The 72,089-nt window shown below is 45.1% G+C and overlaps 1 long non-coding RNA gene across 1 annotated transcript; it reads left to right on the top strand.

Moving 5' to 3' along the window:
• The first annotated feature begins 14,693 nt into the window (after positions 1–14,693).
• LOC139278719 (uncharacterized) lies at positions 14,694–59,503 on the top strand. The gene is made up of 6 exons (XR_011596340.1): positions 14,694–14,735; positions 15,872–16,014; positions 23,015–23,173; positions 23,633–23,953; positions 33,029–33,323; positions 59,031–59,503. It is a non-coding gene; the product is annotated as an uncharacterized lncRNA (long non-coding RNA).
• Positions 59,504–72,089: the final 12,586 nt, after the last annotated feature.

The raw sequence follows: 72,089 nt of genomic DNA, 5'->3' as shown, positions 1-72,089 counted from the left end.
CCTCATCTATTTCATGCAAAAAGGTAACTGACCAGGAAACTGGACAATCCTGACACAATGCAATGCCGGTAATAGCTCATTACCACACTCTCATCGAGTAATGGCTGACTGGCCAACTAATAACCCTGACAAAAAGAACATTTGGAAACCATGTCAAGACAAGGATGTAGTAATTAACTCTTTATTTGTATTCACTGACTGCAAGACAAAGCCAATACACAGGAAGAGGCCATAACTTGGGTTTTTACGATATAAATATCTCGTGATATTGTGCCATTTCGAAGGTCTTCACTTAGCCTTTGACTAAGTGAGACTTTTCCTTTGCTGGCAAGTAAAATTAAAGGAACATCTGCCGGACATGAAGGTGTCTCAGTCGTATATTGTGAGTCGAGATTTCGACAGTTACTTCTTGGAGGTTCCACTGAAATCGCTTACCCTCTACCCTGTGAGTAAAACGGATGCGGGCATAGTGCCTCTTCAGTGAAGGGCTTCACTGGCCAGAATAAGGTGAGCCTTTTGCTCACAAGAGGTTTCTTCACTGTTGAATCGCATATGTAATCTGTTGTCCACAGTGTGGGGTACTGCGATCTACGAGACTCGACATTTGAAAGCTAAAGTTATTTTTGTGATCATTTCTTTCTCAGCTTGCAGGCAGAAGGGATCTGATCCTGGAAATATCTTGAACAGCCCGGGGAGATTTTCATTAGGAAGAGGTAAAAAAAAATGGTTCTTATGTGATAATATTAGGAAAACGGTTCTTATGTGATAAGATTAGGAAAATGGTTCTTATGTGATAAGATTAGGGGAAAAAAGCGCTAATCGATCGACGGTTCTTATGTGATAAGAGTTAAGATAATGGGACCATAAGTTTTATAAGTTTTATTAGGATAAGTTAAGGACTCGGTCTGTAGTGGCGTACAACGCAGACTGAGAATTGATTATTTGTTTAGATAGAATTTAAGGTTATGATTTGTATACTCACGTGAATGTTGTTTGTCCTAGTTGTCCTTGTTATACTGTTGTGTTCAATACCTTTGTGCGACATTGCAAGTAGAGAATCGGGAAGAGTCACTCAGGAAAATTGTGATTCGGAAAAATAAGGATTGATTGAGAAAAGAAACAGTAACTGATTGATCAACTACGGTTGGTTCGTGCCAACATCTCTCACACACCCAGACGTAGCCTGAATTAAGAGCTTTTTTAGGCCACATGATGGCCAGGAGAAGTGGCCGTAGAGAAGTCAGTTGGCCGAAAGGATTGTGAGATCAGAAACTGTGGAAAATCTTAATCATCCAGAATGGGTGCCGGAGCAAGTAAAACACCACCAAAGGGCACACCAGCCTATTTTATGATCCAGAATTGTAGTCAGTCTTCAACTGACCACCTAAAAAAAATGGGTAAAGTGGACTAAGGTTGAAAACAGGCCATTTCCATCCACTGGTTCAATTAATTTAGAGAGAACAACATGTCTAGAGGAGTGTCTTACAAACAGAGACCCAGGTAGAAGAGAAAAAAAGAAAGTAATAGAAAAGGCCTGGGTTCCGATTCTTCGAGCCCACATAAAATTAACAGAGGAAGTAAATCAATATGTAAGAAAAAAAAAGAAAACCTGATCATGATGTATGGATCCAAAAATAGAGCTGGCCAAATAATAAGCTTTGTTGAATGAAGAGAAACATTTGTGAATGTCTGTCTTTGAATGAGAGTGTTTGTGAGTTTTTTTTTGACTGCGAAATTTTTCATGTGTCTGAAAGCCTGTTTGGAAAAGTGGTGGAGCTGCCCGTTTGTTTTAGCTCCACCCACTTTTTCAAACTGATTGAAAGTTATTTTAACCCTTTGTAGTGTTGTCTTGTATGTGGGAAGTTTAAGATATTTTAAGTTAGAAATGCAGGTGTGGATTTATTCGGTTGAGAAGTTACGGAGCTAGGAAATGCACATGGTCCCAGTGGTTAAAAAAAAGAGAATTTATTTGACATGCTCACTTACTTGTCGAAAGAAGACATGCAATCATTGATTTCATTGGGTTGAAAGACATAAATTATCACACTCTCATCGAGTAATGGCTGACTGAACAACTAATAGCCCTGACAAAAGGAACATTTGGAAACCATGTCAGGACAAGGATATAGTAATTAACTCTTTATCTGTATTCATTGACTGCAAAACAAAGCCAATACACAGGAAGAGGCCATAACTTGGGTTTTTACTGTATAAAAATCTCGTGAAATTTTACCATTGCGAAGGTCTTCACTTAGCCTTTGACTGAGTGAGACTTTTCCATTGCTGGCAAGTAAAATTAAAGGAACATCTGCCGGAGCTGAAGGTATATTGCGAGTCGAGATTTCGACACTGCCATCTAGTTCTCTATCAACGTCAATACATTACCCCCAATACCATGTGCTTTGACTTTGCACAATAATCTCTTGTGTGGGACCTTGTCAAAAGCCTTTTGAAATCCAAATACACCGCATCCACTTGTTCTCCCTTGTCCACTCTACTCGTTACTTCCTCAAAAAATTCTAGAAGATTTGTCAAGCATGATTTCCCGATCATAAATCCATGCTGACTTGGACCGATCTTGTCACTGCTTTCCAAATGCGCTGCTATTACATTATTAATAATTGATTGCAACTTTTTCCCCACTATCAATGTCAGGCTAACCAATAATTCCCTGTTTTCTCTCTCTCTCCATTTTTAAAAAGTGTGGTTACATTAGCTATCCTCCAATCCATAGGAACTGATCCAGAGTCTATAGAATGTTGGAGAATGACCACCAATGCATCCACTATTTTTAGGGCAACTTCCTTAATTACTCTGGGATGCAAACTATCAGGCCCTGGGGATTTATCGGGCTTCAATCCCATCAATTTCCTTAACACAATCTCCTGACTAAAAAGGATTTCCTTCAGTTCCTCCTTCTCACTAGACCCTTGGTCCCATAGTATTTCCGGATGGTTATTTGTGTCTTCCTGACTGAAGACAGAACCAAAGTATTTGTTTAACTGGTCCACCATTTCTTTGTTCTCCATTATAAATTCACCTGAATCTGACTGCAAGGGACCTGCATTAATCTTCACTAATCTTTTTCTCTTCACATATCTATAGAAGCTTTTGCAGTCAGTTTTTATGTTCCCTGCAAGCTTACTCTCATACTCTATTTTCCCCCTCCTAATTAAAACCTTTGTCCTCCTCTGCTGAATTCTAAATTTCTCCCAGTCCTCATCTTTGCTTTTTCTGGCCAATTTTTATGCCTCTTCCTTGGAATTAACACTATCCCTAATTTCCCTTGTTAGCCATGGTTGATCCACCTTCCCCATTTTATTTTTATGCCAGGCAAGGATGTACAATTGTTGAAGTTCATCCATGTGATCTTTAAATGTCTGCTATTTCCTATCCACCATCAACCCTTTAAGTATAATTCGCCAGTCTATCCTAGCCAATTCATTACTCATACCATCGAAGTTATCTTTCTTTAAGTTCAGGACCCTAGTCTCTGAATTAACTGTGTTACTCTCCATCTTAATAAAGAATTCTACCATATTATGGTCACTCTTCCCCAAGGGGCCTCGCACAACAAGATTGCTAACTAATCCTCTCTCAATACACAGCACCCAGTCTAGGATGGCCAGCTCTCTAGTTGGTTCCTCGACATATTGCTCTTGAAAACCATCCCTTATACACTCCAGAAAATCCTCCTCCACCATATTGCTACCAGTTTGGTTAGCCCAATCTATATGTAGATTAAAGTCACCCATGATAACTGCTGTATCTTTATTGCACACATACCTAATTTCCTGTTTGATGCCACCCCAAACCTCACTACTACTGTTTAGTTGTCTGTACACAACTCCCACTAGCGTTTTCTGCCCTTTGGTGTTCCACAGCTCTACCCATACAGATTCCACTTCATCCAAGCTAATGTCCTTCCTTACTATTGCATTAATCTCCTCTTTAACCAGTAACGCTACCCCACCTCCTTTTCCTTCCTGTCTATCCTTCCTGAACATTGAATACCCATGGATGTTGAGTTCCCATTCTTGGTCACCCTGGAGCCATGTCTCCGTAATCCCAATTACATCATATCCGTTAACAGCTATCTGCACAGTTAATTCACCCACCTTATTCCATCCACCTTGTCGAGACCCCTCATTATTTTATATATTTCGATAAGATCACCTCTCATTCTTCTGAATTTCAATATGTATAGGCCCAACCTACTCAACCCATCTTCATAAGTCAACCCCCTCATCTCCGGAATTAATCTCGTGAACATTCTCTGAACAGCCTCCAATGCAAGTAAATCCTTCCTTAAATACGATACCAAAACTGCACGCAGCACTCTGGATGTGGCTTTACCAATATCCTGTACAGTTGTAGCAGGATTGCTCTGCTTTTATATTCTAGCTCCCTTGCAATAAAGGCCACCATTCCATTTGCCTTCCTGATTACTTGCTGTACCTGTGTACTAACTTTTTATGTTTCATGCACAAGGACCCTCACGTCCCTCTGTACTGCAACACTTTACAATTTTTCTACATTTAATTGTCATTTGTTTTTCTATTTTTTCTGCCAAAGTGGATAATCTCACATGTTCCCATATTATACTCCATCTGTCAAATTTTTGCTCACTCAATTAGCCTGTCTATATCCCTTTGCAGATGCTTTGTGTCCTCCTCACAACTTGCTTTCCCACCCATCTTTGTATCATCAGAAAACTTGGCTACATTACACTTGGTCCCTTCATCCAAGTCATTAATATAGATTGTAAATAGTTGAGGACCCAACACCGATTCCTGTGGCATCCCACTGGTGACTGTTTGCCATTTATCCTAACTCTCTGTTTTCTGTTAGTTAGCCAATCCTCTATCCATTCTAATATATTACCCCCAACCCCATGAAATTTTATCTGTGCAGTAACCTTTTATGTGGCACCTTAGCAAATGCATTTTGGAAATCCAAATACACCACATCCACTGGTTCCCACTTATCCACCCTGCTCATTACATCCTCAAAGAACTCCAGCAAATTTGTCAAACATGATGTCCCTTTCATAAAACCACGCTGACTCTGCTTGATTGAATTATGCTTTTCCAAATTTCCCGCTACTGTTTCCTTAATAATGGACTCCAGCATTTTCTCAACGCCAGATAATAGGCTAACTGGTCTGTAGTTTCCTGTTTTTTTCTGCCTCTTTTTTTAAATAGGGGCATTATATTTGTGGTTTTTCAATCCGCTGGGAATGCCCCAGAATCCAGGGAATTTGGTTAATTCTTAACAGTTTGCATCTAGTTTATATGCAACCACTTCAATGTAGGTTTCCTTTTTTGACTGTAAGGAGTGATCAATATATATACAGCTGGGTTTAGTGTGTCAATTATGGTGTGAGGGCCTGTCCAATCAAAGGATTGTTTCTTAGGGTGGGAATATTGTAACATCACTTTGTCCCCAATCTCATATTCGAATGGTCGAACTTTCTTATGAAAACTTTGTCTGACCTGGATTTATGATCTGCCCATGTTCTTTGCCACCGGTCTGTTTACTTTGTACACATGGTCTATCAGTGTCAGTAACAACTTCTGATTACAAGGCTGCAATTTTAGTGGCGTGTTATTCCCAAAAGCTAAATGTCCCGGTATCTGTATTTGTCTCCCAGTCATAGCCTCATATGGATGTACTCCTGTTGTTTTGTGAGGGGTCGAACATATTGCCATTAAACATAGAGGCATCATGTTAGCCCATTGAGTGGGATGTTCTGTACATGATTTACACAACATGCTTTCCGAGGTCCGATTACCCCTTTCCACAACTCCTGATGATTGTGGGTGATGTGCAATGTGTTTTATCTGGAGCATGTCCTGTCAGCTGGTAAAAAATTATCCTGTAAAGTGTGGACCCTGGCCGCTATCAACCTGTACAGGCATTCCCCACCTACGGAACACCTCACTTAAAAGGATTCATGCTGCAGTACATGCCTTATTGTCCCTAGTTGGGAAGGCCTCTATCCATTTTGTAAATTAGTCAACCACTACAAGAGCATACTCATAGCTTCCTTGAGACTTTATAAAGGGACCAATAAAATTGATCTGTAAATGTGTCCAAGGGCCATCAGGAGGAGGCTGTGACCTGAGCAGGGCGCGATTAGAACAAGAAGGGTTAATTTGCGAACATGGTAGGCATCGATTAACATATTATTGTACCATTTCTGGCCACCAGCAGATGCGTGTTAACCTTTTTGCATATTAGAGGCTGAGTAATGTCCAGCCGTTGGGTGGGAGTGAAAGAGTGAAACATTTCTTCTTTAAGTTGGGGAGGAATGCACACAACTAAATTACCCTCCTTGTTTTTAATCATAAGCAGGGAGGGGCTGTCTCCATCAGTGCGCTGGAGCACTGTGCAATTTGCCCATGGGGACACCATAACTTGATCCTATGGAAGTTTGCAGTTCTAAGAAATTGTTGGCTTTTATTTCAGTAGCGGCTGCCACAACAGGTGCCTGGAAATTATCCATCAGCCACCAGGGCACTGGCAATCCGATCTTTGCGGATTCCTTAGCAAGCCGGGCGACTGCGTTGTTACTTCGGGTGTGGGGTGATGGATCTTTCTGATGGGCTGCTATCTTTCCAACATGACAGGGTCGCTCACTCCAAGAGCACCTCCCATAGCTTACCGAGGAGACTAGTATGTAGTAAAGGTTTACCATCTGATGAACATTACTCATTTTTGTGATACAGAGGCAAGGCCAAGCCTGCTTTGCAGAAGTAGCTACTGTCAGGCCAAATATTAGTTGCAGCCGATGCTGTATAGTGGGCAGCGAGAATAACAGCTATCAGTTCTGCTTGCTGAGATGAGTGGGCGGTAACTTGGAATCCCATCGACCAATCGGGAGCGTCAATACCAACCATGACACACCCCGTTTTAGGTTGGCCCTCAACGTCGTAAGAGGAGCTCTCCACATCCACATTTCGAGCTACTGAAATAACACGGGCTTTAACAGGGTTTAATTTAATCTCCAACACCGGTAACGGGCACTGATGTGGACTTTCCCAATAAGCAGCATAAGAGGCAGAAGAGTTGTTCATTTGGGGGTGAGATCTACATCTCGCTGCAATAATACAAGTGTCCATTTGCTTATCCGTTGAGAGGACACCTTGGTGTGACTTGGTTTTAAGAGGAGGTTATGGGGTGTATATGCTGAGCGTAGGATCACTTACTGCAGTCCCGGGATGTCAGTAAAATGATTGGCCGCCCAAAAGGTGGCTCGCAGGTGGCGTTCTCATGCTGAGTACGCACTCTCCGCTCCTGCCAAAATATAGGCTGCATAGGCCATAGGGTGCGACGTCCCATCGATTTGTTGTTCCTGACACAAAACTGCTGTCAGGCTAGAAAGGGTGGAACGTCCAAGTGAAAAGGCTGACTGGGTTCTGGGGAGATAAGGGCAGTAGCTAGTATAGTTGCCTGTTTTAATGTATTTATTAATTCTGTTTGGCTATCGCCCCATACTGGCCGAATATCTTCCTTCACATCCCCTTTCAACAGTTCATACAGTGCCTTGGCCAATTCTGCAAATTCGGGATAAAACTTCTCTGATAGCCTACAACCCCAAAAGGGGCCGTAGCGCTGTCTTTGATAGCGGCAGTGGGATTCTGTGAATGATTTCCACCTTATGGTGATCAGGGCTGAGTCCCATAGCGGAGAACTTTAGTCCCAAAAAGCTGAGTTCGCTCTGCACCAACTGAGCCTTGTTCGTGTTCACCTTGTCCTGCATTCTGTAACAGACCCAATAGTTCATTTAAAGACAAAAAATGCTCTTCTTCAGTCTCTATGGCAAGGAGAAGGTCGTCCGCATATTGAAGGAGAGCTGATGGCTAAGAAAATGCTTTAATGAGCTTGTGCCATATACTAATGGAATATTGACGGCGAGATATGGAAGTCTTGTGGTAGACACGTTACCTGCCCCTTAAATGTAAAAGCAACGTATACTTGTCCTCCTTAGCAACTGGAATACTTCAAAAACCATTCGCTATGTTAAGAGTGGTGAATACGGTAACTTTGGGAGGGACAAATGCCAACGGGAAGGGGCCTGACTAAGGATTGGGTTTTGACGGAGTGGCTTTATCAGGGTCCACAGATTGTTCCAAACAGTGATACATTCTGCACTTCAAAACGCAGAAATACCCCCACAATCACATTAAAAACGGATCTGATTATCTGCATATATAAAACAGAAATTTCCACATTGCAGTGAGTGTTGAATGAAACTTGCCCTGACATACAATCACTTTCCAAACCAGTCCGTGTGGGTCAGCCGTTAGTTTGAGTGACGCGGTGTGCGGCTCCGGCCAGAAATGGCTGTCGACCATTTGCTGCTCGCTGCGGCTGGCATTTCAAACACTGCCGGCAAAATCTAGAATTGAGAATCATGTTCGAATTAGTACGTTCTCTAGAACTGTGTTTCAAACCACTAGTGTTGAAACTGAGTCAATATTTCAATCGTTCATTATGATTAACCAACATTAATTCACAGGTAAAAGGTGTAAATGTAGCGCAACGTCCTGATTCATGGATCACCGCAAAGGGCTGAAGCATGAAGATTGCTGTAATGGGGACATTTTCATCAAAATCATGTCAGAACAGTTTGTCTATTTTCTAAAAGTATTTGTCCCGCGTAATGGGTCATTCAAATCGAACTTAGAAAAATATTTAACAGCGGGAGCTCCCGAATAAAATTGGTCTTCCGAACAAAAGTCGGGCCCGGTGTAAAACAGGTTGCCGATTCGTTTTCGCTCGTTTTATGCTACCGCTGAAGATGAATTGCTCCCCCGCACCCGGTGCGTGTAGTTATAAAGATTAAGGAGCAGAAAACATTACTGTCAGTTTCGATGAAACTCTACCTTTGTAATAATTGTTTATAGATTCAAAAGTCTTTGTTTTGCGGGAAAAGCTTAATGAATCCGTGTTCTGTAACTGCTGCACATTTAAAGATTTCTGTATCTGTTTTGTTGCGATAACATCGATATGTTTAAATATTAGTTACCGTGACTGCAGTAATTATCGGCCTTCATATTCACACTTATTTAAGTAGCGATCGGACCCCCTCCAGCGGCAATCGGGCTCACTGCAACGGCGATCGGGCCTCCTCTCGCAATGACGGCTAGCCTCCTCCTTCAACGGCGGCTGGACCTCACCTCCTCAACGGTGATCGGGCTTCCTTCCCCTTCAGCGAAGACTGGGCCTCTTCTTCCCCACCGATGACCTGGCCTCTTCTCCTCCAGCACGTGGTGAGTACCATGGCTGTGACCACGCTGACCTTCCACATTGAACTCCAGCGGACTGCTGACCCTCTCAATGCCTGCCCCCAACCAAGCAGCAGGCCACCGACCATCAAGTGCGCTACGCAGTGCCGAGCTTGCGGCCAACATTTTGCTGTAGGCCGCTAGACTCATACAGCAGTGCCTGGTCTCCAGTCGTCTTGGACCCCCTTGCCACTGGACCAAGACCTTGCTCAGCTAAGCCTGTGTGGTGGTCAGTGTGCAACGACCACCCCAAGTTAAAAGAACTCTTGCACAGGCATCTTCCACTTATCTAATATGAAGTTCGGGACCTGGAACATCAGGACCCTAATAGACAACTCCAACAGCACCAGGCCAGAATTCTGCAGCGCCACAGTTGCCTGGGAACTTAGATGCTTTGACATCGACATCGCCACCCTAAGCGAGTTTGTTATGGTTTTTGTGCTTTATCTCTTGCCAGGCCATTTGTTCAATGTTTCACCAGTTGTGTGTAACAGCCACATAACACAACATTTTGTTTTTGGCACATGTAGGCAGCAATGCTAATATGCTGCAATAGATTTGAGCAGAACTATGTAAACTCCAATAATAAAAACAGAAAATGCTGGAAATCTCAGCGGATCAAGCAACATCTGTAGAGAGAGAAACAGAGTTAACATTTCAGGTTGAAGATCCCTTACATAAGAACATAAGAAGTCAGAGCAGGAGTAGGCCATTTGCTCTGCCATTAAATAAGATCATGGCTGATCTGATCGTGGACTCATCTCCACTTCCCTGCTCGTTCCCCTTAACCCTTCACTCCCTTATCTTTCTAAAATATATCTATAATCTCTGCCTTAAATATATTCAATGACTCAACCTCCACAGTTCCCTGGGGCAAAGAATTCCACAGATTTACAACACTCAGAAAATAAATTCCTCCTCATCTCAGTTTTAAATGGGCGATCCCTTAATCTGAAACCATGCCCCCTAGTTCTAGATTACCCCATGATTGAAACATCCTCTCTGCATCCAACTTGACAAGCGCCTCATTATCTTATATGTTTCAATAAGATCCCCTCTCATTCTTCTGAACTCCAATGAGTGTAGGCTCAACCTACTCAACCTATCTTCATAAGTCAACCACCTCATCTCCAGAATCAACCTTCTCTGAACAGCCTCCAATGCAAGTATATCATCCTTAAATAAGAAGACCAAAACTGTAAGCAGTGCTCCAGGTATGGCCTCACCAATACCCTGTACTGTTGCTTTTATACTCTATCCTCCTTGCAATAAAGACCAACATTCCATTTGCCTTCCTGATTAATTGCTGTACCTGCATGAAAACTTTTTGTGTTTCATGCACACGGACCCCCAGGTGCATGTGTTGCAGCATTTTGTAATTTTCCTCCATTTAAATAATAATTTGCTTTATTATTTTTCAGCCAAAGTGAATAACTTCACACATTCCCACAGTATCCATCGGCCAAAGTTTTGGCCACTCACTTAGCTTGTCTATTATCTCTTTGAAGATTTTTAGTGCCCTCCTCACAACTTGCTTTTCCATCCATCTTTGTATCATCAGCAAACTTGGCTACTTTACACTCAGTCCCTTCATCCAAGCCATTAATATAGATTGTAAATAGTTGAGTTCGCAACACCGATCCCTGTGGCACCCCATTAGTTACTGTTTGACAATCGGAAAATTACTCATTTATCCTGATTCTCTGTTTTCCGTTATTTAGCCAATCTTCTATCCATCTAATAAATCACCTCCAACCTCATGAACTTTTATCATGTGCAGTAACCTATTATGTGGCCCCTTATCGAATGCCTTCTGGAAATCCAAAAAGTAACCCATCCACTGGTTGCCCCCTATCCATCCTGCTCGTTATGTCATCAAAGAACTCCAGCAAATTTGTCAAACATGATTTCCCTTTCAGAAAACCATGCTGACACTGCTTGACTGAATTATGCTTTTCCAAATGTCCTGCTACTATGTCCTTAATAATGGACTCCAGCATTTTTCAGGTTTTAGGCTAACTGGTCTATGGTATCCTGCTTTTTGTCTGCCTCCTTTTTTAAAAAGGGGCATAACATTTGCCATTTTCCAATCTGCTGGGACCACCCCAGAACCCAAAGAATTTTGGTGGATTACAACCAGTGCATCCATTATCTCTGCAGCCACTTCTTTTAAGACCCTTCCTTAGGAAACAAGCCATCCGGTCCAGGGGACTTGTTCAACTTTAGTTCCATTTATTTTACCGAGTACTTCTTCTTTAGTGATAGTGATTGTTTTATGTTCTCATTCTCTGTAGCCCCTTGATTATCCATTATTGGGATGTTTTTCGTGTCTTCTACCGTGAAGACTGATACAAAATATTTGTTCAAAGTCTCTACCATTTCCCTGTTCCCCATTATTAATTCCCCAGTCTCATCTCTAAGGGACCAACATTTACTTTAGCAAATCTTTTCGTTTTTATACAGCTGTAGAAACTCTTACCAGCTGTTTTTATATTACTTGCTAATTTACTATCATAATCTATCTTCCCTCTCTATTATTTTTAGTCATTCTTTGCTGGTTTTTAAAAGTTTCCAAATCCTCTGGCCTTGCACTAACCTTGGCCACTCTATATGTCATTATTTTCAATTTGATACCATCCTTTATTTCCTTAGTGGGCCACGGATGGTTATCCCTTCTCTTAAACTCTTTTTTTCTCATTGGAATATATTTTTGTTCAGAGTTATGAAATATCTCCTTAAATATCTGCCACTGCTCCTCAACTGCCTTACACTTTACTCTGTTTTCCCAGTCCACTTTAGCCAACTCTTCCTTCAACCCTTTGTAGTTACCTTTATTTAAGCTTAGGACACTGGTTTGAGATCCAACTTTCTCACACTCCAAATGAATTTGAAATTCAACCATGCTATGATCACTCTTTCCCAGAGGATCCTTTACTAGGAGATTGTTTATTAATCCTGTCTCATTACACAGTACCAGATCTAAGATAGCCTGCTCCCTTGTTGGTTCTGCAACATACTGTTCAAGGAAACTATCCAGGGGATACACTCTATGAACTCTTCCTCAAGGTTACCTTGGCCAATTTGATTTGTCCAATCAATATGAATATTAAAATCACCCATGATTATTGCCATTCATTTTTTACAAGCCTCCATTATTTCTTATTTTATACTCCCTCCAACTGTAAAGCTACTCACAGGGAGCCTATGGACTATGCCTTCCAGTGACTTTTTTCCCTTTTTATTCCTTATCTCCACCCAAACTGACTATACACAGGAGATGGCCTTGTGCTCTCAGATGGGGCTGAGAAATGGACCCGACAGATGCAGTTGCACCATCATTCAGGCGATAACGGCGAATATAATCTAGTTGTGTATTGTAGCTCAAGCTGTTTGTGTGTTGTTCTAATGACTACTTTGAGCAGCAGCCAAGAACTTGGCAAAACCCATCTATGGCTTTAGCGACTCTAGAATTATCAGGATTCAAAAATCAAATGAAAACAGAGAAAGTTATTCCAGTATTATATCATACAATATAGGTGTAATTGTTTATTATTGCTAAAATATTTGAGGATTTTTCCTGTAATTACTTGTAATAAAAATAAACCCTGCTTGTACATGTTTGATCAGTCTGTAATACTTCATAGATGACACATCTGCAATGATACGGCAATGTCTTTGCTGTATCAAGTTATCATACATAAATTTAATAAAAATAATATTTAGATCTCTCTCTCATCAATCAATCATCCATTTTCCTTGCGTGTAAAACTACAAAGCCTGAATTTTGATGTGTGTGTTGGGTTACTGTATCCTGATTTCCAGTGCAGGCCATTTTCCTGATTTGGACCACCCAGTCTATTTTAGCGGGGCTGCCTCGTCAGCTGAAGGTTAACGAGCCGTTTCCACGATTACAGAGTATTGAGGAAGGAGATCACTTGACTTACAGGTAGAACATTGTGCGGATAGTTACTGGAAGAAAGGCAGCCCAACATTTCCAGTGAATAAACCTTTAGCTCCGAATTTAAAGATAATACAAGACCAAGTGAATCCGTTGCCTCCTGTTCGGCCGAACTGTTCTGGTTTGATGATTTTAGAATCCTCGAATGTTACAGCACAGATTTAGGTCAGGAGGCCCTAAAAATCTGTACTTCTCTTTCTCCCCATAGGAAACACTTAGTTAGTTCAATTTTCCTATTATATTTCTATTTTTTTTAATATGCCTCTTTTTTCAAGCAATTAATTCACTTCTTAAAGAATTCCTGGCCAGTGATTCAACAACGGTTTGTGGCAGAGCACGCCCACAGCTCATACTCTAACCAGTCTCTGTGCAAAGAGTAATTTTTTGCGATTATATTAAAGTTACGCTCACGCGTCACCATCTACTGATCATTGGAAATATCCTATCACTATTTTCTTATCATATCTCCTTATAGTCTTGAAAACGTCTATCTAATCACTCCTCAGTCTTTTCAGCTTCAGTGAAATATCCGCGCTTCTCTAGTAATAACCCTCCATTCTTGGTCCGACAGATGGCATCTTTTAATTTAATTTTGTATTCTTCCATAGTTCTACACAAGCTCTTACCTCGTGTGGGCATTACCTCTTTGCTACTGTAAGTTATGTCACCAAATACTAAACCAAGAACTCCCTTTACACTTTTACTGCATAAAAAACTTATGTTACCATCATTCATCGAGGTCCCTTTGCTCCTCTGCACCATGAACAATCCTACCATTCAAGATGCATTTCTTGCTTCGACTTTTACCTCCACAACTGTGCCATTTCTCATTTCTCTGCACTCTGCATCAAACATGTATCTGCCCTTCGAGCTAACTATCGATGCCGCCTGCAGCAATTCAGGATCTGCATCATAATTGCCTTCCCGACTCCCCTTTATTATCATCTGCAAATTTTAATGTTGTTCCCTCAATTACCCAACAAGATCATTGATGTTTAAAGTCAACAAAGTCAGTCTAATACAGTGTCCCTGGGTCACCACTCGAGACATCTTGCCACTTCTAAAAACGTCCTTTTATCCTTAAACTTTTTTGGTTTATCTCTTCCAAATATCTCGGTATCCCTCTGGCCACGGAGCCCTCACTTGCGGGTGACTTTTTCGCATGTGTTACCACATCAAATGCGTTTTATAAAATCCACGTGAACTGCATTTCATTTATCTATTCGCTGTATTATTTCTTCAATGAATTCTGTAATTGAAGCAAGATTTATCTTTTAGAAATTCTTGATTAGCTCAGCATTCTGCAAGAGGTTAGCCGTTTTAACCCGAATGCCACAGAGTCTGCGACCTGTAACTAAATGTACAACTGTTTACCTATCAATATGTTGCACTCTATATCACATGCTATTTTCTCATCCAATAGCAGCTCGTTAGCTTCGTGATGGCGATTCAATCAACGTGGAGTGGATTATTTTGGTACTTAGGTAAATGAAAGTAACGTACAGCAGTAAAACGTGACAATTTGAGCGTTCTATCAGTCTTGGGTTATGATAAGGTATCGACGGAAGTGTTGACCAATTTTTTTAATTAGCTGCACCAGATGTGTTGCTAAATGTTGACACGAGCGTATAGCTTGCCGGAGCTAAGTAAACACCATGGCCCAGTAGCTCCACTTCAAGCACGAACTGTTCAAAGTTTAAATTTAGCTCTGTTAATTGCAACACCATGAAAACGCGTTGAGGTCGAATAATGGTAATTATTAAGCACCAATATAATTGCAGCAACATATGATATTCAGGTTTAACAGCGATTCAATTTCAGATTTGCCATTGTAAGATCTCAACCTCACCAATGATACAGTCGGCAATATTTATTCGAACCGCTTTAAGGCGTCTCTACTTGTTCCGTTGTTTACATTTTCAGATGTATTAAGTGCAGTGCAAGCCGCTGAAAAGTTTCTTGAATGCATGTTCTGGCGTTTTATTCATTGGTCCACACAGAAATTCATTCCACACAAATTGGTTAAATCGCTGCCATTGGATGCAATTTCTTCATGCATTGCAGTACTGAAATATTGATCACATTGGCTCCCAAATTGCAGCTCTGTATATTGTCCAAAATATAAATAGAGAAATATAAAATTTTATTTAAATGTAACTATCTTTAGAGGAATGTACTAATTCATTTGCAAACAATTTCTAATGCGGCACCTGTGAGACTAACTGCCCCAGATCCTGAAATGGATTCATGCTGCACCTGTTATTTATTCACCAACACACAGTTTGAATACGGCAACATTGGTTAAATCCCTCACACTCGGTGTCATTTATTCATGTACTACAATATTGCAACATTGATGTCAACGGCTCAGAAAATTGCAGGGTCTGGACAAATATCTAAAATCCAGAGAGTTCGGCCGGTAAAGCAGACATTTCCCAATAATTGTAACCATTTGCGCTTTATTGACCGAACTCTGTTGGATTTTAGACATTTGTACAGAACCTACAATGTTGTAAGGAATGTTACTAATTCAAGTTGTCTCAGTCACAGTGATTTACACCTTAGAACTAAAAGTTGGAGGCGATCACGGAGTAGATTTTACAAAGCATTTCTATTGCAGTATCATACCGTCCGGCTTCAACCACATCAAGAGATTGGGCAGAGGCAAGATATCATCATTGGGGACGTCACAGGAGAGGTACTTCCATCCAGAATTCCTGCTCCCAGACTGCCTGCACCCAGCAGATCAGCATCATAACAAGAGTGAGTGGCAGACAGTAAGCGGGCAGGTATTTCCCATTGTAACACTGAAGGAATGAAAATACTGGAAAACAACTGGCAGGTCAGGCAGCTTCTGTGGAGAGAAACGTTAGTGTTTCACGTCGGTGACCATTCATCAGTTCTGTTTGTCGCTTCCCAGATTCTGCCTGACATGCTGAGTGTTCTGTTTTTATCTCAGATTTCCAGCAGCCGCAGTATTTTCCAATTGTTGAATGAATAGAGGACAAGTCAGAAGATTGCGCTTCCTCTTACAGAATACACTGTCTGTGTTATATACAAGATGGTTGAACTGTTAAGATACATACTAAATACAAAAAGAAACATGTATACCGACCAACAAACACAACCCGAATTTATAGTGGCTGTGGGAGTATCGCTTGGCTTTCTCCGTCCTGGTAGATTTGTAAATAATTACCTTTTGCCGCTTGTGTAATGCTCAAGTAATCATTGTTTTAATTAAACAGTTTCGGTTTATATTACAATTAACACATAATAAAAGTAAGGACAAGGCCTGGGGATATGTTAACAGGGTTAGATGAAGTAGGGAGGGAGCAGGCTAGTGTGGAGCATAAACACCGACACAGACCAGTTGGGCTGAATGAACTATTCCTGTGCTGTAAATTCTGTGTAATTCTACGTAATAATGCGTGAAGAAGAATAGATAATCCACTTAACGGACTCAAACAGATTTTTTTATATTTGCTTGGTCTCTATAGTAACCCAGTGCCCCCACGTTTTACTTTCTAAAAATATCTAAAGAGGACAAAATTGCAGGACTCCCGCGACAGGGCAGGGCAGTGGGACTAGTTGAGAGTCAGCTCGGGGCTCGGCGGGCCGAATGGTCTTCGTCCCTGCTGTAACCATTCTATGATTCTATGACCAAAAGCTTGGTCAAATTGATAGGTTCTATGTCTTCAAGTGGGGTGGGAGGGGTAGAGAGGCAGACAGGTTTAGAAATAGAATTCCGGGGCCCAGGGCCTTGGCAGCTGAATCTGCGGATGCACAGGAGGCCAGGATTGGAAAAACGATGAGGTCTCGGAGGGTTGTGAGGCTGGAAGAGGTGACAGAAATAGTGATATCCTGCTAGGATAGGTATGGCGGTTTGGAGATTCCCCCGCTGAAATTCCAAGCCTTGTCTTTCTGCACAACACATTCCACAGCAGGAGCACCAGTGCCGCAGGTCACACTGGGACGAGACGCTGGAATCTCCAGAGAATAGATTCCCTGGAGCTGCCAACGTTCTCTCGCCAGCGACCGGTGGGATTGCCCCGGGATTGCAGGGCAATTAATCTGGATTCGGAGATATGAAGCTAATGGATTTCTGTCAGAGCGTGATGACTTATCCATCGACAACCAATGAAGAGTAAGTTTGGAACAATGTCCTCAATATCTGAGTTAGAAGAAACAGAATTAATGGAGTTAATACTCGGTTTAATAGCATAATGAGCTGGCCGGGATTTTCCACTTCAGTCTCAGAGTGACGAGGAGGAAAATCCCGGACACATTTCAGAAAATAAAATGTCAGTGAGGCGTTATCTTAATAAATGATTGGACAATACCGAAGTTGTACCAATATTAATTATTTACCATTTACATCCAGTTTCATCACATGGTTACAGCTGGAAGGTACTGTACAGACCCAGATCATTTTAAGTTAATAGTTTTATTATGAATTATAAAGTCATCCCATAATCGGTGTAACTAGTAGCATTGTGAATAAGCAAGATATTAAGGGCATTATAGCAACAGCCGATATTCATTGCAACATCATCTCTGTATCCAAAATCAGCATAGCAGAATGTAGACAGTTACCTATTAATGTTAGAAATATACTTTAGGACCTGCTTTCTAATTTACCGCGTCTTTTCCAGAATTATTTTCAAACTTGATGGTGAGTTGTTCCTTGGCCCTTGGATCTTAATTTCTCACATACTCAATATTTGGACCAAGTGAACTCAGCACTGACAGAAACATGAGAGAGTTGGTCAATTGCAGAACTTAACGCATCCTCACACTGTCGATTTTAATGACTAAGGGATTTGAAAATCCCACCATTCTGGTAGGAGAATGCCAACACGCGCTATCTCGAAGATCACAACGCTGCAAAACACTTATGTCGTGTTTAAATTAGGTTGTCATTTCCAAAAAAACAACAAAATATCCAAATTAACTAAAGGGGAAACAACCAAATTGATTATTTGAAAAGTCTTTGCTTTTAGTTTGAACATTAAGCTGGGGTTTACAGTTGGAAACAAGGCTTGTAATATCCAAATCCAAACTGTACAAGAACATATTTAACCCATTTGATAGAATAGAATTTTCGGTGTTTTCATCAGATTTTGAGAATACTTTAAGGCGGAAGCTTGCACCTCTCTAACAAGCCCGAGTTTACAGGATAAGGGTTTTCCAAAGTTATCATTCTGTGAGCGGAAAAGAAGCTCAAGCAGGCAGGAACTAAGAGCTCCCGATATGCACCACTCTGACAGTTTGCAATGGTCTGTAGAGAAGGCGAGCAGACACTTACAGCTGCTCGTTTCTCAGTTCAGTGAACGCAAACCTTCTCAGAACACGCCAGACCTAGTGCTTCACATAAAACATCCCCTCTCTCCCCAACCCCAGCCCCTCTGTACAACAAAGAACGTGGCACTGCTGAGCAATAGTGGGGGCAGAAAGGTAAATACGCCTTTATTTGCCTCACTAAATGCATTTACGTAGCTGCACATTTTTCTGCATGGAACTTTATACTACATTACGTAGGATTACATAGAATATACGGCACAGAAACGGGCCATTTGGCCAAACCAGTCCAAGCCGATGTTCATGTTCCACTCGAGCCTCCTCTCGCCTTTCCTCATCTAACTCTGTCCGCATAACCCCCTTCTCCCTCATATGCTTGTCTAGCCTACCCCCTCCCCACTCCCCCCATTAAATGCAGCTACGCTATTCGCTTCAACCACTCGCTGTAGTAGCAAGTTCCATTTTCTTACTACTTTTTGGATAAATCATTTTCTTTTGAATTTCTATTGGATTCCTTGATGACTATCTTATATTGATGGGCTGTAGTTATGCTCTTTCCCACAAGTGGAGACATTCTCTCTGTATCCACTCTAACAATAACTTTCATAATTTTAAAGACCTCTATTAAGTCACCCCTCAGCCTTCTATTTTCAAGTTGGTGAGAAAACATCATTTGATTGATTCATTAATTTGTTAGTTCAATAAGTCATGTTCAGGAGCTAACTAAAACAGTTGCTTCTAAAGCTCTTGCAAACTTCCTTGAAGTACCGATCAATGGCAATATGCACCACTTTAATATTGAAATTTAACGGCAGCGGTTATTTTGATCCTGAACATCCAAAACAAGTTTGGCCATTTCCTGCAGGGCACAGGTCACAGAACAACATTTCTAAACAATTGCCACTCACACTGAGAGAAGCCACAGCATAGTTATTATGGAAGTGAAAAAAATCTTACTAGTCTGTGTGCCAGATTCGTACTCAGGTTCAGACTGATCATCAGACGGAATCGAGGAAGACTTGCTTACACTCTTAAAAAGGTGTCCTTAGGTGGCTGAATAATCCAATATGAGAACCACAGTCCCTGTCACAGGTAGAACAGACAGTCGTTGAAGGAAAGGGTGGGTGGGACAGGTTTGCCGCACGCTCTTTCCACTGCCTGCTCTTGATTTCTGCATGCTCTCGGCAATAAGACTCGAGGTGCTCGGCACCCTCACGGATGCACTTCCTCCACTTAAGGCTGTCTTTGGCCAGGGACTCCCAGGTGTCAGTGGGAATGTTGTACTGTTTCAGGGAGGTTTTTAGGGTGTCCCTGTAATATTTCTTCTACTCCACTTTGGCTCATTTGCCATGAAGGAGTTCCAAGTAGAGTGCTTGCTTTGGGTGTCTCGTGTCTGGCATGTGAATGATGCGGCCTGCCCAGCGGAGCTGATCAAGTGTGGTCAGTGCTTCAATGCTTGGGATGTTGGCCTGGTCGAGGATGCTTATGTTGGTGCGTCTGTCCTCCCAGGGGATTTGCAGGATCTTGCAAAGATATCGTTGGTGGTATTGCTCCAGGGACTTGAGGTGTCTACTGTACATGGTCAGGAGGGTGGGTATTACTACAGCTCTGTAGACCATGAGCTTGGTTGCAGTTTGGAGGGTCTCGTTTTCAAATAATTTTTATCTCAGGCGGCCAAAGGCTGCAATGGCACACTGGAGGCAGTGTTGAATCTCATTGTCAATGTCTGCTCTTGTTAATAAGAGGCTCCCGAGGTGTGGGAAATGGTTCACGTTGTCCAGGGCCGCGCCGTGGATCTTGATGACTCGGGGGGCAATGCTGTGCGTCGACAACAGGCTGGTGGAGGACCTTTGTCTTACGGATGTTTAGCGTAAGGTCCATGCTTTCGTACGCCTCAGTAAATACGTCGACTATGGCCCGAAATTCAGCCTCTGTATTTGCACAGATGTAGGCGTCGTCCGCGTACTGTAGCTCGATGAGCGATTGGGGTGGTTTTGGACCTGCCCTGGAGATGGCGAAGGTTGAACAGATTCCCATTGTTTCTGTAGTTTAATTCTACTCCAGTGGATAGCTTATTGACTGTGAGGTGGAGCATGGCAGTGAGGAAGATTGAGAAGAGGGTTGGGGCGATGACGCAGCCCTGTTTGAGCCTGTCCGGACGTGGATTGGGTCTGTAATGAATCTGTTGGTTAGGATCATGGCCTGCATGTCATCGTGGAGCAGGCAGAGGTTGGTGACGAATTTTTGTGGGCATCCAAAATGGAGGAGGACGCTCCATAGACCCCCGGGGTTGACAGTGTCAAAGGCTTTGTAAGATTGAAGAAGGTCATGTCTAAGGGCTGGTGCTGTTCCATGCATTTTTCTTGCATTTGTCGCAAAAATCATGACTGTTATGCCCCGCGGGGGACAAAATCCGCACTGTGACTCCGGGAGGAGCTTCTCGGTCACAGGGAGGAGATGGTTGAAGAGGACTGAGCCATGTGGTTAATTCATGCCTGCCTTGCATCAGGAACGCACTGACATCATAAAATTAGCTCTATTATATGTAACAAAGTAGCAAAACTTTTCATTAAAAAATGGGTTCGGAAAATTGTTCGTAAAATACAAAGCTCACAGCGAACAATTACATAAATAGCATGATACTGGGATCATCTCAACATGTATATTTTAAATCAAAATTCTGATGATGGAAGTTGCAGAACAAATTCAAAATATATTGATGACTGCTGAAAATATGTTTTATTAATGCCCCGCTCCCGGCACATACACGATTCTTGCTCCATTTTAGATACTCTGTCCCCGTTACTAAAAGTGAGGTTTGACATTCTTATGAAATTAATGCCAACGTACTGATCGGATGATTCCCGTGACGGACTTCAAATCATATTAACTGTTAATCAATGGATTCACTCAACAAACTGGACCTCGAACCGTAATTTCTCATTAGTTCGTCTTTACTGCAGCAGTTTAAGTTCTACATTTCATCATAGGCAGTCCCTCGGGATCGAGGAAGACTTGCTTCCACTCTTAGTATAAGTTCTTCGTTGGCTGTACAGCCCAATACGAAATCTTTCCACTCCTCAGCCCTCGCATCATTCACCACGATTAATGCAAAATTCACCCTAACAGATTTTTAAAAGGAGGAAATGGAGTTTGAAGATACGTTATACTAAAATAAGAAATATTCAAAATTAGGTTACACATTGTGCGTTCAGTGTAACTAGACACAGAAACAAATGCTGATATAATTTAGCGGTGTGCAGATATTAATTGTGGTATCATATGTTCAATAGCACTGAATGAAGGTCGCGCAAACATCAAATACGTTGACTGACCAGCATATTCATTGTTACTTTTAGAAGGATTGCTAATGAGGAAACTGGGAGAACTGTGCGTTCATCTTCAATAATGCCATGGGATATTTAACTGCTACCTAAACAGGCAGATGGGTCCTTGGTTAATCCTAAAGCCAGCACTTCAAACAGTGCATAATTCCCTCAGCACCATATATTATATCCGTGCACACCACCTGTTAACTTCACCATTAAACGTTCCCATACACGCATTTAAAATGGTGTTTGTATCTTTAAGTTTGTCAAGCTGTATTTATGCCCTCTCCGCTTTAGATACATTGCAGCGCCGTCACTGCCAGGAGGGCATAATTGCAGCCTAACGAATTTAGATGGGAAATGTTCATTATAAAACTAAATTCACAGGACAGAATGTATACGACTTTGAATGGGTATCGAGACAGGTATGGATGGACTAGTCCAAATATCACACAGCCTCTAATCCTGCTCCACCTGATGACTAGTCTCCAGTTTGACTCGCCTTGCGCAGCGCGATGGGAGATTGACTGTATTTTATAAAATTTACCTTACCTTGACAGGGATACATCATTCTGTGGAATATTTCAGCAGCTCCTGTTGCTGGACATTATTTCTCCTACATATAAACAGGACGAGGATGGGAGTTCAAGTTACATTAAAATAAATTCAAATGGGCAATTTTCCTCCCATGTATTTGGCCAAGATCCTTGGGACTTCCCACCCAGAGCTTCCCGACCATTTGACCCATGATGACCCTACCCCACCCCAAACTATACTGTGAAACCCGGAAACACCATTCACGTATTTCAGGCCCTGATCCATTTCCTAGTGCGTCCTGGTCCTATGACTGGCCCAAATTCTGACCTGATTCAGTGGGAGAACAAGCAGTCATATATTAAAAATCTCACAGCTTTGCTCATTTCATGCACTTTCATCTAATATAAATGTATACCTCCAGGTGATTAACAGAAACTGCCAAAATAAACTTGTCACATGTAGGTACCCCTTGTCACCGGTGAAGGCGCTGCTGCGCCATGATCAGCAGGACAGTATAATCAGAGGTTGACAACTTTACCTCGGCATTGCAGTTACATTTATTTATGAACTAATTCTAAACAATCAATAAATGTTCCCAGTTTGTTCAGGTTATACATCTCTGGTATATTGTGTGACGTTAACAGCAGCGTACAAACGAAGGGAAGTGTAAGGAAACTGCCTCAGGAGATTCTCGACAAGGAATGTTCACATTCCACAGCTTAATCTCGGAGAACCCAACACTGGCTCAGCGATTGAAGGTAAATTCTCCATTTGAAATGCGGACATTTTTCCAATTTAGAGCAGAACCGTCATCAAAGTTCACTTCAGAGACGAAAGCGATTTTGTGAACCACCAGTCACAAGATGTGAAATGTCATTGCGTCGCATTTTAGATTAAACAATCAGCAAACCCTTCTTACAGTGGCAAACACACGGTCTGTGCAGTCAATGATCAGCTGAATCTTTTGCTCGGGATGTTGTGACAGTGATGTTTCTGTTCCTGTCCCTGTCTCTCCCGGGGATCATTTACACAGGTACCTGTTTATTCTCTACCCAACCGTCTCAATAAAACCTAATTAATTACCACACCAGTTGAATTAAATTTAGTTTGTCCGTCTGTAATCTTTCTCTTTTTCATTTCCATGTGTAAATGTGCACTGAAGTGCCTGGTTCCGCATGGAATACAATTGACCAAACTTTGAATATGTTTTATAACAGGTGCTGGGCGTAGTTCGATCAGCGTGTCTCAAACTCCCGAACAAGTAATTCAAATAAGGAGAACAAATATCACCTTCTACTGCGTAATCCCTCTTTCTCGTGACAATTCGGGGGTAAATGTGCGTTGGTGGAAACGGGGTGAGAATGAATATCTACAAACAGGAGCCGATAACAGAAAACAATTTGGTCTCAGAAATCAGGGAGCCGATTTCTTTGAGTTGCTGAACCTGACTATCCAGGACACTGGAATTTATCATTGCGCAGTGATTCATCAGGGAAGAATTATTGGAAATGGAACAGGATCACATCTAACTGTGGGCGGTAAGTGACCGGATGAGCGGGAAGGTCCACATGTACCAAATGTAACAAGGATGGTGTTTTGTCATTGTTTGATTGTATCAGCTTTGATATTATAAAACAATTATATTAAGACCGAAACTCTGCATACAATTGCTGATTATACGGCACAATATGTTTCATTTGCTGAGTTGTATAAAATGCCATAAATATCAACCAGAGTAATTAACGTGCCTCTGAGGCAATGCACTGCGCATGTTGGAAATCTGAAATATAAACAGAGAATGTTGGAAATACACAGCAGTTCAGGCAGCATCTGTGGAGAAAGGAACAGAGTGAACGTTTTAAGTCTAAGACCTGTCGCAAATAGCATGTTACTGGGATCATCTCAACATATATTTTTTACATTAGAATTCTGATGGAAGTTGCGGAACAAATTCCAAATATATTGATGACTGGCTGAAAATATGTTTTATTAATGCCCCGCTCCCGGCATATACACGATTCTTGCTCCATTTTAGATACTCTGTCCCCGTTACTGTAAGTGAAGTTTGACATTCTCTCTTATGAAATTAATGCCAACATACTGATCGGATGATTCCCGTGATGGACTTCAAATCAGATTAACTGTTAATCAATGGTTCACTCAACAAACTGGACCTCGAACCGTAATTTCTCATTAGTTCGTCTGTAATGCAGCAGTTTAAGTTCTACATTTCATCATAGGCAGTCCCTCGGGATTGAGGAAGACTTGCTTCCACTCTTAGCATAAGTTCTTAGTACAGCCCAATAGGAGAACCACAATTTCTGTCACAGGTCGTTGAGAGAAAGGATGGGCAGGGAGCCTAGTTTGCTGCACGCTCGTTTCGCTGCCTGCGCTTGATTTCTGCATGCTCTCCTGGAGGATACTCGAGGAACTCAGCGCCCTCCTGAATGCACTTCCTTCACTTCAGGCGATCTATGGCCAAGGACTTCCAGATTTCAGTGGGCAAGCAACACTCTGAAAACGTACCGCGTATTGCATAGCAACAGTTATTAAACCTCATATTTCAGTGTAATTTCAGGGACAGACGACGCTTACATTAAACAGAAATTATGTTTGCTATTTCCATTGTAACCTTCCCTAACCCCGTTATCAACTGGAATCTGGAATCGCATCACCTTAAGGTGGCTGAATTGTTTCTTTGCTCCTCAGTTTCCTATGTTATGCTAAGTGTAGAGTGCACTCCTAAATAGATTTCCGAATGTTTCATTTATTCATCTACACACAAGTTTCAGTACAGTCGATATCCCTGACATTTAACTTAATTTCATGTACTGCATACTGTAATATTGATCATATGGGCTTCCAATATGTAAGTTGTGGACAACTGTCTAAAATGTCAAAAATATTGGTTAAAGTGAAGCATATTTTATTCAATCAACTTTTAATTGTGACAATATCAGTAGGAATGCTGCTGCTTAAAATTGTCCATTGTCACGATGTTATACACCTTAGGACTGCAGCTTTTACGCACCTAACGACTGTATTTCATAAAGAATTTCTAGTGAGATATCTTGCCATTCAATTTCATCCGCACCATGAGCAGGCCACAGGGTAGAGAATAATTATGCTATCACAGAAGGGGAACTTTCACGTAAAACATGCTCCCAGGTTGCATTCAAGCAGCAGTTTAACAGTATACAGTGCCTGATGAGAGCAGTCAGTGCATGGGTAATCCCTTTATAACACTGACTGCATAAAGGATAGATTAGAAAAATGCACTTGAAATGTTAAAGAACACAAATAGAAATAAGCACACAGACCAACACACACGAGTGAGTACATAAGTATCCATGTGTGCACACACATACGCTAAATCTATAAAGGCGTAATTTGTGGCCCCAATGGGTGGATACAAAATGTGCACGCGCCTATAAGGGCCGCGCAAGTTCCGGATGTAGGCATGCAAAGTGTAAGCGCAAAAACACAGAGCACGCGTCCTGTCAAGAATTCCCTTGAAAGATTGTACCAATCCGAAAGAAATGGGCCTCGGTGTATGGAGAGTTGGGATATTTTCCAACTTCTGTTCAGCGAATGCCCTTGAAATTCTTGCGCCTGGTAAAACCAGGCTCAAGGCTTGCTTTTACCAGAATGAGTTTTAACAAATAGAAAAAAATGTAATCACTCATTTATACATTAAGAGCCCTGTCCAGTAAGGTAAGTTTATTTTTAGCCCCGTTAAAACATGTGGGTGAAGTTCGGTAGCGCCCCATTTGGGGCATTATTTTTTTCTTTGAGAAATTTTAGCGCCCGGTGAGTTGCCTTGTGGCAATTTGGGCGTTTTCACCCCAGGAGTGAAGGGGGACAGAAAATGAGGCGCAAATGGCCTCAGCTGGGCGCTGCAGATGCGTTATTCACGGCCACTTACCCAATTTCGGCTGAGTTCCATTCAGCAATATCCTTGATGCCAGCTCCACCTGGCTCTTAAAGGGGCTTTCATTTAAACCTGCTGCTGCTCATTTTCAGCATTGCTGAAGTCAGTCACTCATCTCTGGAGGTGAGGAAAGTTGTGAAATGGCTGCTGGAAATCCCCTTCAAGGGAGAGGGCTACAAGATTCACCAATGTGGCTCTGGAGCCATTGGCAGAGGCACTTGAGACCAGGAGGAAGTCCCTGTTCCCTGCGTCGGAAAGAAGGCCATCACCGCAAGTTTTCCGTGCTATATGGCAAAAGGTAGTCCAGGAGGTGTTGGCGAGCACTAGGTGCAGAGAAGCCTCACAAAGTGCCACAAAGAATTCAACGACCCATGTCGGTTGGTGAAGGTGAGTACAATCTTCCACACGTCCTCCATTGCAGCCTCTCAACCTCTGTCAGGGCACACTGTGCAAACAATTTCTTCTACACCACTCAACCACCAAGCATCTGCAGATACTTAAACACACATCCTCATCTCATACCTTGTCTACATTCACAGCTATTCAACCATGGCAGACTCTTACTCACACAAGATCCTTTCTTTTACAGGCCAAGATGGCACATAACAGACGGGAGCAGCAGAGGACTGGAGGAGGGGAACCTGAACCACAGCCCCACTCTGGCCTTGAGGAGCGACTGCTAGTGCTCATTGGTCCACAGGTCGTGGGTGCCATGGCCGGCAGAGACTTCGACCCTGCTGGGGGCAACAACTGTATCTTTATTCACTCTCCTTCTCTCATACCACCTCCCCCCACATCAGAATGCTTTATCAAATTCCAGCTCCTGCCCACTGCCTTCAACTTAATGCGAGTCTTGTGTCATTTATGCTTTCAGCTAACCAGGCACAAGCAGTCCAACCTTCACTTAAGATCCCTCCCCCCCCCCACCCCCCGCCCCCCTCTCCCACCCACCTCATGACATTGTGGAGGGAGAGGAAGAGCAGGAAGAGGGGGATCCAAGCACTGCATCATTTCTTCTCTCACCCACAGGCAGAAGCTCAGATAGTGACACTATGTGTTCCTTAGGGGTTAGACTAGTAGAGGGATCTGCACTGGGTGATGCATCGGAACCTTAAGGGTTGCAGAAAGGCCAAGGGAAAAGAGAAAATCACACAGAGGGCGATGGCCATGTACGCTGACATCGTAGGTGCAAAGGCAAGTGTGGCTGATAGCCAATCAGCAGTGCTACAGAGCATGGTGCAGTCCACCTCCAACATTGCACAGAGCTCTGCACACACCATGGAGCCCATCATTGCCAGTCTGCAGATAATGGTGGACTGACAGAGAGACCTTGACGATCCAAACGTCATGACGTGTGTCATGGGTGAAGTGGCTGCTTCCATTGCAGCACAGGCAGAAATAACACAATGTCAATGTGCAGTAATGCACATAATAGTTGGTGGCTTCGAAGCTCAGACTGCTCTCCTGCACTCTCAGGTTGATGCCACGCAACGTCTTGGTGCTGACATGCAGTCAGTGAGTGCTGGCATCAAGTCTCAGACTGCTCTCATGCAGTGTTAGCTTGATGCCATGCATGGTCAGCCTGCTCCCATGCAGTCTCAGCTGGATACCACATGTGCTCCCACTGCTGCCATCGCCGCTGAGTCCACCACAGTCCACCGCGGACCTCACGGTCTCACAGTAGCCCACCAAACTGTGCTCCAGCAAATTGGTGAGGATGCTGAGATGCTCCCCCAGGGGAATGGCACTGGGTCAGTGGAGCAGGAACCAGTTGTCCTCTCTCAGGATGACAGTGTATTGTATCTGGACTTGTATATACTCTGTACAGCCACCAGAGGGCTCATTCCCTGGAGTCCCAAGGGATCTCATAATCCCTTAGGAGCACAGGTATTTAAGAGTGCTTCACAGGTTGGAGAGGCACTCGAGACCAGCAATAAAAAACTATGGTCACACATCACTTTAAGCTCACAGTCTTCAGTCTGACTCTTTCTCCATACACTACAACTGGTGATGAGATACAGATAGCGAACCCAAAGTTGCAGAGAACAGTGGGCATCCTGGAGAAATTCTCGGAGGGAGATGAGTGGGAATCTTTGTGGAGCGACTCAACCAAAACTTCGTGGCCAATGAGCTGGATGGGGAAGAGAGCGCTGCCAAACGTAACACGATCCTCCTCACCGTCTGTGGGGCACCAACGTATGGCCTCATGAAGAATCTGCTCACTCCAGTGAAACTCATGGAGAAATCATACAACGATTTGTGCACACTGGTCCGAGAGCATTTGAACCCAAAGGAAAGCGTTCTGATGGCGAGGTACCGATTCTACACCTACAAAACATCTGAAGGCCAGGAAGTGGCGAGTTATGTCGCCGAGCGAAGACGTCTTGCAGGAAATTGTGAATTTAAAGGACATTTGCAGTACATGCTCAGAGACTTTTTTGTACTTGGCATTGGCCACGAAACCGTACTTCGCAAACCTTTGACTGTAGAGACCCCAACCTTGAGTAAGGCCATAGCGATAGCCCAGGTGTTCATTGCCATCAGTGACAATACGAAGCAAATCTCTCAGCACACAAGTGCTGCTACAAATACTCTGAACAAAGTGATGTTGTTTTCGAATCGTAACGGAGGGGGCAGGTCACACATACCTGCAGCTGCACGTCTGCAGAGGTCTCAGAGTCCACCATCAAGGGTGATGAATGCAAGGCCATTAACATCTTGCTGGCGCTGCGGGGGTGATCATCGTTTCTATTCAAGCCGATTTAAAGGATACTTTTGCAAGGGCTGTGGAACAATAGGACACCTCCACCAAGTGGACAGGTGAGCTGCTAGGCCTGCTAAACCTGCAAACCACCACATTGCAGAGGAGGACGGATCCACGGACGATCACGACGAAACAGAGGAGGCACATGTACATGGGGTGCACACATTCACCACGAATTGTCCCCTAATGCTGAACGTTGAACTAAATGGACTCCCGGTGTCATTGGACACGGGCACAAGCCAGTTCATCAAGGGCAAAAAGACTTTCGAAAGGTTGTGGTGCAACAAGGCCTCACGGCCAGTCTTAACTCCAATTCACACAAAACTAAGAACTTACACGACAGAACTGATTCTTGTAATCGGCAGTGCTACCGTAAAGGTCTCCTACGATGGAGTGCTGCTCAAGCTATCACTCTGGGTCGTACCGGGCGATTTCCCATGCTGCTCGCCAGGAGCTGGCTGGGAAAGATACGCTGGAACTGGGATGACATCCGAGCACTATTGCCTGCTAACGACACTTTGTGTGCCCAGGTCTTAAACAAATTTCCTTCGCTGTTCGAACCAGGCATCGGGAAATTCCAAGGAACAAAAGTGCAGATCCACCTAATTCCAGGGGCATGACCCATCCATCACAAGGCGAGAGCAGTACCGTACATGATGAGAGAAAGGGTAGAAATCGAGCTCGACCGGCATCATCTCACCGATCGAGTTCAGCGAGTGAGCCAGTCCTACTGTCCCAGTCCTCAAGGGAGACAGCAGCGTCAGAATCTGTGGCGATTACAAAGTAACTATCAATCGTTTCTCCCTGCAGGACCAATACTCACTTCCAAAAGCTGACGACCTCTTTGCAACGCTGGCGAGAGGAAAGACGTTCACGAAGCTGGATCTGACCTCAGCCTACATGACACAGGAACTGGAGGAATCATCGAAGGCCCTCACCTGCATCAACATGCACAAAGGTCTTTTTGTTTATAACAGGTGCCCATTTGGAATCCGATCAGTGGTGGCGATATTCCAGAGAAACATGGAAAGTTTACTGAAGTCGGTTCCGCACACTGTGGTCTTCCTGGACGACATCTTGGTCACAGGTCGGAACACAGTCAAGCATCTGCAGAACCTGGAGGAGGTTCTTAACCTGAGCCCCACGCAGTTGAGCCGACTAACACGCTTGAAGTGCGTTTTCCTGGTGCCTGAAGTGGAGTTCCTGGGAAGGAGGATTATGGCGGACGGCATCAGGCCCACTAACACGAAGACGGAGGCAGTCGAGAATGCACCGAGGCCACAGAACGTGACAGAGCTGTGGTCATTTCTGGGACTCTCGAACTATTTTGGTAACTACTTACTGGGTCTCAGCACCCTGCTAGAACCACTACATGTCTTGCTACAAAAAGGGAGTGAATGGGTTTGGGGCAAAAGCCAAGAAAATGCCTTTGTAAAAGCGAGAAAATTGTTATGCTCAAACAAATTGCTTGTGTTGTATGATCCATGTAAGCATTTGGTACTAGCATGTGACGCATCATCATATGGCTTGGGTGTGTATTGCAACAAGCTAATAATTTTGGGAAACTGCAACCGGTTGCTTATGCATCCAGGAGTCTGACTAAGGCCGAGAGAGCCTACAGCATGATTGAAAAAGAAGCGTTAGCGTGTGTCTATGGGGTAAAGAAAATGCATAAATACCTGTTTGGGGTAAATTCGAATTGGAAGCTGACCATAAGCCACTTATATCCCTGTTTTCCGGGAGCAAAGGGATAAATACCAATGCATCGGCCCGCATCCAGAGATGGGCACTCACGTTGTCGGCATTCAATTACACCATCCGCCACAGGCCAGGCACAGAAAACTGCGCCGATGCTCTCAGTAGGCTGCCATTGTCCACCACGGGGGTGGAAATGGTGCAGCCCGCAGATCTAGTCATGGTTATGGAAGCATTTGAGAGTGAGCAATCACCTGTCACTGCCCAGCAGATCAAAACCTGGACAAGCCAGGACCCCTTATTATCTCTAGTCAAAAGCTGTGTGCTTCACGGGAGCTGGTCCAGTGGAAATGCAGGAAGAGATAAAGCCGTACCAGTGGCGCAAAGATGAAAGGTTTATACAGGCAGACTGCCTTCTGTGGGGCAATGGAGAAGTGGTCCCAAGAAGGGCAGAGACACCTTCATCAGTACCCACCCAGGCATCGTAATGATGAAAGCTATAGCCAGATCCCATGTGTGGTGGCCCGGCATCGACTTGTATTTAAAAGTCCTGAGTTCACAGATGTAATACATGCTCGCAGTTAAGCAATGTACCCAGGGAGGCGCCGCTAAGTTTATGGTCTTGGCCCTCCAAACCGTGGTCTAGGGTACACATCAACTATGCAGGTCCATTCTTGGGTAAAATGTTCCTTGTGGTTGTAGACGAGTACGCCAAGTGGATTGAATGTGAGATAATGTCGGCTAGCACATCCGCTGCCACCACTGAAAGCCTGCGGGCCATGTTTGCCACACATGGCTTACCCGATGTCCTGGTGAGCGACAACAGGCCATGTTTTACCAGTGCTGAGTTTAAAGAATTTATGACCCTTAACGGGATCAAACATGTCACATCTGCCCCGTTTAAGCCAGCATCCAATGGTCAGGCAGAGAGAGCAGTGCAAACCATCAAGCAAGGCTTGAAGAGGGTAACTGAAGGCTAACTGCAGACTCGCCTATCTCGAGTCTTGCTTAGCTACCGCACGAGACCACACTCACTCACTGGGATCCCACCTGCTGAACTGCTCATGAAAAGAGCACTTAAGACAAGGCTCTCTTTAGTTCACCCTGATCTACATGAACAGGTAGAGAGCAGGCGGCTTCAACAAAGTGCATACCATGATAGCGCAAATGTGTCACGCGAGATTAAAGTCAATGATTCTGTATTTGTATTAACAAGGTCAAGGTCAAGATCAAGGTTGCAAGTGGCTTCCCGGCACTGTCGTGGCCAAAGAGGGGAGCAGGGTGTTTCGGATCAAACTTTCAAATGGACTCATTCACCGGAAACACTTGGACCAAATCAAACTCAGATTCACGTACTACCCTGAGCAACCCACCTTGGACCCTACCTTTCTTGATCCCCCAACACACACACCAGTGGCAACCGATGCCACAGTTGACCACGGAGCAGAACCCATCATCTACAGCAGCCCTGCAGGGCGCAACACACCAGGCAGCCTAGCAAGGCCAGCTGCACAGCAGCCCAGCGAGGGCCCAACAAATGACTCAACAACACCAGCCTTCACACTGAGACGATCAACCAGGGCAAGAAGGGCCACAGATCAACTCACATTGTAAATAGTTACAGTTTGACTTTAGGGGGCTATGTTGTTACGTATCTGGACTTGTATATACTCTGTACAGTCACGAGTGGGCTCATTCCCCGGAGTCCCAAGGGATATCATAATCCCTTGGGAGCACAGGTATTTAAGAGTGCTTCACAGGTTGGAGGGGCACTCTGGAGACCTGCAATAAAAGACTAAAGTCACACATCACTTTGAGCTCACAGTGTTCAGTCTGACTCTTTCTCCATACACAGCAGACCAGCATTCCTGAGCCCACCACTGCCACTCCACCATTGCTCCTATTGCTGTCCATTACCCAGCCAGCCCCAGACTGCTGCCGCCCAGCCTGCACTGGTGCAGTCTACGTCCGGGCCTTCCAGGCCCAGAACTGGTCGAGGGCGTCCTGCAAGGCCATCTGTAGTCTGTGGCACACAGCAACCTTCCACCAGCCATGTTGCAGCCACAGGGGACACACTGGGAAGGAGCACTGGAATAGTTAAAACAAAGAGGAGATATAAGGAAATGCAGAAGGTTGATTCGTAAATACATTATGTAAGCGTTTGTTGTTCTGATATATATTTGGATTGGAATGTTTATTCTTTGCTGTTGTGTCTCATTTCAGTTTCTGGGCTTTTGAATGGAACGCAAAATGGATGTGGCTGTGGAGACATTCAGAGGAACAGAGAAGTGGGACAGAATTCACTGGAACTGAACTCTGATGAGACGGTCACGAACCTCTCTTGCAGAATCGCAATGGGCTCGTTGCCTCCTCTGTTGCTGTTGTTGCTGCTCCGTCTCCTGCTCCTCTTCCTCCTCCTCAGGTGGTGGATCTATGCTTGGTGGCAATGGCTGTGCCCTCATGATGGCCAGGTTGTACAGCATGCAGCAGATGATGATGAATAGGGACACCCGCTCAGGTGAGTACTGGAGGACTACTCCTGAGAGGTCAAGGCAGTGGAACCATTGCTTCAGCACTCCGATGGTCTGCGCAATGATGGTCCAGGTGGCGGCATGGCTCTCAAAGTATGAGTGCTGGGCAGGAGTTAGAAGCCGATGGAGAGCGGAGAGCCGTGTCTCCGAGCAACCAGATACGAGCTTGATTTGGTGGCTGGAACAGAGTTGGCACACTGGTCTGTTGCAGGATGACGACATTGCAGCTGCTGCCAGGATAGTGTCCATTGGCACTGAGAAGTCTGCATGTGCTGTCGCAGACCAGTTGCCCATTCAGTAAGTGGAAGTGTTTATGGTTACAGAAGACCTCAGGATTGTGATGCAGTACCCGTAAAGTGATATGGGTGAAGCCAATGGCACCCTGCACTATTAGGAAGTCCCTTATCCTGGCAAAGCCACATGCACACTCGTGCTGCTTCTCGCTGGTCATGGGGAAGGAGATGTAGTCCCTCCTCCTTCTGTACAGAGCATCTGTGACCTCACAGATGGAACAATGGATGACAAACTGGGAGATATTGGAGATGTCTCCTGTCGCTCCATGGAAGGATCCATTGGCATATAAATTGAGTGCGATGGTGACCTTGACTGCCATTGAGAGAGCCGTTATCACCCTGGTCTGCAGCTGAAGGACTGGTTGCAGCAGATGGAAGCACTCTGTGACCACATCCTTGCTGAAGCACTACCTTTGAACATACTGTTTCTCAGAGAAATTGATGTAGGAGAACTGCTGCTGGAATACCCTGGGAGGGTAAGGTCTATTGCCAGCCCTGGTGGACCTACTCCATCTGGCCACATTTTGCTGCATTTCTCTCTGTGCTGCCCCCTTTGCGTCTCCCTCTGCTTCTCCCTGTACCTCTCCTTGTGCTTTTCCCTGTGCTTCTTTCTGTCTTGCCCAATGTCCTCCTCCCTGCTGTCTCAATGCTTTTCTCTCTGCTTTTCTCTATGCCTTTTTCTCTGAATTTGTCTCCACCTTTGTCATTGTCTAAGCATCCTCCAATGGTGACATCGGAGTAGGAGGTTGAGTGCCAACAGACCCCCCTTGAAAAAAGATAAATGTTATGATTTGAAATCTGCTCTGAATAATACAGGGAAATAGTTGGGAGCCAGAACAGTCTTTGAAGTCAATATCACTGTGACCTGTTCACCAGCCACTCCGCCTATTTGTCAGCAAGCGGCAAAGAGTAATGGCCGACAATTTCTTTTCTCAAGATGATGCCTTTAAATAGCACTCCTCCAGCCGACTCCCATCTCCAACATGACAGCTGAAGCGGTTGTTGTGGCAGCCAGGCAGGAAATGAGGGTACCCGGCTGAATTTCACTTCTGGGGCGGTAACGGGATGCTGCACATGGTGATGACATCATTATTACTATATGCAGATGAGCGGTGCATTCCAGCTGGAGCAAGACGCTACCTCATAGCAATTCCGCAAAACCCCCACCCAAGTCTAGGACCAATGTCAGCTCCATATTTTTTTCCCCAAAATTAAATTTTTGTTTAAAATATTTAATTAAATGACATTTTAATGAATTTTAAATATGTATTTTTAAACATTTATTTCATGTGTTCTTGTATTTTTTAAGTGATTCCCATTCATAGTTTCTGGAGGTAGTCACCCCGCAGCTTAAAAGTGTTGCAGGCAAAGAGGGAATGGGTGACCATCAGACAGAAGAGGAGGACTAGGGAGGTAGAGCATGAGGCCCCTGAGTTCATCTCGGTCTCTAACCAGTATTCTGTTCTGAGTACTAGTGAGGGTGATGGTGCCTCTGGGGGATGCAGGCAGAGCCAAGCCCATGGCACCATGGGTGGCTCAGAAGCACAGGGTGGGAGGACGAAGAATTGAAGAGCAATAGTGGTAGGGCATTCTATAGTCAGGGGAGCAGACAGGCATTTCTGCAGCTGCAGACATGACTCCAGGATGGTATGTTGCCTCCCTGGTGCCAGGGTCAAGGATGTCACCAAATGGCTGTAAAATATTCTGGGGGGGTGAGGGTGAAGACTCACAGGTCACATCCATATCGGTGCCAATGGCATAGGTAGAAAGAGGGATGAGGTCCTGCAGGCAGAGTTTAGGGAGCTACGAGAGAGACTAAAAAGTAGGACCTCAAAGGTAGTAACCTCTGGGTTACTGCTGTTGTCACGTGGTCGTGCATACAGAAATAGGAGGATAATGGCTGGAGAGATGGTGCAGGTGGAAGGGCTTTTGATTCCTGAGGCATTGGGACCACTTCTCGGGGAGATAGAACCTGTACAAGCCGAATAGTTTCCACCTCAACAGAACCGTGAGCAGCATCCTCACAGGAGAGTTTGCTAGTGCTGTTGGGGAGGGTTTAAACTAGCTTGGCAGCGGGATGGGAACCAGAGAATACATTCAGTCGGGAGAGAAGCAAAGCTGAAAATGGGCAGCAGAAAGGTAGAAAGTGAATTTGCAAGACAGAGGAAACAAGGGCTGGGAAATAGACAACAAGGGAGTTTGGCATCATTAAATGGTATATACTTCAATGGAAGGTATTATGCTCATAATAAAGGATGAGTACTGAATACAATGAGTAAGTGTGACCTTAACTCCTTTAATAAGACTCCAGAGTGCAGGTACAGTGTGGGAGGCCTGCTTATATACAGTGCTCTCAAGGGAAGCTGGGATCCCTTGGGACTCCCAACAGGTAGGCCCTCTGGTGGTGGTGTAATGCAGGTTGCCAAGGGTTACATACAGAACATCACTCCCTCGTAAAGTCAATAGTACACTTATTTACAGGGTGAGACGATTTGGGGCTTTTCGCCCCCTTGTCGATCGTCTTCGTACAAATGCAGGTGAGGGTGAGTTGCTTGGTTTTTCACTGGGCTTCAGATAGCTGGCCTTGCCAGGCTGTTAGGGATGGTGAGTTCGGCTTTGTGGTCAATCGTGATGTTGGTTATCACGTGTGTATGTTGAAGGGTCGAAGTTGGTGGTGTCCTCTTCGGGTTGCTGTTAGTGAACCGCAATTTGGTTTGGTCCAAATGCTTTCTGCACGTTAGTCCATTGGCCAGTTTGACCTGAAACACCCTACTCCCTTCTTTGGCAATTACCGTGCCAGTAAGCCATTTGGGACCATGTCCATAATTGAGTAAAAACACAGGGTCATTGACCTCAATATCGCGTGACAAGTTTGTGCGATCATGGTACATGCTTTGTTGATGCCACCTGCCCTCAACTTGATAAGGAAGGTCAGGGTGGACAAGAGAGAGCCTTGTTTTGAGTACCCTTTTCATGAGCTGCTTAGCTTGGGGAACCCCGGTGAGCGAGTGGGTCCGGTGTGGTAGCTGAGCAGGACTCGGGACAATCGTGTCTGCACAAAGCCTTCTGACGTGCGTTTCAAGCTTTGCTTGATGGTTTGAACTGCCCGTTCTGCCTGGCCGTTGGATGCGGGCTTGAACGGGGCAGATGTGACGTGCTTGATCCCATTGTGGATCATGAATTCCTTGAATTCAGCATTGGTGAAACACGGCCTATTGTCACTGACTCGGACATCAGGCAGGCCGTGTGTGGCAAACATAGCTCATAGGCTTTCGATAGTGGTGGTGGACATGATTACAGACTTTATTACACGTTCAATCCATTTTGAATAAGCGTCCGCAACAACAAAGAACATTTTGCCTAGAAATAGGCCCGTATAGTCAACGTGGATCCTAGACCAAGGTTTGGAGGGCCATGACCACAAACTTAGCGGAGACTTTCTGGGTGCATTGCTCAGTTGAGAGCAAGTGTTGCACTGGCGCACACGTGATTCTAAATCTGAGTCGATGCCGGGCCGCCACAAATGGGATCTGGCTATGGCTTTCATCATTACAATGACTGGGTGGGTGCTTTGTAGGTCACGTATGAACGTTTCTCTGCCTTTCTTGGGCAAGACCACGCCATTACCCTACAAAAGACAGTCCGCCTGCAAGGACATTTCGTCTTTGCGCATGTGGAACGACTTAATCTCTTCCTGCATCTCCGCTGGGACGCTGGATCAGCTCCCATGGAGGACACAGTTTTTAACCAGGGACAGTAAAGAATCCTGGCTGGTCCAGGTCCTGATCTGGCGGGCTGTAACAGGTGACTTTTCGTTTTCAAATGCATCCATCACCATGAGCAAGTTTGCAGGCTGTGCCATTTCCACCCCGATGGTGGGCAATGGTAGACGACTGAGAGCATCAGCGCAGTTCTCTGTGTCTGGTCTGTGGCGGATTACATAGTTGTATGCCGATAGCATGAGCGCCCATCTTTGGATGCGGTAGAGGCATTGGTGTTAATCCCTTTGCTCTCTGAGAATAGCGATATGAGCGGCTTATGATCAGTTTCTAGCTCAAACTTGAGACCAAACAAATACTGGTGCATTTTTTTCACCCTGTAAACGCACGCCAGAGCTTCTTTTTCAATCATGCTGTAGGCCCTTTTGGTTTTGGACAGACTCCTGAACGCATAGGCGACCGGTTGCAAAATCTCCAATTTGTTAGCCTGTTGTAACACACACCCGACCCCATATGACGACGCATCGCAAGATAGTAGTAATCGCTTACATGGGTTATACAGAACAAGCAATTTGTTTGAACAGCTCATTTTCCATTTTCACTCGCATCATGTTCGATCTCTTAATTTTCAATGAGATGCGAACTCCGGTAATAGTTTTAATGTAATTTTATTCTTGCAGCTGCAACAAGCTCTGGCTGATTGCCAGGTCCTTTGTCCTTCTGAGAACACATGGCAAAACATGGCTGTTTTTATACGTGGCTCAATTTACAGAAATGAACTCGCCTTCTTTGACCTTATTGGCTCAATTGATATACTGTTAACCCCTAATTGGCTTGCTGCCAACGGTCCTGAAACGTCAAGTTGATTGATGACTTAGTGCAATGTATTCAGTTGCACGTAGACATGGGGTCTGTGTTTTCCCAACTCTGCAGCCTGTGAGCAGAGTTTGAATTCTCTATCAATCCCCTCTCTGATTCTTTCACAAACTGAATCATAAAACATCAGGTATCACTGGTTAAATATTCTACAAAATAATTTCATACATGTTAATAGAGTTTCCTTCCAAAATTTATTGATGTGTTTCGCCACATATCCGGACTAGTAGCTTCCACACAAATTTACATCTATCCAAATTCCATCGTGGCCACAATGGAAGTCTGGTTTTAGTAGGTTAATGAACCTAATTCCAATTTAATCCAAATCAATATCTTAATTCAACCAGTAAACAACCTTCCCTTAAGCATAACATACCCCTGTGCCACGTACAGACGATCTTCTGGGACCTGCAAGATGTCTCACCTGTGGGACAGCAGCTACAGCCACCTGGTTGCAACAACATTTAATCAACATAAACAAACAATATAAAAGTAAAATAATTACAATGAATAGAATTAAACCTTCCACCAATGAAGTTCCTTTGAACCTAGCCATTCAGTGGCTCCGCTCCACAAAGTGAATGATGGGGGTTGCTTAAGTTTTTCTACCTCTTTTTGGATATGCTCGCTAAGTGGGTAATTTCTTCGGAGCTATCTGGGATATACGTGCAACACTCAGTTCTGAGTAGGCAATACTCATTGCAAGTACCACCCTTTTCAGCCAGGATGTAGTCAGGGGCCAGTCTATTCTGTAGAGATACTGTGCGGATTGCTACTATTTCTGCATTGATTTTAACTAGGGCCTCTGAAGTATCATTGGCTACCCGTTCCACAACGGATGCCATGTTAAAGGATTCCCTTGCCAGTTTTGTGGTCTCATACCTGGGGATCAGAATGGCAAATAAGCTCTCTGTTTCTGTGATAGCTCTCTTAGGACGGTGTAAATGTTCTGACAGTGACTTTATATGATACATATATGGCACAATGTAGGCTAAATAGCAGGATCCCGTCCAATTCTGGGGCAGCCAAGGGTAGGCCTTGTGGCCACACACCCAATAGGTGCCATTATAGGCAATGAATGTTAGCTGTTTCTTTGTCAGCAACATTGCGGGGCCTGTCCAGCCTTTTCCATCTTTTTTATTCAGAATCCCTGTTACGTTAAGAATTCCCACATCGGCCCAGTTTGGACGGTTCCGTGGCTTGATTACATTATAATTCCGGGAGCAGTTACGATACACCATATTTTGTCCTCCTTTGATGTTTCTAATCAGACAGACCGATTCCCCCGGTCTTCCTACCCCCGTTGTATTAGTGATAACAAAAAATGGGGGCCGTTTGGAATTATTGTAGCACGGTTGGTACTCCCCTTCAAAGGTAGTCAGATTGTAACCTGCTGACTTCCATTTATGTGCCCATTTTTCCGTATCCTGAAACGCATTGCCTGTTTTGTTTTGATTAATTATCCACTCAGCCATTTCCGAGATATTCAAGGGAACTGCCTCAAGGGAATCCCTTCTTTTGAGTGAATAGGAATATGCCACACACCCAACAACTAGAAATGTTACTTTGTTTGGCATAAATTTATGACATATGTAAAAAGGTGTTTACATGTAATTCCCTGGGTAATCTACTATTTCCCTTTGGTGCAGAGGGTCGGCTAGTAAGAAGTAGGCAAATGCCTAGAATACCTACAGTCAGTAGTACAGTAAATTTATACATTTTGGCAAAAAGTAATTGTCCTCATTAGATTTCAGCTTCAGTTATGCATGCTCGTTTAACATGTGAGGCGTGGATCCAGACTTTCTTTCCTTGGACTTTAACAGCTGTCTGGGTGGTCAATAACACTTGATAAGGTCCCTCCCACTTGGCACCCAAAGGTTCTTTATGTAACTTTTTCACATAGACCCAGATTCCCGGGATGATGTCGTGTCCTCCTTCGGGTGGATTACCCCAAGATGCCTATACCTGTCGGGAACAGAACGAATAGCATTAGTTAAGTTCTGACCATATGATAACGAAGTGTCACTCATTAAATGAACATCAGCTTTCCGTAAATCGATAGTTCCTGGCAGCGACATGGGTCTTCCTGTTATAATTTTAAATGGGCTGAGACCTGTAGTTCTGTTTGGGGTTGCCCTAATGCTACATAGCACTATTGGTAGTGCCTGGGGCCATGGTTTTCCTTCTTGGTGATATTTGGCAAGCCGTTGTTTCAGAGTTTGATTCATTCGCTCTACTTGTCCTGATGATTGTGGGTGATAAGGACAGTGTAAATCCCACGTAATGTTCAGTCTTCTGAGGGAGCGCCCTGTGAGGCGGCATCTTTAGCTGCCTGGTCGGCTAGGGCATTTCCCTGTGCTTCCATGATATTTTCCTTGGTATGGGCCTTACACTTCAGGATGGACACTTCCTGAGGTAATTGTATGGCCTCTAGTCAGTCTCGGACTTCTTTTCCATTTTGAATCGGTGTACCAGCAGCAGTGAGGAATCCTCTTTGCCGCCATAACAGACCAAGTCATGAGCGACTCCAAAAGCATAACACGTAGACATCAGCTGTCTGTCCTTCTGCTATTCGACATGCTTCTGACAGGGCCCGTAACTCAGCCTGTTGTGCTGACGTTCCTGAGGGTAAACATCCTTTTGCCACTACCCCATATAAGGTTGTAACTGCCCATCCTTCTTTTCTGGTACCATTGTCAACAAAGGAGGAACCATCTGTAAACAGGATGAGGTCTGGGTTGTGCAGAGGCTCCACTGTTGCTAAGGCTGCTTCTTCTGTTTCTTTTAAAATCTCCATGCAGTCATGCTCATCACATTCTCCCCCTTCTTGCTCCCTCGATTCTGACATCGGGAGCTTAGTTGCGGGATTAACCGGGCTGGCCCGGACGATATGGAGATTTGGAGCTTCCAAAACTGCTGTCCAGCGGGTCCATCTAGCTGCTGTTCCCTGAGACATTCTATTCATAGACAGCAAAGCGTGTACAGTGTGGGGACACTTGACAATCAGCTTTTGGTCGAGGACTAGACCTGCAGTGATCATTACCGCTCGATATGTAGCTTCCATGGCCCTTAGGCAACTTCCCCATCCGAGGGCTACCGCATCCAGTTTTGCCGAATAATAGCCAATAGGTCTTTGCCGATCCCCATGTTCTTTATTAGTATAGCTGTCATGTATCCTTCTTTCTCATGGACAAACAGGGTAAATGGCTTACCACTATCGGGGATTCCCAGAGTCGGTGCCGAACACAAAGCCTTTTTCAAACTCAGGAAGGCCTCTTGCTGTTCCTTAGTGAGGGTGATGGCTTCTTTCGAGGCACGTTTCCCCTTTAAGATATCATTCAGTGGCTGAGCAAGCTGTGTGAAGGAGTCAATCTAATTTCTGTAAAAGTTACACAATCCCAAAAAGGATCTTCGTTCCTGAATAGTGGTGGGTTTTTTAGCAGCCCGAATGGCTGCAGTTCTATCCTGAGTAAGTTCTCTATTTCCTTGTGAAATCTTTTGTCCCAGGTATACAACCTCTTCTTGGGATATTTGTGCTTTGTTGATGCTGGCTTTATGTCCTTTCAGCCAAAGGTGGTCCAGCAAAGCTCGTAAATCTTGTTCATGCTGTTCTTCCGTGTTTGAAGCTAGCAGGATATCATCTACATATTGGATGACTGTGGATGACAGGGGAGGTAATTCTCGCAAATGGCTTTGCAAAGCCATGTGGAATACCGTAGGGCTGTTGTGGAAACCCTGCGGTAACCGGGTCCAAGTATACTGTTGTCCTTGGACAGTGAAAGCAAACCACTGTTGAACCTCTGGTGCCAGAGGCACCGACCAAAATCCGTTGGCCATATCTATTACCTAGAAATATTTATGTTCCGGTTTGAGGGATCTGCGACCAAAGGAGCTTTTTGATCAATACACTGGTTAGCTTTCCTATAATCGACGGTCAAACGCCAAGTCTCATTAGATTTCTGTACCGGCTACACGGGGCTATTGGAGGAGCTATGCGTTTTAATAAGCACCCCTTGGTTCTCCAATTGCTTAATAACCGGTAAGATTCCCGCGATGGCAGTGGGACTGATGGGATACTGCATGGAGGCTTGGTCCCGGTAAATGACGCAGGCTCCATCTGGAGTAGGCCACAATCGTTCTTATCTTTAGCCCATATCGGGTGTTCCTTCAATTCTTCTTTCTTCAAAGTTCTAATTGACCATGTCACCTGACCATCCTTGAAATGCAACGATGAATCTACTTGGATTAGAACGTCCATTCCCAAAAGGGGTTGATCTACTGGGCCTATCCAGACCGGTGTGATTAGTTCATGTGGACCCAGCCCTATAAGTACCGGTGTTGTCCTTTTAATTTCCATTTTATGGCCCCCAACTCCATAGGCTGTACGTGCCCTACCATCCAACGGCAAAAAGTCTCCATATTGTAGGGATAAGCATGTTAATTCCGCCCCTGTGTCTAAAAGACAGTCCACATCCTTATCGCTCACCCTCACAGTTATATATAGCCCATCTCCCCTCTGTTGTATTAATGCGAGGAGGGGGGCCAGGGCGGGCTCTAATCGTTTTTTGCTATCCCAAGTAACTCTGTTGTTGTATTGTCAGTCGCTTAAATGCTTCTATGAGGTCGTTATCTTGTGACAAGCCTACTTTGTTGGCTGAATTGTATCCCTGGCTGCATCCTCTTCCCCGGCCGTGCCCTTGCTGTTTCGCCCTGCACGTCTTGGCCCAGTGACCATCTTTCCCACAATAATGACATTTTCCGGGTAATTTTCCTAATAACTGTTTATCGGAATCCTGGGATTTCCATCCCATAGCCTGCACAGCTCGGACTTCAGCTCCCATATCCCTGTCTAATTGGTTACATCGCTCCACCGATGCTACAAAGGTAGTTTCTCTCCCTTCCCAGTCCGGTAAAACTACCTTAAGCATTTTGGACAGTTCTGGCTTTAGATCTGCCACGAAAGCTGCTTTCAGGGGTCCAAACACTTGTTCATCCATTTCCTCATCCGTATTATTCATACCCGAATGTTCTAGCCACGTGCATCTAAACCGCTCGTCATACTCCAGGACCTCCTCTGTTCCTTTCTGTTGGCAGGCTGCAATTTTTCCCCAGTCTGTCTTAGCTGGACTGAAGGCTTGCAGCCAGTGTTTAATCGCCTCCCATCCTGCATTTAATTCTTGCTCATTCTGCCCCAAAGCATCTTCTACCTTGTCGTGCAATTTTCTTCCTTGTGTTTTTGGCACCATTATGGTCAAAATTTGCACTCCATCCCAGGGATGAAGTTGATATATATTTCTTAAGCGGTCCAATTGGTCCAACGTTTTCACTCCCCCTTTCTTTGGATTGGGCAACTCCTTGGACCATTTAACAATTTTCTCTGGGTCTGCCGGATCATGAACTAAGAATTTTGCAAACACCCTTTTCTTCGTTTTTTTGGTTCCGTCCTCATCCGCAGTCTCTTCTGATTTGACTACAACTCGTTTTTTTTTTAAACGGGGCAAAGCGCACCTCTAATTCTTCATCCTCCAACCCTGTATCGTCGGAGGATTCAGAATCCGTATCTATTCCTCGGTCATGTCTTCGGGTTTGCGCTTTTAATTTATCCAAACATGGGTACCTTGGGAATTATTGACCGATACATTTTCCTTTTCCTATTACTGTCTCTTGACCTAATGATTTTTTCCATTCTTTAATTTCACCTTTAAGATCTTTAATTTCCGCTTCCGACTTTTCAAGTTCAAGCTTTTTCTGTCGTAGCTGTTCACAAACAGCTTGCAATTGGTCCTTTGTACTGGTCAGGTCCCTATCATGTTAGGAACGCGTTATAATTTCATTCCGCTGTCGGATCTGTCTCATAACAGCTAAGGACCATCTGGTTCGCTCTTTATTTTTCATACGGGTTATTTTTTCCCAGACCCTTTTGATCTCGTCCAAGGACCATTGTCCTTTGGAGGTACCGTATTTCCGTTCGATCTTAATACAGGTTTAAGATAAGTCAAATTGTTGCTCTATGTATTCTTTCAACTGTTCGAGGATTTCCTCTATCGAAATCTCAGGTGTTGCCTGCCCAACTTTAACAGTTGTAGGCAATTCTTTGCTCTTATCTTCTGCTGCCATATTACTAATTTCTTTACTGGGGTCTCGAGTCGTAGGCTTTCCAGCCAAATCAGTGGGTCGGTGATGAATTAACTAACACACCGCCAAAGTTTAGATGTCTATGGGATCTCGAGCCGATCTCCAACCAGAGGGTTCGCAAACCGGAGGCTTTCGGAATCGCGTAGAGGGGGGTGAATTTAGACAATTGACTGAGGACTTTTATAAAGAGGAGTCCTTACCTCAGTATGTAGGTCCGATGTCCAAAATTCAGTTTCTTCCCTCAGCGATTCTCTTCGTGACGCCAAAATTGTAAGATCTCTTGATTTTCAATGAGATGCGAACTCCGGTGATAGTTTTAATATAATTTTATTCTGGCAGCTGCAACAAGCTCTGGCTGATTGCCAGATCCTTTGTCCTTCTGAGAACACATGGCAAAACATGGCTGTTTTTATACCTGGCTCAATTTACAGAAATGAACTCGCCTTCTTTGACCTTTGACCTTATTGGCTCAATTGATATACTGTTAACCCCTAATTGGCTCGCTGCCAAAGGTCCTGAAATGTCAAGTTGATTGATGACTTAATGTAATGTGTTCAGTTGCACGTCGAAATGGGGTCTGTGTTTTCTCAACTCTGCAGCCTGTCTGCAGAGTTTGAATTCTCTATCACATCATATACGGTACCGCCTGTGCCTTGTGGTGGATGGGTCGTGTACCAGGAACCAAGTGGATCTGCACTTTTGCCCCCGAGAAACTTCCAATGCCTGGCTCAAATAATGATGAGAATCTGCTCAGAACATGGGCACATGAGGCATCGTCGTTGGACGAAAGCGCTTGAATGTTGTCCCAGTTCCACTGGATTTTTCCCAGCCAGCTTCTGCCGAACAGTGTGGGGCAATCCCCTGGCATGATCCATAATGGGAGTTCATGCACTGCTCCATTATAGGAGACTTTGACTTTTGTGCTGCCAATTACAGGGATAAACTCTTTGTTGTAAGTTCTTAGCTTAGTGTGATTGGGGCTGAGCTTGGGCCTATGTGCCTTGTTGCATCACAGCCTGTCGAAGGCCTTTTTTCTCATTATGGACTGACTCGCACCCATTTCCAGTTCCATGGATATGGGAATTCCATTCAGTTCAACTTTTTACATAATCGGTGGAATTTCGTGGTGAAAGTATGTACCCCGTACACTTCTGCCTCCTCGGTTCGAGTCTCTAGTTCGGCCTGATCCACCATGGATCAATTTTCCTCTGCAACATGGTGGTTTGCAGGGTTTGCAGTTAGCCTGCACATTCGCTGGAGGTGTCCCATTGTTCTGCAGCTGTTGCACACATTGTGCTTGAAGCGGCATTGATGGGCTCGATGATCACCTCCACAACGCCAACAAGGTGTTAGCTGCCTCACATTTATGATTGATGGCGGACTCTGGTTCATCTGAGGTCATGCAGCAGCTGGTGTGTACATTCTGCCATGTATATTCCTGCTCGAAAATGACCTTACTTTGTGCACAATACTAGCCAAAACCTCTTTATGCTGTGAAATTTGTTTGGTGTTATCGCTGGTGGACGTAAATGCTTGGAGTATCGTTATGGCTTTGCTCAGATATGGTGTTTCAACAGTCAATAGTTTGCGAAGGATAACGTCATGGCCAATGCCAAGCACAAAAAGTCTCTTAGCATTTGTTCTAGGAATCCATCAAATTCGCAATGCCCTGCAAGGCGCCTTAGTTCGGCGACGTAGCTCGCCACTTCCTGGCCCTCCGACCGCTGACACGTGTAGAACCGATACCTCACCATCAAACCACTTTCCTTCGGACTTAGGTGCTCCCAGACCAGTGTACACAATTCTTCATAGGATTTGGTTGGTGGTTTTACCGGAGCTAGGAGATTCTTCATGAGGCCATAGGTTGTAGCCCCACAGATGATAAGTAGGATCACCCTTCGTTTGGCAGTGTTCTTGTCCCCTTCCAGCTCATTGGCCATGAAGTATTGGTCGAGTTTCTCCATGAAGGCCTCCCAATCGTCCCCTTCTGAGAACTTCTTCAGGATACCAACAGTTCTTTGCATTTTCGCATGGTTGTTCGTTACCTCGTCGCCAATTATTATGCTCATAATAAAGGATGAAACTGAATACTGTATACAATGAGTAAGTGTGACCTTAGCTCCTTTAATTGGACTCCAGAGTGCTGGTACTGCATGGGAGGCCTGCTTATACACAGTGCTCTTAAGGGATACTGGGATCCCTTGGGACTCCAACAGGTAGGCCCTCTGGTGGTGGTGGTGTGATACAGGTTGCCAAGGGTCACATACATAACAGAAGGAATATAGGCAACAAGGCATATGAACTGAGAGCAGAGATAGACAATTGGGGGTACGATAGTACAGCTATTACTGAGACATGGCTGAAAGAAGGGCAGGTATGGCAGCTCAATATTCCTGGTCAGAATTTCAGACAGGATAGTGGGGGGGGGGGTGCGGGAAAGTAAATGGGGCCACAGTACCAACGAAAGAAACAATTACAGCTGTGAGAGTAGATGATATGTTAGAGGGGTCAACAAACGAGGCCATATGGGTTGAATTGAAGAATAAAAAATGGGCAATCACACTACTGGGAGTGTACTATAGACCCCCAAACAGTCAGAGGGAGATAGAAGAACAAATATGTGGGAAAATTGCTGCGAAGTGCAAAAACTATAGAGCTGTAATTGTGGGTGATTTCAACTACCCTAATATTAACTGGGAAAAATGTAGTGCAAATGGTACAGAGGGTACGAAATTCCTAAAATGCATTCAGGAGAACTTTTTTAGCCAGTATGTAACAAGCCCAAAGCCCAACAAAGATGGTGTTGTGGAATGAAGAAGGGTACGTGAAAGGGATATCAGTGGGAGAGCATTTTGGTGCTCGTGGTCATAATTCAGTAATATTTAGGGTAGTTATGGATAAGGACAAAGTTGGACCAGGAAATAAAACTCAATTGGGGTAAAGCCAATTTTGCTGAGCTGAAATGGGATTTGGCCAAAGTGGACTGGAAACGGCTAGTTGATAGGAAATCAGGGTCAGAACAGTGGGAGGCATTCAAGGAGCAGATCCTGAGGGTACAGTGCAAGTATGTTCCCTTAGAAAAAGGGTGGGGCTAACAAATCTGGAGCCCCCTGGATGACAAGGGACACACAGGGTAAGGTAAAGAAGAAAAGGGAAGAAAAGACCGATCCCGAGAACTCAATACTGCAGATACTCTAGAGTAGTGTGAGAAGTGCAGGGTGCAATTAAAAAACATCAGCAAAGCAAAGAGGGAGCATGAAAGAATGTTGGCAAGTAAAATCAGGGAAAACCCAAAGATTTTTTATAAATACATTAAGAGCAAGAGGATAACTAGAGAAAGAGTGAGGCCTATTAGAGACTATAAAGGAAATCTGTTTGTGGAGGCAGCAGATGTGGGTATGATTCTTAATGGATACTTTGCACCTGTTCACACAAAAGAGAGGGTGATGCAGACTTTGCAATGGAGGAGGAGTGTGAAATATTAGATGAGATAAACATAGTGAGAGAGGCAGCTTTGAAAGTGGATAAATCCCCTGGCCCAGATGAAGTGTATCCCAGGCTGTTAAGAGAAGCAAAAGAAGAAAGAGCAGAGGCTCTGACCATCATTTTACAGTTCTCTCTGGCTACAGGCGTGGTGCCAGAGGACTGGAGGACTGCTAATATTGTACCTTTTTATAAAAAGGGAGAAAGGGATAGACCGAGTATTTAGAGGCCAGTCAGCCTAACTTCAATGGTGGGAAAAGTATTGGAAAAAATCCTGAGGGACAGTATAAATCTTCATTTGGAAAGACATGGGTTAATTAAGGACAGTCAGCATGGATTTTTTAAGGGAAGGTTGTGTCTGACTAACTTTATTGAATTTTTCGAGGATGTAACCAAGGGGGGGTCGATGAGGGCAGCACGTATGATGTAGTGTGTATGGATTTTAGCAAAGCTTTTGATAATGTCTTACATGGCAGACTGGTCGCAAAAGTAAAAGTCCATGGGATCCAGGGCAAAGTGGCAAGTTGGATCCAAAATTGGCTCAGAGGGAGGAAGCAAAGGGTAATGGTTGATGTGTGTTTTTGTGACTGGAACGCTGTATTCAGTGGGGGTCCGCAGGGCTCAGTGATGGGTCCCTTGCTTTTTGAGGGAAATATCAATGACTTGGACTTGAATGTTGGGGGTATGATTAAGAAGTTTGCAGCTGACACTAAAATAGGCTTATGATTGATAATGAAGAAGAAAGCTGCAGACTGCAAGAAGGTATCAATGTACTGGTCAGGTGGGCAGAACAGTGGCAAATGGAATTCAATTCAGGTAAGTGTGAGGTATTGCATTTGGGGAGGTCTAATATGGCAAGGGAATGCACATTAAATGGTACGACACTGAAAACTGTAGAGGAAGAAAGAGACCTTGGAGTGCAGGTCCACGGATTCCTGAAGGCAGCAGGCCAGATAGATAAGATGGTTAAGAAGTTATATGGAAGGCTTGCCTTTATTAGTCGAGGCATGCATAATAAGAGCAAGGACGTTATACTTGAACTGTAAAAAACACTGGTTAGGCTGCAGCTGGAGTACTGTGTGCAGTTCTGGTCACCACATTACAGGAAAGATGTGATTGCACTGGAAAGGGTGCAGAGGGCATTTTTGAATGTGCCTGGACTGGAGAATTTTTCTATGAGGAAAGATTGGAAATGCTAGGACTGTTTTCTTTGGAACAGAGGAAGCTGAGGGGAGGCCCGATTGAGGTGCATAAAATTATGAGGGGCCTGGATAGTGTAGATAGGAAGGATCTGTTTCCCTTGGCAGAGGAGTCAGTAACCAGGGGCATAGGTTTAAAGTAATTGGAGGGAAAGTTAAAGAAGATATGAGAGGAAAATTCTTCACCCAGAGTTTGGTGGGTGTCTGGAACTCACTGCCTGAAAGGTTGGTAGAGGCAGAAACCCTCACCACATTTAAAAAATACTTGGATGTGCACTTGAAGTGCCGTAACCTACAGGACTACGGACCAAGAGCTGGAAAGTGGGATTCGGCTGGATAGCTCTTGTTCGGCCGGCGCGGACACGATGGGCCAAATGGCCTCCTTCCATGCTGTAAATTTCTATGATTCTAGGGCTGGATTTCCGGCTCATTTGTTTCCCGTTTAACAACTGGGCAAGGCGCAAAATTGAAGTTTTTGGCCTAAAATGAGGCGATTTTGTGCCTGGGTGGAATTTTCAGCAATGGTTTTACAGTGATGCTAAAACCTAGCGCCCGCCCACTGTTTTCACCGTTTGGATGACATAAATCATATATCGCTGCGCTCATGCCCTGGGCTGAACTTTCGAGCATATTGGCCAATTTAGCGTTCACCCGGGAACCCAGCGGCAAAAAGCAGTCGCACCCCGGGTGCACAGGCGCTAACGCCACCATCTTGGAAACGGAGGAGAAATTCGGAGTTCTGAGTGATTGAAAGCATTGGGTGAAGAACGCTGCGTTACTGCATACTTTTGATTCTGAAGTTTATGTGAGTTTATAGTTTGTTTTAAAGGACATTTAAAGACATTTAAATGATGGGGTCCATATTATGTCAGCCATTAATCCTGGCTACTATATTTATACAGCATCGAGCTGGAAGAAGGCTTATTGATGATCATATTCAACGTAATCGAAGAGGTTGCAGTCGTATAGGGAGGAGGCTTCACACCCTCCACAAGTTTACAGGGAACATTGTTCATACCTGCAGCTCTCTGAGGCACATTGTGTTAGAAGGTTGCGCTTCCGAAAAGAAGTGCTGACAGAGATATGCCAGCTCATACAGGCACATCTACAGCCTACTAGCGGCACCAGAACTGCAGTGCCCATCAAGGTGAAGGTGACTGTGACACTTGCCTTCGATGCCTCTGGCTCCTTCCAGGCATCAGCAGGGGACATGTGCTCCATCTCGCAGCAAGCTATACATTGCAGCATTCGCCAGGTGACTACTGCACTGTACTCATGCACGATGGACTTCAGAAACTTCCCAATGACCAAGAGGCCCAAAATGAGAGGGCTGGATGTTTTGGATGATTTGCTGGCTTCCCCAAGGTTCAGGATGCCCTTCACTCTACGTACATCTACCTGCGAGCACAGTTACAGAATCCAGAGGTTTACCGAAACCGAAAAGGATTCCACTCCATGAACATACAGATCGTCAGCGCATCATGGCAGTCAATGCCCAATATCCAGGGAGCATCCACGATGCTTTCATCTTGCCTGAGAGCAGTGTCTCAGGCCTGTTCCAGCTTCAACCACAAGATCAGAGCTGGATGCTTGGGGACAAAGTTTACGGCCTTGCCATCTCGCTCTTGAGCCCTCTCTGGAACCCTCAGACAGAAGCCGAGCATCGCTAGAATGAGGGCTAAAAACCACATGCAACTTCATCGAACAGACAATTGGAGTGCTCAAGCAGCACTTCCGATGCCTGGACCCCGCTGGAGTTCTACCTACAATACTCCCCTCAGCAGGCCACTGTGATCATTGTGGTGTGCTCCATGCTACACAACTTAGCCTTCATGAGGGGACAGGAGTTGTTACTGGGGATTGCAGGTCCACCTCAGGAGAGCAGGGGGAGGAGGTGGAGGAAGAGGAGCCTGGTGAGGAACCCATGCCACCACCAGCCCCATCACAACCACAGGGGAGGCATTGTGGAAATGTCAATGCTGCAAAAGCTTTACGTCAGCAGCTCAATGCTTTGCTTGAAGAGTGAACGGTACGTTTGACCATATCCCACCATGTTGACTATTCCCCCACTTATTCTGCAAATGAGACACTACACAGGAATGGTTAAGGTGAACAAAAAAATTTATGAAACATTGTAAACTTTTATAACTTTGCTAACATAATTTGCAAATGTTGAAACTTTAATAAAATAACATAAATTATGATTAAAGTGTGATTAAACAACACCACCAACATTATAACCAACCTACCCCACTGTGTTTAATCACCGGCATTCGCCACCCCCCGCCCTTAACCTTATCCCGCTCACTTGCCTGCTCCTCATACCCAACGTGGCATCACGATGGCATGCAGCAAGGTTGTCAGAGCACTGCTGTTTTGGGGGGAGAGACATTGGAGACGCCTCCTGGGGAGACACTGGACGAGCTCATGGCATGGAAGGCTCGGCTTCTGACTGGCGAGCCTTTTCATTGGCTTCGCCAGTCACAGGTGGTGTGGGAGTCTGTCTGGGTGTCATGCTGGGGAACTCGGAAAGGATGCTCGCCACATTCTCCGGGACTCCAGTGTCACTGGTGGAGGCCACAAGCCTCGTGTGGGCAGTGATGGCCTTTCAGGTTTCGCAGCTCGCACCAACAATCTGCGACCCTACCTCCGTTACAGTCACAGCGAGATTCTCGATAGTCGCGGGAATCCTACCCAAGACATCAAGGAGCTGACAGGTGAGCTGGACAGTCCCACCATGTCCAGTTCCGCGTCTGCCTGTCTCTTAGCAGACCGACTTTGCCGCCTCACCCTCCAGAGAGATGGCATTCAGGTTTCGAAGCCAGAACTGCGTTGCTGCATGCCACTAGTTCCAGGAGTCTCAGAGATCCCAAAGCCAGGGAATATAACATCGTCCTCGGACAAGGTGATTGCCAGTGGAAAAAGAAGTGCAGAGTGCATCTGCCTCCTTGGAGTCGGCTGCTCTGTCTACTCCTCTTCCTCTTCCTCCTCCTCCTCCACATGATGGCCTGACATGGAGAGCTGATCCGAGGGATGCGGCATTTGTAACTGGTCATCTGGAAGTAGAAAGCAACAGACTCAGACAAGTGCTGTATATCAGTGACATCGCACCGAAAACTGGCCCATAGTTAACACAGGGCAATCTCCTCCCATTACATGGGCTGCTTAGAATAGGCAAGTGGCATCGAAGTGTTCTCCTGTCCTTTTTGAATCCTTTTTTTTGTTTTCTCTTTTGAAAATTTTGATCTTCAGAACCTGTGGGATGGGAAAGATTTGTTTACCTTTCTTTCACTTGTATGGCAGCTGGGCAATCTAGTAATTGACATTATAAATAAAAGTATCCTATTATAGTTGTGTCAGGGCTGGCAAGTAAAACCTGTTTTACTTTGGACACATGCTGTGTATTTCAATATGCTTCTCTGTACATAGTCCTGCTAATTTTACATTGATCGCAAGAGCAATCCATGGCCAGTAAAAGACAGATTGGCATCAGAGGGGCAATTTTATGTATTCATGCTTCTGATGCAGAGCTTCACCTACTGGGTACATGTATCAGGAGTTCCAGTGCATGGCTCCCATGATATTTCCATCCTATTCACACATGTCGAAGGTAAATGCTGACATGGACAGCCTGGGCCGAATGGCCTGTTTCTGTGTTGTAACTTCTATTTATTTCTATGTGTTTCAAACCCCAGGACTCGTCAGCATGTTTGGGAGGAGGTGTCCAATTTAGGAATGGAACTTTCAAACAAAGCCACATCATTGTGGATTCACCAGTGGGACTGATACTGAACTGTATGTGCTCTGCATTTCTAAAAAAAATATCCTCAGTAAATATTACAAACATATTCAGAAGCAACAGTCGCAAACAAATACTGAATTTGCATTTTCATAGGAACATTAGGAGCAGGTGTAGGTCATTCGGCCCCTAGAGCCTGCACGGCCTTTCAATTAGATCAATGTTGATTCGCACCTCAAACCCATTTACCTGCCTTTGCTTTAGATTCCTTGATACTTTTATTACAACAACATTTATATAGCGCCTTTAACATTCCAAGACGCTTCACCGGAGTATTAAGAGTAAAAAATTTGATGCCGAGCCACATAAAGAGAAATTAGGGCAGGTGACCAAAAGCGTGGTCAAAGAGGTAGGTTTTAAGGAGCGTCTTCAAGGAGGAAAGCGAGGTGGATAGGTATAGGGAGCGAATTCCAGAGCTGAGGGCCGAAGCAACAGAAGGCATGACCACCAATGGTTGAGCGATTATAATCAGGGATGCTCAAGAGGGAAGAATTAGAGGAGCACAGACATCTCAGGGGGTTGTGGGACTGGAGGCGATTACAGAGCTAGGGAGGGTGAGGCCATGGAGGGAATTGAAAACAAGGATGAGAATTTTGAAATCGAGGCATTTCTTAACCAGGAGCCAAAGTAGGTCAGCAAGCACAGGGATGATGATTGAGCGGGACTTGCGAGTTAGGACACGGCCAGTCAAGTTTTGGATCACCTCTAGTTTATGTAGGATAAAATGGGGAAAGCCAGCTAGGAGTGTTTTGGAATCGTTAAGTCTAGAAAAAAGATGGCAGCCACCGCATTGTTTTGTACCTCCCAGTCTATGTGATAATTAATATCTCCCATTATAACCGTTTTGCCTTTGCTACATGCTTCTCTGATCTCCGTATATATACACAACACTGTTGTTGGGAGGTCTGTAGACGACTTCGACATCGTACCCTTTGAGCTGAATTTGGGTTTCTAATTCACTTGTTTTATTCCTTACGCTATGTGCATTAGTGTTGGGAATTCCGACTTGTTCAACAGTCCCCACTCTGTCAATATGCATTTCTGGGGCTGGATTTTTTTGCTTTTTGCATTTTTGCCTGTTTCCGGGCGCAATTTACAGTGGAGCAAAAAATTTAGCGCTTGGATAGCGTTTGCGCCAGAATGAGCAATTTTCGGCAAATGAAAGATCACGAGGAGTATTAGCGTTAACTCCAGCATTACAAGCCCTCTCTCCAGAGGATGAGTCAGCAAAGTCGGTCTGCTGACAGACTGGCAGACGTGGAACTGGACATGGTGGGACTGTCCAAGGAGAGCATCCAAATCAGCCGTCGGCTCCTTGATGTCTTGGGTAGGATTCCCGTGAGCGTTGACAATCTGAAAGTGACAATTCCGGAGGGAACGTCGCAGATTGTCAGTGCGAGCTGTGATAACAGCGAGGCCATCAAGGTCCACACGAGGCTGGTGGCCTCCATTAGTGACAGTGGAGTCCCGGACAGTGTGGCGTGAACCCTTGCAGAATGTGGCACATCACACTTGGGCAGGTGATGCAGTCCATGCTTACCGCCATACTCTTTGCATCACATACTGTCACATGGCGAAGTTACGGTTCCGAAGCAGGCCAGCAAGGTGTTAGTTTACATCCTGATCCAGTTGCTAAGGACCAGCCCCGTTGGTGACAGAGTGGCTCCAGGGATATGAGAGGTGGTGTCATTCCTCGGATGGCAGCGTTCAATCTTCCCCCACTCACTCACCAACCAACCATCAGCAAAGGTTGTCACCCAAACCACCTGTGACTGGCGACGTCGATGAAGAGGCTTGCCAATCAGAAGCCGGACCTTCTATGCCATGAGTTGGTCCAGTGCCTCCCCAGACACCATCTCCATTGTCTCTCCCCCCCAACACAGCAGCGCTCTGGCAGTCTTACTCCATGCCTTGGTGCCACTTTGAATAGGAGCAGCAGGCAAGGGAGGGGGGTAAAAGATGGTGGGAAAAAATATTGGGTTAGCAATTGATGTTACAGTATCATATATTATATAGAAATATAGAAACATAGAAACATAGAAAATAAGTGCAGGAGTAGGCCATTCGGCCCTTCTAGCCTGCACCGCCATTCAATGAGTTCATGGCTGAACATGCAACTTCAGTACCCCATTCCTGATTTCTCGCCATACCCCTTGATCCCCCTAGTAGTAAGGACTTCATCTAACTCCTTTTTGAATATATTTAGTGAATTGGCTTCAACAACTTTCTGGCGTAGAGAATTCCACAGGTTCACCACTCTCTGGGTGAAAAAGTTTCTCCTCATCTCGGTCCTAAATGGCTTACCCCTTATCCTTAGACTGTGACCCCTGGTTCTGGACTTCCCCAACATTGGGAACATTCTTCCTGCATCTAACCTGTCTAAACCCATCAGAATTTTAAACGTTTCTATTAGGTCCCCTCTCATTCTTCTGAAATCCAGTGAATACAAGCCCAGTTGATCCAGTCTTTCTTGATAGGTCAGTCCCGCCATTCCGGGAATCAGTCTGGTGAACCTTCGCTGCACTCCCTCAATAGCAAGAATGTCCTTCCTCAAGTTAGGAGACCAAAACTGTACACAATACTCCAGGTGTGGCCTCACCAAGGCCCTGTACAACTGCAGCAACACCTCCCTGGCCCTGTACTCAAATCCCCTCGCTATGAAGGCCAACATGCCATTTGCTTTCTTAACTGCCTGCTGCACCTGCATGCCAACCTTCAATGACTGATGTACCATGACACCCAGGTCTCGTTGCACCTCCCCTTTTCCTAATCTGTCAACATTCCGATAATAGTCTGTCTCTCTGTTTTTACCATCAAAGTGGATAACCTCACATTTATCCACATTATACTTCATCTGCCATGCATTTGCCCACTCACCTAACCTATCCAAGTCGCTCTGCAGCCTCATAGCATCCTCCTCACAGTTCACACTGCCACCCAACTTAGTGTCATCCGCAAATTTGGAGATGCTACATTTAATCCCCTCGTCTAAATCATTAATGTACAGTGCAAACAGCTGGGGCCCCAGCACAGAATCTTGCGGTACCCCACGAGTCACTGCCTGCCATTCTGAAAAGTACCCATTTATTCCTACTCTTTGCTTCCTGTCTGACAACCAGTTCTCAATCCATGTCAGCACACTACCCCCAATCCCATGTGCTTTAACTTTGCACATTAATCTCTTGTGTGGGATCTTGTCGAAAGCCTTCTGAAAGTCCAAATATACCACATCAACTGGTTCTCCCTTGTCCACTCTACTGGAAACATCCTCAAAAAATTCCAGAAGATTTGTCAAGCATGATTTCCCTTTCACAAATCCATGCTGACTTGAACCTATCACATCACCTCTTTCCAAATGCGCTGCTATGACATCCTTAACAATTGATTCCATCACTTTACCCACCACAGATGTCAGGCTGACCGGTCTATAATTCCCTATTTTCTCTCTCCCTCCTTTTTTAAAAAGTGGGGTTACATTGGCTACCCTCCACTCGATCGGAACTGATTCAGAGTCAATGGAATGTTGGAAAATGACTGTCAATGCATCCGCTATTTCCAAGGCCACCTCCTTAAGTACTCTGGGAATCAGTCCATCAGGCCCTGGGGATTATCGGCCTTCAATCCCATCAATTTCCCAACACAATTTCCCGACTAATAAGGATTTCCCTCAGTTCCTCCTCCTTACGAGACCCTCTGACCCCTTTTATATCTGGAAGGTTGTTTGTGTCCTCCTTAGTGAATACTGAACCAAAGTACTTGTTCAATTGGTCCGCCATTTCTTTGTTCCCCGTTATGACTTCCCCTGATTCTGACTGCAGGGGACCTACGTTTGTCTTTACTAACCTTTTTCTCTTAACATATCTATAGAAACTTTTGCAATCCGTCTTAATGTTCCCTGCAAGCTTCTTCTCGTGCTCCATTTTCCCTGCCTTAATCAAACCCTTTGTCCTCCTCTGCTGACTCCCCGGGTTCGCTGCTATTTCTGGCCAATTTGTATGCCACTTCCTTGGCTTTAATACTATCCCTGATTTCCCTTGATAGCCACGGTTGAGCCACCTTCGCTTTTTTATTTTTACGCCAGACAGGAATGTACAATTGTTGTAGTTCATCCATGCGGTCTCTGAATGTCTGCCATTGCCCATCCACAGTCAACCCCTTAAGTATCATTTGCCAATCTATCCTAGCCAATTCACGCCTCATACCTTCAAAGTTAGCCTTCTTTAAGTTCTGGACCATGGTCTCTGAATTAACTGTTTCATTCTCCATCCTAATGCAGAATTCCACCATATTATGGTCACTCTTCCCCAAGGGGCCTCGCACAACAAGATTGCTAATTCATCCTCTCTCATTACACAACACCCAGTCTAAGATGGCCTCCCCCCTAGTTGGTTCCTCGACATATTGGTCTAGAAAACCATCCCTTATGCACTCCATCAAATCCTCCTCCACCGTATTGCTTCCAGTTTGGTTAGCCCAATCTATGTGCATATTAAAGTCACCCATTATAACTGCTGCACCTTTATTGCATGCACCCCTAATTTCCTGTTTGATGCCCTCCCCAACATCACTACTACTCTTTGGAGGTCTGTACACAACTCCCACTAACGTTTTTTGCCCTTTGGTGTTCTGCAGCTCTACCCATATAGATTCCACATCATCCAAGCTAATGTCCTTACTATTGCATTCAGCTCCTCCTTAACCAGCAATGCTACCCCACCTCCTTTTCTTTTTATTCTATCCTTCCTGAATGTTGAATACCCCTGGATGGTGAGTTCCCAGCCCTGATCATCCTGGAGCCACGTCTTTGTAATCCCAATCACATCATATTTGTTAACATCTATTTGTACAGTTAATTCATCCACCTTATTACTGATACTCCTTGCATTAAGACACAAAGCCTTCAGGCTTGTTTTTTTAACACCCTTTGTCCTTTTAGAATTTTGCTGTACAGTGGCCCTTTTTGTTCTTTACCTTGTGTTTCTCTGCCCTCCACTTTTCCTCATCTCCTTTCTGTCTTTTGCTTTTGTCTCCTTTTTGTTTCCCTCTGTCTCCCTGCATTGGTTCCCATCCCCCTGCCATATTAGTTTAACTCCTCCCCAACAGCACTAGCAAACACTCCCCCTAGGACATTGGTTCCGGTCCTGCCCAGGTGCAGACCGTCTGGTTTGTACTGGTCCCACCTCCCCCAGAACCGGTTCCAATGCCCCAGGAATTTGAATCCCTTCCTGCTGCACCACTGCTCAAGCCACGTATTCATCTGCACTATCCTGCGATTCCTACTCTGACTAGCACGTGGCACTGGTAGCAATCCCGAGATTACTACTTTTGAGGTCCTACTTTTTAATTTAGCTCCTAGCTCCTTAAATTCGTTTCGTAGGACCTCATCTCTTTTTTTACCTATACCGTTGGTACCAATGTGCACCACGACAACTGGCTGTTCTCCCTCCCTTTTTAGAATGTCCTGCACCCACTCCGAGACATCCTTGACCCTTGCACCAGGGAGGCAACATACCATCCTGGAGTCTCGGTTGCGGCCGCAGAAACACCTATCTATTCCCCTTATAATTGAATCCCCGATCACTATCGCTCTCCTACTCTTTTTCCTGCCCTCCTGTGCAACAGAGCCAGCCACGGTGCCATGAACTTGGCTGCTGCTGCCCTCCCCTGATGAGTCATCCCCCTCAACAGTACCCAAAGTAGTGTATCTGTTTTGCAGGGGGATGACCACAGGGGACCCCTGCACTACCTTCCTTGCACTGCTCTTCCTGCTGGTCTTCCATTCCCTATCTGGCTGTGGACCCTTTCCCTGCGGTACGACCAACTCGCTACACGTGCTACTCACGTCATTCTCAGCATCGTGGATGCTCCAGAGTGAATCCACCCTCAGCTCCAACTCCGCAACGTGGTCCGTCAGGAGCTGGAGGCGGATACAATTCCCGCACACGTAGTCGTCAGGAACACTGGTGTCGTCCCTGAGTTCCCACATGGTACAGGAGGAGCATATCACATGACCGAGCTGTCCTGCCATGACTTAACCCTTTGATAAGCAACAACAATGCTAAAGTTTACTCACTGTTATAGAAGAGAAAAAAGAAAAACTACTCACCAATCACCAGCCAATCACTTACCCCCTTGGCTGTGATGTCACCTTTCTGTTTCTTTCTACTTCTTTTTTGCCTTCTCCCTGTAGGTGCACAAGTACGCCTCTCCACGCACCTCCTCACGCTGCTCCCGACTGCCGCCGCGTTGGGCCTTTTTAGGCCTCTCGCCGACCCCGGAACTCACGCCTCTCCACGCACCTCCTCGACGCTGTATCACACTGCTGGATTATGTTCCTGATGCTAGATGCATTGCATATTATGTTATAGTATCACACTGCTGGATTATGTTCCTGATGCTAGATGCATTGCATATTATGTTATAGTATCACACTGCCAGATTATGTTCTTGATGCTTGATGCTGGATTATGTTTTGATACTATTAATGAATTTTCACGCTGCTGTTCATTATTTTATTTAAGTCTCTCAATGAAGGTTACAAAGTTTACAATGTCACAATGTTCAATACATTTTTTCTCTACCTTAACCATTTCTGTGTAGTGTCTCATTTGCAGAATAAGAGGGGGAATAGTCAACATGCTGGGATAGAGTGGCCAGGCAATAATCAAACATATCGTTCACTCTTCAAGCAAAGCGTTCAATTCGGAATTGTCGTCGTAAGGCTTTTGCAGCAGCAAAATTTCCACAATGCCTCCCCTGTGGTTGTGGTGCTGGTGGCCCGGGTTCCTCTCCAGGCTCCTCTTCCTCGTCTTCATCCTCCTCCTCCCCTACGCCCCCCCCCCCCCCACCCACCTCTCCTGAGGTGGTCCTGCAATCCTCATTGGCAATTCCTGTTCCATCATAATTGCTAAGTTGTGTAGCATGTAGCACATCACAATCAACTCAGAGACCTGCTGAGGGGAGTATTGTAGTAAGCCTCCAGAGAGGCCCAGGCATCGGAAGCGCTGCTTGAGCACTCCAATTATCTGTTCAACGATGTTGTGTGTGGCTGTATGGCTTTCATTATTACGATTCCCGGCTTCTGTCTGAGGGTTCCGGAGCGGGGTCATGAGCCAGGTGGCGAGGCCGTAAACTTTGTCCCTGAGCATCCAGCTCTGGACTTGTGGTTGACGTTGCAAGATGAAAGCATCATGGATGCTCCCTGGATATTGGGCATTGACTGCCATGATGCTCTGACTATGGTCGCAGAAGATCTGTACTTTCAGGGAGTGGAATCCTTTTTGGTTTCTGAAAAGCTCTGCATTCTGCAAAGATGTTCGCAGGATGACGTGCGTACAGTCAATGGCACCCTGAGCCTTGGGGAAGCCAGCAAATCATCCAAAACCTACAGCCGTCTCATTTTAGGTCTCCCTGGTCATTGCAAACTTTGTGAAGTCCATTTTGCATGCGTACAGTGCATTAGTCACCAGGCAAATGCAGCAATGTGTAGCGTGCTGTGAGATGGAGCATATGTCCCCGCTGATGCCTGGAAGGAGCCGGAGGCATAGAAGACAAATGCCACAGTCACCTTCACCTCGAGTTTATTGCAGTCCTGTTGCCGCTGGTAAGCTATAGGTCTGCCTGTACAAGCTGGCATATCTCTGTCAGCACTTCTTTTTGGAAGCGCTGCCTTCTAATGCACTGTGCCTCAGAGAGCTGGAGGTATGAGCAATGTTCCCTGTAAACTCGTCGGGGGTAAGGCCTCCTCCCCAGGCGTCTGCAACCTCTTCGATTACGTTGCAAATGATCAACAATAAGCCTTCTTCCAGCTTGAAGCTGAATGAATATAGCAGCCAGGATGAACGGCTCCCGACCTAGGATAGCCCCCATCTTTTAAAATGTCCTCAAGTGTCCTTTATAAAACAAACTAGAAACTTACATAAACCTTTACAATCAAAAGTATGCAGTAACGCAGCGTTCTTCTGCCAATCCTTTTAATCACTCACAACTGCAACTTTCTCCTTCGTTTTCAAGATGGTGCCATTAATGCCTGGTGTGCCCTGGGTCCGTCTGGTTTTTCTAGGCGGACTCTAAATCGGGTGAAATGTTCTAAAGTTCCGTCCAGGGCGTTAGCGCAGTGATGCACGGCAATTTACATCATCCCAACGGTCAAGACAGCAGTGGGGCAGTAAGTGTTAGAAACATAGAAACATAGAAATTAGGTGCAGGAGCAGGCCATTCGGCCCTTCGAGCCTGCACTGCCATTCAATAAGATCATGGCTGATCATTCACCTCAGTACCCCTTTCCTACTTTCTCTCCATACCCCTTGATCCCTTTGGCCGTAAGGGCCATATCTTACTCTATTTTGAATATATCTAATGAACTGGCCTCAACAACTTTCTGCGGTCTAGAATTGCACAGGTTAACCACTCTCTGAGTGAAGAAATCTCTTCTCACCTCGGTCCTAAATGGCTTACCCCTTATTCTAAGACTGTGACCCCTGGTTCTGGAACTCCCCAGCAATGGGAACATCCTTCCTGTCTCTAATCTGTCCAATCCCGTCAGAATTTTATATGCTTCGATGAGATCCCCTCTCATTGTTCTAAAATCCAGTGGATTCAAGCCCAGTTGATCCAGTCTCTCCTCATATGTCCATCCAGCCATCCCTGGAATCAGTCTGGTGAACCTTCGCTGAACTCCCTCAATAGCAAGGACGTCCATCCTCAGATTAGGGGACCAAAACTGAACACAATATCCCAGGTATGGCCTCACCAAGGCTCTGTACAACTGCAGCAAGACCTTCCTGCTCCTATACTCAAATCCCCTTGCTATGAAGGCCAACATGCCATTTGCCTTCTTCACCGCCTGCTGTACCTGCATGCCAAACTTCAATGACTGATGTACCATGACACCCAGGTCTCGTTGCACCTCCCCTTTTCCTAATCTGTCACCATTCAGATAATATTCCTGTTTTTACCACCAAAGTGGATAAGCTCACATTTATCCACATTATACTGCATCTGCCATGCATTTGCCCACTCACCTAACCTGTCCAAGTTATCCTGCAGTCTCTCAGCACCCTCCTCACAGCTCACACCGCCATCCACCTTAGTGTCATCTGCAAACTTGGAGATATACATTCAATTCCTTCGTCTAAATCATTGATGTATATTGTAAATAGCTGGGGTCCCAGCACTGAACCCTGCGGCACCCCACTCGTCACTGCCTGACATTCTGAAAAGGACCCGTTTATTCCGACTCTCTGCTTCCTGTCTGCCAACCAGTTCTCTATTCACGTCAGTACATTACTCCCAATACCATGTGCTTTAATTTTACACACTAATCTCTTTTGTGGGACCTTGACAAAAGCCTTTTGAAAGTCCAAATACATCACACTACAGCGCCGCTGGCGAGAGTTCCACCGGGGCAGCTCCTTTCACACCCAAGAGTTAACTATTCCGCCCCACCGAGGCGCTAAATGAGGTAAAAATCAGCCGAAAATCCAGCCCATGGAACTTTCCTCAGTTTTTAACTGATCACACTTTTTCTTATTTTTCAACACTCCTATTATATCAGGTATATTATTAATTAATAACTTAAGAAAATAAGAAGATCAGAATTAGGAGCAGGCGTATGCCATTCTGCTGCTCAAACCTGCTCCGCCATTCAATTAGATCATGGCTGAACTACTTCAACTCCACTTTCCTGCACTATCCCCATGGCCCCTTGATTCTTTTAACATTCAAAAATCTATCGATCTCTGTCTTGAGTAGACTCAAAGATTGAGCCTCCACAGCTCTCTGGGGTAGAGAATTCCAAAGATTTACCACCCTCTGAGTGAAGAAGTTTCTCCTCATTTCAGTCCTAAATGGCCCATCACTTATTCTGAGACTATGACCCCTGGTTCTAGACACCCCAGCCAGAGGAAACATCCTGCATCCAGCCTGTCAAGCCCTGTAAGAGTGTTGTATGTTTCAATTAAATCACTTCTGATTCTTCGAAGCTCTAGAGAATATAAGCCCAGTCTACTCAATCAGTCCTCACAGGACAATCGCCCCATCCCAGGAATCAGTCTCGTGAACTTCCATTGCACTCCCTCTATGGCAAGTTTATCCTTCCTTAGGTAAGGAGACCAAAACTCCACACAATACACTGGGTGCGGTCTCACTCGGGCCCTATATAATTGCAATAAGATGTCTTTACTCTTCCACTCAAATTCTCTTCTAACATACTATTTGCTTCCTTAATTGCTTGTTGTACCTGAATGCTAACTGTCATGTATTTCACCATCTTGCAATGACAATAGTTATGTAATTGTAACTCATGCACACTGTACCTGTGCCCCTGAAATGCACACCCTGACCACAGGGGGTGAGCTAGCGGGAGACACTCCTCACCAGGGCTTCCAGGCATAAAAGGGGAGGTCCCACCCAGGGTCAGCACTCCTTGGTCCTGGGAATAAAGTGAAGGTCACAGAGTGACCGTGTCTGATACATACATGCCTCGTGTGAGTTTGTAACAAGGTGAAGAAACTACATCTGGCGACAAGAAAAGGGAATCACCGAACCACGAGGATGGCCACCGGTGGCACAGAGGAACGCTACTGTGTGGGTGAGGGCTGGAACGACTTTGTGGAAAGACTCCAGCAGAGCTTTGTCACAAAGGACTGGCTGGAAGAGACAGCGGCTGACAAGCGAGGGCGCATCTGCTGACCAGCTGTGGTCCACAGACATATGCGCTGATGAAAGACCTGCTCGCACCCCAAAAGCCAGCTGACAAGTCCTTCGAAGAGCTTAGCCAGCTGATCAGTGAGCATCTCAAGCCGGCAAGTAGCGTACACATGGCCCGGCACCGGTTCTACTCTCTCCGGCATCGGGAGCGTCAAAACGTCTCGGACTTCATGACGGTACTGCGGCGTTTGGTCAGTCTCTGTAAGTTCTCCGATGACTGCCGGGGGGAGATGTTAAGGGACTTTTTCATCGAGGGCTTTAATCATACCGGCATTTTCAGGAAGCTGATAAAGACCAAGGACCCTCCCTTCAGTACCGCCTATCGCGCCTCCTGCTGGCCTCCAGGTCCCGGCCGCACTCGCTCACAGGAGTCCCGTCAGCGGAACTCCTCATGAAACGCACGCTCTCGACGTGGCTGTCCCTCATTCACCCACACCTGGCAGACATTGTTGAGGGCAAGCGCCGGTCCCAAACCGAGCTCCATGATCGAGGCTCAAGGGGGAGGTGTATAGAAATAGATGACCCGGTATTTGTTCTTAACCATGCTTTGGGACCCAAATGGCTTGAGGGCACTTTAATTGGCAAAGAAGGAAACAGGTTCATGGTGATCAGACTAAACAATGGACAGATATGCCACAAAAACTTGGACCAAGTAAAGACAAGGTTCAGCATAGACACGGAGGAACCAGAAGAAGAGCATGATGAGATAGCACCCACACCACTGCCAGCGTACGAGCAACAAAGACAGCCCTCAGCATGCACAGTCCCGGCGGCCAGCCCGGACAGGCCGGAATCACCTCAAGTGACAGAGGCGCGTGCTGAGGCTCAGCCACCAGAGCCACAACTGCGGCGCTCCACGAGAGAGCGTCGACCACTCAATAGACTTAACCTCTGAAACTAAAAGACTTAAGGGGGGAGGTGATGTCATGTATTTCACCATCTTGCAATGAAAATAGTTATGTAATTGTAACTCATGCACACTGTACCTGTATCCCTGAAATGCACACCCTGACCACAGGGGGTGAGCTTGCGGGAGACACTCCTCACCTGGGCTTCCAGGTATAAAAGTGGAGGTCCCACCCAGGGTCAGCACTCCTTGGTCCTGGGAATAAAGTGCAGGTCACAGAGTGACCGTGTCTGATACATACATGCCTCGTGTGAGTTTGTAACAAGGTGCAGAGACACTACACTAACGTTCAGTGATCCACGTACACCCAGGTCCCTCTGAAGATCAACATTTCCCAATCTCTCATTATTTCTATTTTTCTTATTAACCTGGATAACTTCACATTTTTCCACATTATATTCCATTTACCATGTTCGTGCCCACTCACTTAACCTGTCTATATCCCCATGAAGCCTCTTTGCATCCTCCTCCCAACTTGCATTCCCACCTAGCTTTGTATCATCGGCAAACTTGGATATATTACGTTTGGTCCCCTCATCCAAATCATTGATATAGATTGTGAATAGCTGGGGCCCAAGCACCGATCATTGTGATACCCCACTAGTTACAGTTAGCCAACTCGAAATTGACCTGTTTATTCCTACTCTCTGTTTTCTGTCCGTTAACCAATCCTCATTCCATGCTAGTATATTACCCCCAACCCCATGAGCCTTAAATTTGTTTAATAACCTCTTGTGTGGCAGCTTATCGAATGCCTTCTGAAAATCCAAATACACCACATCCACTGGTTCTCCCTTATCTATTCCAATAGTTACAACCTTAAAAACTCTAACAGGTTTGGTAAAAATGAATTCCCTTTCATAAATCCGTATAGTCTTTACCCAATCCTATTATTATTTTCTAAGTGCCCTGTTACCACGTCCTTAATAATAAATTATAGCATTTTCCCCATGACTAATGTCAGGCTAACTGGTCTGCAGTTCCCTGTTTTCTCTTTCCCTCCTTTCTTAAATAGTGGGGTTATATTATCGACCTTCCAATCTACAGAAACTGTTCTAGAATCTATGGAATTTTGCAAGTTGACAACCAATGCGTCCATCATCATCATCATAGGCAGCCCTCAGAATAGAGGAAGACTTGCTTCCACTCTTGACATGAGTTCTTAGATGGCTGTACAGTCCAATACGAGAACCATAGTCTCTGTCACAGGTGGGGCAGATAGTCATTGAGGGAAGGGGTGGGTGGGATTGGTTTGCTGCACGCTCCTTCCGCTGCCTGCACTTAATTTCTGCACATTCTCGGCGAAGAGACCCAAGGTGCTCAGTGCCCTCCCGGATGTGCTTCCTCCACTTAAGGCGGTCTTTGGCCAGGGTTTCCCAAGTGTCAGTGGGGATGTTGTATTTTATCAGGGAGGCTTTGAGGGTGTCCTTGTAATGCTTCTGCTACCCACCTTTGGCTTGTTTGCCGTGAAGAAGTTCCAAGTAGAGCGCTTGCTTTGGGAATTTCGTGTCTGGCATGTGAACTATGTGGCCTGCCCAGCGGAGCTGATAATGTGCAGTCAGTGCTTCGCTGCTGGGGATTTTGGCCTTGTCGAGGACGCTAACGTTGGTGCGTCTGTCCTCCCAGGGGATTTGTAGGATCTTCCGGAGACATCGTTGGTGTTATTTCTCCAGTGACTTGAGGTGTCTATTCTACATAGTCCATGTTTCTGAGCAATACAGGAGAGTGGGTATTACTACAGCCCTGTAGACCATGAGCTTGGTGGCAGTTTTGAGGGCCTGGTTTTCAAACACTCTTTTCCTCAGGCTGCCGAAGGCTGCACTGGCTCACTGGAGGCAGTGTTGGATCTCGTCATTAATGCCTGCTTTTGTTGATAGGAGGCTTGTGAGATATGAGAAGTGATCCACGTTATCCAGGACCATGCCCTGACAACTAAATAGTTTTACTATTTCTAGCCGAACCCTCCCTCCTACCACCACTCTCTCTATGGCCACTTCTTTGAAAGCCCTAGGATGTAGGCCATCATGTCTAAGGATTTAGCAGCTTGCAGTCCTAGCAATTCCGGCATTATTGGCTAAACTTGGATTATTTATATCTTTTTGCACTCTGATCTTTTCTTTTATCCCTTTTATTTCTCATCTTTAAGTTATCAGTTTTACTATTGCTAGCCGAACTCTCCCTCCTACCACCACCCCACCTCCACATTATTGGTTTAAAGTCCTTTCTACAGCCAATTTATCCTTTGCACTGGGTCCTTGGTCTCAGCCCAGTTCAGGTGCAGCCCATCCCAGCAGTATAGCTCCTTCTTGTTCCCGTACTGGTGCCAGTGACCCATGAAATTGAACCTCTCTTCCACTCATTGAGAAAATGGGCTGGATTTTAACACCGTCAGCGAGTCCGTGATGTGTGACGTCAGTGGTGGGTCCCGGCCTAAATGCTCACTTCAGCCTGATGTCCAAAATGATTTTCCCCGATTGGGCTTGTTAAGCCCACCCTCCGCCTTTCCCGACCAATTGAAGAGAGTGGATCTGATGGTATCATATGATGTGTGTCACCAGCCAGTTTCCTTAAAGCGACCATGCGCAAATTTATTTTGACAGTTGTGCTGTCAGTGTTCTATAGCATTGTGGTGCTGCAAACACCGACAAGGACTGCACAGAGGTGCACGGCTGCACAGAGGCTCTCCCATGACTCCCTTCATATGCTTATGGGGGGAGTCACAGCACACCAGGGAGGTTCTCTTACCTTTCAATGGGCGCATGAGTCCTCCCCAAGAGACCAAGACAGATTGGTTGCACATTGCACACGAGGACACAAGCAGGGATGTCGTAAGGAGAACCTGGCTGCAGTGACCCAAACCTTTGAATGATCTTAGCTCTTAGATCACAACTACTGTCGTCTCTCAGGACACCTAACGTGTCATTAAATCGACCTCCCGGTGACAGTAGTAAACCAGGCAAATCGAACGGTCCACTCCAAAGAAATCCTCATGTAGACCCAACCATCCGAACATGCCAACTTAACATCGAAGGCATCTCGCATTCAAAATGGAAATACCTCAAAAAGTTACTGAAGAAACATAACATCGATGTTCTGGTGCTTCAAGAAACACACATCGAACACATCCATCAGTTCCACACAAGAGGCCGTATCACAGGCTTTGAATTAATCACATTCAACAACCATCCAAATATGGCCTGGCGTGCTATGTTAAACAAGGCATTGAAGGCTGCACTTGAGCATACCAGTATTGCTGGAGTTTTCACTACAGCAAAGAGGCGTAGGAGAGCTAACAATCTCCAATGGCTACAAACCACCACTGGTACAGTGGCCTGACTCACCGCACCCTCCTGATCAACATCCATCCATCTTGGAGACCTTAATAGCCACCAAACAATGTGGGGCTAATGCAGATGCCAACTATAATGGAGAAGCAATTGTACTTTTTGATACCAAAGACGAGGTACGTTTCATAAGAACATATGAACATAAGAAAAAGGAGCAGGAGTAGGCCATTTGGCCCCGCGAGCCTGTTCTGCTATTTAATAAGATCATGGCTGATCTGATCTTTGACTCAGCTCCACTTTCCTGCCCGCTCCCCATACCCTTCAAACCCTTATCAGGCAAAAATCTGTCTATCTCCACCTTAAATATATTCAATAACTGTGCCTCCACAGCTCTCTGGGGCAAAGAATTCCACAGGTTTACGACTCTCTGAGAGAAGAAATTCCTCCTCAACTCAGATCTAAATGGGCGACCCCTTATTGTTAGACTATGATCCCTAGTTCTAGATTTTCCATTGAGTGGAAAAATCCTCTCTGCGTCCATCTTGTCGAGCCCCCTCAGTATCTTATATGTTTCAATAAGATCACCTCTCATTCTTCTAAACTCCAATGAGTATCGGCCCAACCTGAGCATCTTTCTTCACAAGTCAACCCGTTCTTCTCAGGAATCATCCTAGTGAATCTTCGTTAAGATGGCAGAGAGAATATAACCTATGTTTCCTCTCTAAAGACAGCAAAGGAAAAACATAGAAACATAGAAAAAAGGTGCAGGAGTAGGCCATTCGGCCCTTCGAGCCTGCACCACCATTCAATATGATCATGGCTGATCATGCAACTTCAGTACCCCGTTCCTGCTTTCTCTCCATACTCCTTGATCCCTTTAGCCGTAAGAGCCACATCTAACTCCCTTTTGAATATATCTAACGAACTGGCCTTAACAACTTTCTGTGGTAGAGAATTCCACAGGTTCACAATTCCCTGAGTGAAGAAGTTTCTCCTCATCTCGGTCCGAAATGGCTTACCCCTTATCATTAGACTGTGACCCCTGGTTCTGGATTTCCCCAACATCGGGAACATTCTTCCTGCATCTAACCTGTCCAATCCCATCAGAATTTTATATGTTTTTATGAGATCCTCTCTCATTCTAAATTCCAGTGAATACAAGCCTAATCGATCCAGTCACTCTTCATATGTCAGTCCTGCCATCCCGGGAATCAATCTGGTGAACCTTCGCTGCACTCCCGCAATAGCAAGAATGTCCTTCCTCAGATTAGGATACCAAAACTGCACACAATACTCAAGGTGTGGTCTCACTAAGGCTCTGTACAACTGCAGTAAGACCTTCCTGCTCCTATACACAAATCCCCTCGCAATGAAGGTCAGCATGTCATTTGCTTTCTTTACTGCCTGCTGTACCTGCATGCCTACCTTCAATGACTGATGTACCGTGACACCCAGGTCTCATTGCACCTCCCCTTTTACTAATCTGTCACCATTCAGATAATAACCTGCCATCCTGTTTTTGAAACCAAACTGGATAACCTCCCTCTTATCCGCATTATACTGCATCTGCCATGCATTTGCGCATTCACCTAACCTGTCCATGCCCCTCTGCAGCCTCCTAGCATCCTCCTTGCAGCTCGTACTTCTACCCAGCTTCGCGTCATCTGCAAACTTGGAGATATTACATTCAATTCCTTCGTCTAAATTATTAATGTATCTTGTAAATAGCTGGGGTCCCAGCACTGAACCTTGCGGTACCCCACGATCACTGCCTCACATTCTGAAAAGGACCTGTGTATTCCCACTCCTTCCTTCCTGTCTGCTAGCCAGTTCTCTATCCCACGTTAATACATTACCCCCAATACCATGTGCCTCAATTTTGAAAACGAATCTCCTGTGTGGGACCTTGTCAAAAGCATTTTGAAAGTCCAAATACACCACATCCACTGGTTCTCCCTTATCCACTCTAATAGTTATATCCTCAAAAAATTCAAGAAGATTTGTCAAGCATGATTTCCCTTTCATAAATCCATGCTGAGTTGGACGAATCCTGTCACTGCTTTCCAAATGCGCTGCTATTACATCTTTAACAATTGATTCCAACATTTTCCCCACCACCGATGCCAGGCTAACCGGTCTATAATTCCCTGTTTTCGCTCTCCCTCCTTTTTTAAAAAGTGGGGTTACATTAGCTACCCTCCAATCCATAGGAAATGAATCAGAGTCTATGGAATGTTGGAAAATGACCATCAATGCATCTACTATCTATCAGAACCAGGGGACACAGTCTAAGGATAAGGGGGAAGCCATTTAGGACCGAGATGAGGAGGAATTTCTTCACCCAGAGAGTGGTGAACCTGTGGAATTCTCTACCACAGAAAGTTGTTGAGGCCAATTCACTAAATATATTCAAAAAGGAGTTAGATGAAGTCCTTACTACGAGGGGAATCAAGGGGTATGGTGAGAAAGCAGGAATGGGGTACTGAAGTTGCATGTTCAGCCATGAACTCATTGAATGGCGGTGCAGGCTAGAAGGGCCGAATGGCCTACTCCTGCACCTATTTTCTATGTTTCTATGTTTCTACTATCTTTATAATGGAGAACACAGAAATGGCAGACCAATTGAACAAGTACTTTGGTTCTGTCTTCACAAAGGAAGACACAAATAACCTTCCCGATGTACTACGGGTCCGAAGGTCTAGTGAGAAGGAGGAACTGAAGGATTTCCTTATTAGGCGGGAAATTGTGTTTTGGGAAATTGACAGGATTGAAGGCCGATAAATCCCCAGGGCCTGATAGTCTACATCCCAGAGTATTTAAGGAAGTGGCCCGAGAAATAGTGGATGCATTGGTGATAATTTTCCAACAGTCTATCGACTCTGGATCAATTCCTATGGACTGGAGGGTTGCTAATGTAACACCACTTTTTTAAAAAGGAGGGAGAGAGAAAACGGATAATTATAGACCAGTTAGTCTGACATCAGTAGTGGGGAAAATGTTGGAATCAATCATTAAGGATGAAATAGCAGCACATGTGGAAAGCAGTGATAGGATTGGTCCAAGTCCGCATGGATTTATGAAGGGGAAATCATGCTTGACAAATCTTCTGGAATTTTATGAGGATGTAACTAGTAGAGTGGACAGGGGAGAACCAGTGGATGTGGTGTATTAGGACTTTCAAAAGGCTTTTGACAAGGTCCCACACAAGAGATTGGTGTGCAAAATCAAAGCACATGGTATTGGGGGTAATGTACTGACGTGGATAGAGAACTGATTGGCAGACAGGAAGCAGAGAGTCTGGATTAACGGGTCCTTTTCAAAATGGCAGGAAGTGACTAGTGGAGTGCCGCAGGGCTCAGTGCTGGGACCCCAGCTTTTTAAAATATATATTAATGATTTGGATGATGGAATTGAGTGTAATATCTCCAAGTTTGCAGATGTAACTAAACTGGGTGGCGGTGTGAGCTGTGAGGAGGACGCTAAGAGGCTGCAGGGTGATTTAAACAGGTTAGGCAAGTGGGCAAATACATGGCAGGTGCAGTATAATGTGGATAAATGTGAGGTTGTCCATTTTGGGGACAAAAACACGAAGGTAGAATATTATCTGAATGGCGGCAGATTAGGAAAAGGGGAGGTGCAGCGAGACCTGGGTGTCATGATTCATCAGTCATTGAAGGTTGGCTTGCAGGCACAGCAGGCGGTGAAGAAGGCAAATGGTATGTTGGCCTTCATAGCAAGAGGATTTGAGTATAGGAGCAGGGAGGTCTTACTGCAGTTGTACAGGGCCTTGGTGAGGCCCCACCTGGAATATTGTGTTCAGTTTTGATCTCCTAAGCTGAGGGAGGACGTTCTTGCTATTGAGGGAGTGCAGCGAAGGTTCACCAGACTGATTCCTGGGATGGCAGGACTGATATATGAGGAGAGACTGGATCGACTGGGCCTGTATTCACTGAAGTTTAGAAAGGATGAGAGGGGATCTCATAGAAACATATAAAATTCTGACGGGACTGGACAGGTTAGATGCAGGAAGAATGTTCCCGATGTTGGGGAAGTCCAGAACCAGGGGACATAGTCTTAGGATAAGGGGTAAGCCATTTAGGACTGAGATGAGGAGGATGTTCTTCACTCAGAGAGTTGTTAACCTATGGAATTCCCTACCGCAGAGAGTTGTTGATGCCAGTTCATTGGATATATTCAAGAGGGAGTTAGATATGGCCCTTGCAGCTAAAGGGATCAAGAGGTATGGAGAGAATGGGGTACTAAAGGAATGATCAGCCATGATCTTATTGAATGGTGGTGCAGGCTCGAAGGGCCGGATGGCCTACTCCTGCACCTATTTTCTATG

This window comes from Pristiophorus japonicus, chromosome 13 (assembly GCF_044704955.1).
Source record: "Pristiophorus japonicus isolate sPriJap1 chromosome 13, sPriJap1.hap1, whole genome shotgun sequence".
Taxonomy (NCBI): Eukaryota; Metazoa; Chordata; class Chondrichthyes; family Pristiophoridae; genus Pristiophorus; species Pristiophorus japonicus.
This window is presented reverse-complemented; position numbering and strand designations above follow the sequence as displayed.